The sequence below is a fragment of the Dipteris shenzhenensis genome, chromosome 5 (assembly GCF_047967505.1).
Source record: "Dipteris shenzhenensis isolate YYH24624 ecotype China chromosome 5, Dip_SZ_1.0, whole genome shotgun sequence".
Classification (NCBI taxonomy): domain Eukaryota; kingdom Viridiplantae; phylum Streptophyta; class Polypodiopsida; order Gleicheniales; family Dipteridaceae; genus Dipteris; species Dipteris shenzhenensis.
This window is the reverse complement of record NC_141600.1, coordinates 41,778,062-41,850,150: the sequence shown is the minus strand read 5'-3', so window position 1 is coordinate 41,850,150 and position 72,089 is coordinate 41,778,062. Positions and strand designations below refer to the sequence as shown.

Genomic DNA, 72,089 nt, shown 5'->3' with positions numbered 1-72,089 from the left:
CCTTTTTTTCTTTTGGGTAATTACAAAACAAAGTTTTTTTATAACAAAATTTCCCTTGCGAAAAGGGTGATACAAAATCGCTTAAATGAAATGATCGAGCAACAAAAGCATATACATGTTGAACATATACAACATTGTTTGTTACAAAATTACCCTTTGGAAAGGGTGATATGAAATTGCTCAAACGAGCGGATATACAAAATGACATACATGGCAAAGAAAATGCAAACTGCTACTACTATCACTACTACTACTACTCATCCGAATCGTCCTCGTCCTCATCTTGTTGGCTTGATCCTTGGTCCTTGTGAGCTGCGCCTTCTCCCTGATCGTCATCACGTGCATCTGATCCCTGGCCCTGGTGATTGCTCGCCTCCGGTGATGGGACGCTTGAGCATTGACCCTAAGAGTGAACCATATAAATTGAAAATTAGATTGGAACTTAAAGAATAAAACAATTCAAAAAGTGAGATTACAAGTAGGAGTAGACTTATACCGTGCGAGCAGCCACCTCAGCCCAATCGACTGTCACTCCCATTGCCTCTTGCTCAATAAACCACGGCTTTGTTCCTATGCGAAATGCGCATCACGTCTCTGCATCTGTAGGAAGATGACCCATCGCAGCTTGTTGTGGATCAAATTTATGAGAGTTAGAGTTAGCTAAAGTGCATGTAATATGTAGTAAAACAAATAGAACAATACATTAAATGAGAAGAAGTAGACTTACCACGGTTGCCTCAAACACCAACCGTCTGCCTGCACCAAAGTGAGTACCTATGATGTCCAGCCATCTCTTCGCAGCCCTCCTCTGACCCTCAAACATTTTGGGATGGTCCCTATTCTACTTCTTGAAGAACTTTCAATCAGCTTTGTCTACCTAGCTGGGTTTAGCCAACCCCTTTGTGATGGAAGTACGCAAGGTTGATCTACGATGCTTCAAGACCAAACCCATGCGCTCTCGCATATAATTCTCATTAAACTCCCAATTTGGCGGGTTAGGGTATGTTTGTTTTAATTCATCGATGACCGCTTGCTTCTTTTGGTCATCTTGATACTGCCAATCGGTAGCAATGCCGCTCTTGAAGTGATGGCTCATCAACTGCCTCATGGTGGCCATCACTGCTTTGCCCTTTCTATCTTCTATTATCTCTCCGGCAGCTGTGATTTGATAGGAGAGATCCCCTGATGAGTAAGGAGGACTGATGGTAGCAGAGTCAGAAGGAGTGGAAGCTGTGCGAGTGCTTCTAGAGCGAGGAGTAGCAGTGGGAGTAGGAGAGGGCAAGGGACCTGACTGATACTATGTCTCCAGACCAAGTGGAGACCTATAGGGATGTGAGTGTGCTGACTCCTCTACATCTCCCGAGTCAGCACAACATAAGCTGAGAATCTTGCTCTTCCTTCCCTTATGAGAGGCACGCGCAGGTGATGACCCCTCGATCGAAGGGGCATGAGGGGATGGCTGGGCAGTACGTCTAGCCGTCAGTGTAGGGGAGGGAATTGCTGAGGTCCTCTGAGATAGCAAAGAGAAGAATCTCGCTGCCTCCTCATTGCTCATCTGTGCTACAAACTTGTTGGGACTCCTGACAAAGCCATGCACGGCTAGCAAAGGAGTTCCCCGAGGGGTAGTCGTAGTGCTACGTCTGAGAGGAGTCGGACTAGGGGTAGTCGCAATGCTAGGTTCGAGAGGAGTCAGACTAGAAGGAGAAGGAGAAGGAGAAGGAGAAGGAGAAGGGATTTGTGAGACAAAGAGCAAGACAAGAAGCAAGCATGGCAGAGGGATGGCTTGTGCAAGAGTCATTAGTATATATCATAGAGTTTCTTGCATCCATGAATCTCGATATGCTGCAAGCTTGGCATAACAAGGATGATGATCGCATCGTTGGCGACATTCCTCAAGGAAAAGGGATGGAAAGAAAGATGAGCGAAGAGCAAATGGAGAAATTCAATAAGTTTGGTATCAACAATAGCCCTGAGATGCAGAAGTGGATTGAGAGATATGAAGTGGCCAAAGCAGAAAGAATAAATGCAAGGACAAGATTCATAGTAATGTACAGGCGAACGCAATCATATCCACGGGATCTGGCTCTTCTCCCTACTCACATGTCACTTGATTGGCTACAATTGGCTCTACGTAAAGCCGAACACGATGGATAGACAATAAACGAGTGCAAGCGAGAGTTATCATCTGGATGTATGGTGCATGTAAGTTTCTTACCTCTTGACGTAATTAAGTAATTATTTGTGGCAATATACGCTATAAGATAGATGCATCTTCATTCTTTTAATGATGCTCTTTTACAGTACAAAAATTACAGTGCATTATGGTCATATGGATGACATTTTCACATGGAACACATCGATTCAAAGAGAGTCACGTATGATTGTGGAGTCATGGCTAACTTCACACAAGATAGCCGAGCAAGTGCTTCGGATACCAATCTTCTCTCCTCATAGTTGGATTATTGTGGAACCATACGTGACATCTATGAAGTTGATTTCAAACGATTTAGTATTTTCATTCTTGATGTAAAATGGTTTAGAACTATTTACAACAGTCTCCATGCGACAGTGAGAAAAGATAGTAGCAGTTTCTTTGCAATAGACTCCACCAAACATTGGACCGATGAAAGTGATACCTTTATTCTTCCCAAGCACTGTGAGCAAGTGCATACTAATGATTTAATTAATCGAAGCTTTCATTTTTAAAGATCCATTGATACATGTACTTGAGCATAATTTCATATATATAATTGATGACATTTGGCACCCATCTTCAATATAGGTGGTTTTCATCCGGATCATTCTGATCCAAGATGGTGGTACGTGATCTAAGTTGCACCACGAAGTAAGCAAATTTTTGAAGATAGAGATGTGGATATGGAGATGCCACTACCAATGCTGGATCCAATTTATGAATCTAGTGAAGAAGATGTCGATCACCATATGAGCCAAGAGGAAGATGCACATAATGACATCGCACAGGAGGAAGATGGAGATCACGATATTGAGAAAGAAGACAACTATCATCAATAATCACCACACTTTATTGAAGAAGATGATCAAATACTTTTAGGTGAACGTACGATGCTAGAGTATGATGATGATATAGGAGATCAACTCGGTATAGAGTTGGAGATAGACTTGTTTGGCACCTTAGACTTGGCTCAAGATGAAACAGTTGATGTAAATGCTCTTAATTGTTTTTTTTCATCTCAAACTTGGACATGAATATATGAGCTTCAAAGGCTTGATGTACATGCTCTCATATTTTTATTCTCTATGAGATCAAACATGTATGAAAATTTAAAAAAATTTGTCATTGGAAAAAACTAACTTTTAAGACCTATATGGAAAATAAAACCTCTAGAAAATGTCGCTATAAAATAGTATATCAGTGTCGCTATATAGCGACACTTAAAAGTCGCTATATAGCGACCTTTATAAAAGTCGCTATATAGTGACTTTTGGCAAGCGTCGCTATATAGCAACGCTTTACGAAACTCGCTTTTCATACCGATGATTAACGCCACGTGGGCATTAAACATCGGTATGTAAATGTCATAATAGGATCCTGTGTAGTATACCCTGGTCTGACTCCTCTCGGACCTAGCACTGCGACTACAATTGGTCCGGCTCCTCTCAGACATAGCAATGCGACTACCCCTCGGGGAACTCCTTTTCTAGCTGCGCATGGCTTTGTTGGGAGTCCCGACAAGTTTGTAGCACAGATGAGCGATGATGAGACAACGAGATTCTTCTCTCTGCTATCTCAAAGGACCTCATCAATTTCGTCCCCTACACTGATGGCTGGACGTACTGCCCAACCATCCCCTCATGCCCCTTCGACCGAGGGGTCATCACCTGCGCGTGCCTCTTGTAAGGGAAGGAAGAGCAAGAGGGGCATCTTATGTTGTGCTAACTCGAGAGATGTAGAGGAGTCAGCACACTCACATCCTTATAGGTCTCCACTTGGTCTGGAGACATAGTATCAGTCAGGTCCCTTGCCCTCTCCTACTCCCACTACTACTCCTCGCTCCAGAAGCGCTCGCACAGCTTACACTCCTTCTGACTCTGCTACCATCAGTCCTTCTTACTCATTAGGGGATCTCTCCTATCAAATCACGGTTGCCGGAGAGATAATAGAAGATAGAAAGGGCAAAGCAGTGATGGCCACCATGAGGCAGTTGATGAGCCATCACTTCAAGAGCGGCATTGCTACCAATTGGTGGTATCAAGATGACCAAAAGAAGCAGGTGTTCATCGATGAATTAAAACAAAAAGACCCTAACCCTCTAAATTGGGAGTTTAATGAGAATTATATGCGAGAGCGCATGGGTTTGGTCTTGAAGCATCGTAGATCAACCTTGCATACTTCCATCACAAAGGGGTTGGCTAAACCCAGCTGGGCAGACAAAGCTGATTGGAAGTTCTTCAAGAAGTAGAATAGGGACCATCCCAAAATGTTCGAGGGTCAGAGGAGGGCTGCAAAGAGACGGCTGGACATCGTAGGTACTTCTCACTTTGGTGCAGGCGGACGGTTGGTATTCGAGGCAACCGTGGTAAGTCTACTTCTTCTCATTTAATGTATTGTTCTATTTGTTTTACTACATATTACATGCACTTTAGCTAACTCTAACTCTCGTAAATTGGATCCACAGCAAGATGCGATGGGTCATCTTCCTACAGATGCAGAGACGTGATGTGCATTTCGCATAGGAACAAAGCTGTGGTTTATTGAGCAAGAGGCAATGGGAGTGACAGTTGATTGGGCTGAGGTGGCTGCTCACACGGTATCCCAGGAGTTCGTGATATCCTGGGAGGCTCCTCTTGCCAATTTTATTTGGGCCATAACTTGGTCAATCAGACTCCAAATATGGTCATGTTTGTAATCAAAATGATTGAAATGATATGAATATATCCATTTATCATGTTAGAGTGTCAAAATTCTAGAGCTTTAGAAAGTTTGTACTTATCTTTGTTTCATCAGAGCTAAACCTTATCAAACTCTATCTTTTCTTAATTTTTTCTCATATAGAGTTCGGGTCCTTGGTTCCCTCCCTCCATCCCACAGGTATATACATGGTCATGGACAAATGAAGGTGATCCATATTTTGTTAGCATCATGGTCATAAGGTGATAAATAACTTATTAGCTCCATAGTTTAAACATTTTATTCATGTCATCATTTTGTGTACAAAATGGATCAAATCATATGGGTACCATAAAAATCAATAAGCTACAAATAGTCTTTTGTGAAGGATTATTCTAGGAGGATCTTCTATATCATTGGCGTGACTATTTTTGTTTGTATATAAGTCCACAAAATAAAGAAACCCATTCAACTCATGTGCTACCTTACATAATTTTGAGTAACTATCTTGAGGTATAGACATTACAACATTTCCCCTTTTGTACCTATTGAATGATTTCTAACTTGCATGGATTTATTATTTATCAAATAATAGGTTTTCTCTTTGTATGTTGCCAATAAATTTTCATTTGGGATTCATTGAATCATTGTTGACTTGCATGGACTTACAAGTTATCCCCAATTGTAAGTTGTTTCTTTGTATGTTGCCAAGAATCATACGAAAAATAAGTAAGAACAATCTCTAATAGTGTCACGTAGATTCAAGCATTTCTAGTAAAGAACTATTGCTACTATGGGTTTAGAGAAAGTTCATCACAAGCATTGCTCAAACTCTGGGCTTACTCGATGTTTCGACTTACTCAATGAGACGATGCACCATTGTCGATGTACCAAGGATCTTGATCCATGTGGCCAACTTGGTAGCTGCATTCCCCTTTGGATTCACAATCAATGTCTGCCAAGCTTGAGAAATAGATGCGCCATGATCTGCTTTGGCTTAGATGAAATGAAATTGCTTCATCTTGTTTCAATTGTCAATAGGTCTAACCACTTCTTATGATCAAAGTTTGGATAAATATCATGCTACTCTTGATTCTCAATCAACACCAAAATATTATCTTCTTGAACTCTGCACCCAACAAAGTATTTGTAGAAGAGCAATTGTCAGAATGGCATCAGAATGGTGTTGGAATTGAACAAATGGATTAGATAAACAATAGACTTTTGCATATCCTCACTTGCAAGGTACATTCTCATTGGATTCACAATCAATGTCAATGTACACTCTATCAGTCTTTTGCATATCCTCACTTGCAAGATACATTCTCATCGGCATACTGACTATGACTTGAATGTTCACCACGGTGATTTCCTCTTTTATAAAAATTCACTCTATTGCTGCTAGATTGGCCTCCTTGGTCATACTGCTTCGTGTGGTAATATCTTTCATAGTGTCAAAACCTATGATAGTAATTGCATGGAATTTTTGACATGGTGGGTGCATTCCCTCTTCCTCAAAATATCCCTCTATTGGAATGATTTCCTCTTGGATGTTGATGTTGATGCTGATTTCGATGTTGATGACCACTTCTCTAAGAGGCTCTACCTTTACATTTGCCTTTGTCTCTACCTCTATCAAAGGCTGTAAATGCTTGATAATTGGAATGACCTTTGTGAGCTTGAATGGCATGAGTCCTAAGTCCTTCACCAAGTAACACTGATTGTAACTCTTCCAGGGTTGGAATTTTCCTTTTGATGACAATACTCTAGACCAAAGCCTCCTATCCCTATCCTAGTCCATTTAGAATGACTTGAACCATTTCTATGGGATTCATACACTACAAGGCATAGACCCTTTTCTGATGAAAATACTGACGCTTTTTACATTAATTTTTTTTTCACCGGCACAAATGTCGTTATTAAAGTCATTAAAAGCATCGGAAAATTATGCATGAGCTATGTCTACTTCTCTTATGCTCATGCATAAGCATAAGCATGAGCATATACTCATGCTTATGCTTATGCATGAGCATAAGAGAAGGGGGAAAGAGAGAAGAAGAGGGAAAGGAAAGAGGGAAAAAGAGGGAAAGAATGAGAGAAGAAGAGGGAAAGGAAAGAGGGAAAAAGAGGAAAAGAGAGAAGAAGAGGGAAAGGAGAGAGAGATTGAAAAATGAGAAAGAGGGAAAGAAAGAGAGAAGAAAAGGGAAAGTAAAGAGGGAAAATATGCTCATGCTTATGCTTATGCATGAGCATAAGAGAAGGGGGAAAGAGAGAATAAGAGGGAAAGTAAAGAGGGAAAAAGAGGGAAAGAAAGAGAGAAGAAGTAGGAAAGGAAAGACGGAAAGAGAGAAGAAGAGGGAAAGGAAAGAGGGAAAAAGAGGAAAAGAGAGAAGAAGAGGGAAAGGAAAGAGAGATTGAAAAATGAGAAAGAGGGAAAGAAAGAAGGAAGAAGAGGGAAAGTAAAGAGGGAAAAAGAGACATATGCTCATGCTTATGCATGAGCATATGTCTACTTCTCTTATGCTCATGCATAAGCATAAGCATGAGCATATGCTGATGCTTATGCTTATGCATGAGCATAAGAGAAGGGGGAAAGAGAGAAGAAGAGAGAAAGGAAAGAGGGAAAAAGAGGGAAAGAAAGAGAGAAGAAGAGGGAAAGGAAAGAGGGAAAGAGAGAAGAAGAGGGAAAGGAAAGAGGGAAAAAGAGGAAAAGAGAGAAGAAGAGGGAAAGGAAAGAGAGATTGGAAAAGAGGAAAGAGGGAAAGAAAGAGAGAAGAAGAGGGAAAGTAAAGAGGAAAAAGAGACACATGCTCATACTTATGCATGAGCATATGTCTACTTCTCTTATGCTCATGCATAAGCATAAGCATGAGCATATGCTCATGCTTATGCTTATGCATGAGCATAAGAGAAGGGGAAAAGAGAGAAGAAGAGGGAAAGGAAAGAGAGAAAGAAAGAGAGAAGAAGGGGGAAAGGAAAGAGGGAAAGAGAGAAGAAGAGGGAAAGGAAAGAGGGAAAAAGAGGAAAAGAGAGAAGAAGAGGGGAAGGAAAGAGAGATTGGAAAAGAGGAAAGAGGGAAAGAAAGAGAGAAGAAGAGGGAAAGTAAAGAGGGAAAAAGAGACATATGCTCATGCTTATGCATGAGCATATGTCTACTTCTCTTATGCTCATGCATAAGCATAAGCATGAGCATATGCTCATGCTTATGCTTATGCATGAGCATAAGAGAAGGGGGAAAGAGAGAAGAAGAGGGAAAGGAAAGAGGGAAAAAGAGGGAAAGAAAGAGAGAAAAAGAGGGAAAGGAAAGAGGGAAAGAGAGAAGAAGAGGGAAAGGAAAGAGGGAAAAAGAGGAAAAGAGAGAAGAAGAGAAAAAGGATAGAGAGATTGAAAAATGAGAAAGAGGGAAAGAAAGAGAGAAGAAGAGGGAAAGTAAAGAGGGAAAAAGAGACAGCATATGTCTACTTCAATTATGCTCATGCATAAGCATAAGCATGAGCATATGCTCATGCTTATGTTTATGCATGAGCATAGGAGAAGGGGGAAAGAGAGAAGAAGAGGGAAAGGAAAGAGGGAAAATGAGGGAAAGAAAGAGAGAAGAAGAGGGAAAGGAAAGAGGGAAAGAGAGAAGAAGAGGGAAAGGAAAGAGGGAAAAAGAGGAAAAGAGAGAAGAGGAAAAGGAAAGAGAGATTGGAAAAGAGGAAAGAGAGAAAGGAAGAGAGAAGAAGAGGGAAAGTAAAGAGGAAAAAGAGACATATGCTCATGCTTATGCATGAGCATATGTCTACTTCTCTTATGCTTATGCATAAGAGAAGGGGGAAAGAGAGAAGAAGAGGGAAAGGAAAGAGGGAAAGAGAGAAGAAGAGGGGAAGGAAAGAGAGAAGAAGAGGGAAAGGAAAGAGGGGAAAAGAGAAGGAAAGAGATTGAAATATTGAAGGAGAGAAGAAGGAAAGGAGGGAAAGAAGAGGAGAGAGGAGGGAAAGAAGAGGAAAGAGAGGGGAAGAGAGGGTTCCTACACCCATCACTGCAGCTAGCGCTTAAGGCGCTAGTTACAGGCCAATGCAAATAACAAAAATAACAAATAAAAAAGAGAGAAAGCACTTACTTGAAATAGTACGTCCCGCTCGATGTTGTGGACTGGCCCTACAAAAGAGAGGAAACATACCATTTTTAAAATAAGATGTTAGAGGAAGGAGGAGATTACAAAAGTGACTTCTTGAAAGGATGAGATTGAGGAGACAAGGAGAAAGAGAAGGAAGAGAAATACAAAAAAGGGAAAGAAAAGGCGAGTCTTCTTTCTTTCTTAAAATCTCATTTTTTGATTCAATCCTTTGAAAACAAGCATGAAAACTAGTTTACAGGTTTAGCAATACAAGGAGAAGCACTCACAAAACTAAAGCTAACAAACAAATAACCTACATTGTTGAAACAGACTCACCTCTTGAAAAACTTCCTTTCAAGAAATCAAAGAGGGAGAAGGGTGGAGAGGGAGCACAAGAGCTAAGAGAAGGGTGAGGAGTGGAGAATAGAGTGGGAGGTTGTCAAAAATAGGTGGGAGGTCATCGGAAATAGGTGGGAGGAGAGATTACATTATTTACTTGAAAGATTAGAGAGTGCTAAAGAAAGTGCCGCACGTAGCCTCGGGTTTCGATTTTAACCCACAGCGTTGCTATATAGCGACGCTTTTCAATCGCTATATAGCGATGTTTTCAATTAAAAGCATGGCTATATAGCGACGGAAAAAAGCAAAACGTCGCTATATAGCGATGCTTTGAGACACTTTTTGTTCTAAGCTGAAGGGAAGCTCATAGATGCTATTTTATAACTGTTAATATATTTTCTTACAACTTATGTTGTGATTTTATAAGTGTAAATGGAAGGGACGAGTGGAAGCTCGTCCGATGATGCACCAACACCCGAGAGTACAAACTGGCTTACGGAGAGGTTATACTATCATTGCACTCATTGCAAGCGAGAAGTACGACATCGACGTCGTATTATCATGCGCCACTTGCGGATGTATGGGGAGGAGCCCGAGTACCCAGCATCGGTGTTGCACGTGTTGATGGACTATCGGTAAGTCAAAGCTATTTAAGTTCACAGTCTTATTGGATACCAGGAAATACAAGATCTTATATTTACATGAAATCTTAAAACAGGCTGAGGAGGCTGATGAGGGTACACATATACCTTCACACTTTGAGCAAGACTATAGTCTCCTGGATGATGACGAGGGTATGGTCCACTTGATGGATTCTATTTTTAGGGGCACTACATCCCATGTACATGTGATGTCAGAGTCTGAGGTCAAAATGCGAGAGTTGCAATCAACACAATTGTACGAGGGTGCTAGGATGTCTAAACTACATGCTTGTCTCTCAATCTTGAATCTGCAAGTAAAGTATGGGTGGTCGGATACAAGTGTCTCGGCCTTAATGAGGTTAGCTCTTGCATTCATTTGACTCATTATTTAGATATTATTTGTTTTGAGAATCATCTCCATCTTCCTCCTGTGCGATGTCATTATGCGCATCTTCCTCTTGGCTCATATTGTGATCTTCATCTTCTTTGCTAGATTCATCGGGATCAATTGGATCTGGCATTGGTAGTGGATCTCCATATCCACATCTCTATCTTCAAAAATTTGCTTACTTCGTGGTGTAACTTGGATCACGTACCACCATCTTGGATCAGAACGATCCGGATGAAAAACCACCTATATTGAAGATGGGTGCCAAATGTCGTCAATTATATATATGAAATTATGCTCAAGTACATGTATCAATGGATCTTTAAAAACGAAAGCTTCGATTAATTAAATCATTAGTATGCACCTGCTCACAGTGCTTGGGAAGAAGAAAAGTATCACTTTCATCGGTCCAATGTTTCGTGGAGTCTATTGCAAAGAAACTGCTACTATCTTTTCTCATTGTCGCATGGGGACCGTTGTAAATAGTTCTAAACCATTTTACATCAAGATGAAAATACTAAATCGTCTGAAATCAACTTCATAGATGTTGGGTATGGTTCCACAATAATCCAACTGTGAGGAGAGAAGATTGGTATACGAAGCACTTGCTCGGCTATCTTGTGTGAAGTTAGCCATGACTCCACAATCATACGTGACTCTCTTTGGTCACTCTTGATTTTCTACAAGCCAGACAAAGTAAAGTGTAGGAATGTATTTGCCAAATTTGAAGAAGAAAGGACTTGGTAGAGGCAAAGGTAACGGTAAAGGTGGATGTGGAGGTGGAGGTAGATGTGAAGGTGGTGGAGATGGAGGGACCCCTAGAGGGAGGTGCCACAGAAAGCTTAGAATGAGGGCTCTTTTGAGATCAAGAAGTATCATAAGAGCTAAAGCCTCTAATTAAAAGATCTAGATTTTCTTAACAACTAAAAGAAATCATGCAAGAATACAAGGATGTATGCCAAGAGGGTTTGTTAATCACCCAGGTTAGCATTGTCACATTTGCTTGTTTCTACAAACTATATAAATATATGTAATGCGCTTGTGAATCTTGTTAGAAGTTGCCTTTGGAGCCTGAGCCCTAGCAACCCAAGAGAATTGTCATACTAGGAATAAGAGAGTAGAATAGATAGGAAGAAGAGAGAGCATATAAAATGCCAAAGGCAAATAGTTGTTGGATGCAAGTTTTGAGAAATAGAAGCACTCTTATTTTCCAAGAATGGTGCCTTATGTTTCTCTTTCTTCTTGCCTTTTGTGAATGCCTCTCATCCCCCTTCCCCTTCTCATGCCTCTTGCATCCCATGTCCTCTCCCTCTTCCTCACCTTTCTCCCCTCCCTTCTCCCCCTTCTCGGATGCATCAATTTTACGAGCAAAAACCTATAAGCAAGTTTATACGAGCGTGTTTTTCAAGAGATTTTAAAAATAGTATTTCTTTAGGAAACATGGTTTTTACACTTTTATTTTCATTAGAACTAGATCCCTTTATCATAAAAATATACAAACTAGTCACTCATTCATTTTTACATAACATAAATCTTCTTATTCATAGACATCCCTTTGTACCGTTGTTATTACCTTAAAAAAGTAGTGAAAAATAATTCATTTAAGAAACGTCCCTCATAATCACTCTCAACATTATAATATTATACATAAATAATTACTTATCAAACATATTTATATCATATGGCAATATCTTTCAAGTGTTTTTATAGTATTAATAACAATATATTTATGGACATGTTTCTACAGAAGTTTAAATTACTATAAATAAGTATTAACTTGGGCTTATATATCACTCTCATAAAATACATGTAATATTTAATACTATATATGCAAGGTTTTCCAAAATATAACCCCATAGATTGTTGAGATATCGAGCTCCACTCGAGATATGCCAGGGTGACCATTGTGTACTTATGTCACCGACTTGTTAGCTGGAGATGCGGTTGGTACACCGCCCACAAATAATAGCTGGATGACAGCTATCCTTATCTACACTAGTTCGTGGCTCAGTTAGTATGCTACCTTAGTTAGTTGAGTTTGGTTTGAGACCCACATATAGGGTTCTTCTATTTCTTTGTACTTGAGTTCTTTTGGCTTACACAACTAAGAAGAGGAAAACTGTTTTCAGCCTCCACCTTTGTGTGTATTCCCCCATTGTGATTGTGAGAAAGCCTCAAGTGAGACTCCTTCCCTCTCTCCCACTATCTTCACATGGTATCAGAGCCTTGTTCGTGGTAAGGAGCTCAAGAAAGCAAGCCAAGTTCATGGTGTCCTGGTAAGAGGACCAGTGTTGCTTTCCTATTTCGATTTTGGGAGCAAATCTCTGCAGGTAGCACAGCCAGAAGTGCAGGAGTGCACTGTTCCAGATTGAGACGCCCTTCGCGGTGTGGCGAGAGCGCAGTATATGCTGTGGGAGAGGGAAAGCAAACGCAAGAAAACCAGTCCTATGCAGGCGGATGTGGTAACTCTAGAGGCAGGGGGAGCCAAAGAGGCTGTGGTGGATGGCAGAGAAGCCAAAATGCAAACAGCAATGTTGAATGCTACTATTGTGGCAAAATGGGTCATATGGCTAAGGACTGCTACAAAAAGCAGAATGACATTATGAATGGAAAATTGCAGCAAGGCAATTATGCATCTTCTAGCAAGCAGGGTGATGACAGAAATGAGCATCTATTTATGGTGCAGCATATGACCAATTCTGTGACAAGTGCAGAAGAACAAAATGATGTGTGGTATGTTGACTCAGGTGCGTCAAACCACATGACAGGTCATGCAGAATGGATGCAAGATGCAAGGAAAATGGAAAAGCCAGGATTTGTGGAGACTGGTGATGATACTGCACATCCTATTGTGCAGATTGGCAAAATCCCTTTGTCTATGCAGGATGGGAAAAAGAAATACTTGTCTGATGTATTTCATGTCCCGAACATCACCAAGAACCTCGTTTCTGTTGGTCAGATGGTTGAGCAGGGCTTGCAGGTCAGATTTAATCCTCATGGATGCTTTGTTGAGGATATGAAAAATAATGGTCGCTTGATAGCAAAAGGAAAGAAGAAGGGCAGGATGTTTACGTTGGATGCAGACATGCCTGAATTGAGTGCAGCAATGTTTGCACATGGGACCGGTGTAGTTGCAGATATTGATATCTGGCACAAACGCATTGGTCATGTTTATATACAGCGACTTAAATCAATGCGAGCCCAAAATATTGTTGCAGGCTTGCCTAAATTCAAGGTTGCAGAAATGCATAAGGTCTGTGAAGCCTATCAATTTGGGAAACAGGCAAGGAAACCTTTTCCTAGGCATGTTCAAGAGAGTGAAAAGCCATTGGAATTAATCCACTCTGATGTGTGGACTACAAAAGCTGCATCTATTGGAGGCTGTCACTATTTTGTCACATTTATTGATGACTTCAGTAGAAAACTGTGGGTGTATTTTATGAAAAAGAAAAGTGAAGTGTTTGGGCACTTCAAAGCTTTCAAAGCTATGGTTGAAAAAGAAACAGGCCTGCAAATAAAATGCCTAAGGTCAGATGGAGGGGGAGAGTACCTCTCAAATGAGTTTGCAAGGTTCTTGCAGGAGCATGGTATAAAGCAGCAATATTCATGCAGTCATACCCCACAGCAAAATGGAATTGCAGAAAGAAAAAACAGGCATATTGGAGAGGTATCTCGGGCTATGCTAAATGAAAAAGATCTACCAGATTATTATTGGGCTGAAGCAGTTGCTACAGCAGTCTATATAATGAACAGGACTCCCACTGCAGCAATACATGGCATGACACCAGAGGAGATGTATACTGGTAGGAAACCAGATATTTCTCATTTGAAGATTTTTGGTTGCATTGCCTATGTCCATGTGCCAGATGAGTTGAGGTCCAAGTTGGATCCAAAAGCTGAGAAGTGCATCTTTATTGGTTATTCTCTGCAGTAGAAAGGGTATAGATGCTATAACCCTTCTACACGTAAGTTCACAGTGAGTAGAGATGTTGTTTTTGATGAGATGAGCAGCTGGTATAAACCAGTAAATGTGATGATTGATGTAGATGCACAAAATGGTAATGCTGCATAGAATGCACATCAGCAATCACAAAATATCAGTGGACCTGGAGTGTCCTCTACCAGTGGTTCACATACGTCGCCATGGACAGGCAGATTGAGATCAGGAGAATCCCCTCAAAGCAATGCAGAGAGTGGTACGCAGGTATCACGAAAAGGAAAAGAGAAGGTAGATCAGCCCATATTTGATGTGAATGCAGGTCACTCTTATGTGGATGGTGAATCCAGTGGCTCAGAACAGAGCATTGATGATGAGTTGGGTATTCCTTCTGTTGTTACACCTAGAGTAAGGAAGACCAGGGATGTTTTGAGAGCACCTAGAAGTGAGCCTATTTTGTGCAGGTCTACCAGGGTTAGGTATCCTGTGGATAGGCTGAAATATGATGGATTTACAGCCATTCACTATGCCTATATGGTCAAAGTGATACAGGAACCAGAGCCCACTTCTTTTGAGCAAGCCATGGGAAATGAAAAATGGGAGAAAGCCATGGATGAAGAAATGGATGCCTTGGATGCTAATGCTACATGGGAATTGGTGCCTTTGCCTAAAGGCAAGAATGCAATTGGCTGTAAGTGGGTTTATAAGATCAAGCACAATGCAGATGGTTCTGTGAATAGATACAAGGCAAGATTAGTTGTCAAGGGGTATGCACAGACATATGGCATTGATTATGAAGAAACTTTCTGCCCGGTTGCAAGGATGGCAACCGTAAGAGCAGCCATTGCTATGGCTGCATCAAAGGGATGGTCTTTACATCAGATGGATGTAAATTATGCCTTCTTGCATGGTGATTTGCAAGAAGAGGTCTTTATGGAGCAGCCAGCAGGTTATGTTCATGCTACTCATCCTGAGTTTGTTTGCAGGTTGAAGAAAGCCTTGTATGGCTTGAAGCAAGCACCTAGAGCATGGTCTGACAAGATAGGACAGTATCTTGTCACTATTGGCTTTCAGATTTCCAAGGCAGATTTCTCACTCTATGTGAGAAAAACAGAGAAAGGGATTATGCTGCTGGTCATTTATGTTGATGATTTGATCATCACAGGTGATAGTGATGAAGATATCCTTCATGTGAAAATGCTTTTGAGGCAGAAGCTTGAGATGAAGGATTTGGGAGAGCTGCGTTATTTCTTGGGCATTGAGGTGATTAGATCACCAAGTGGGATACAGCTCTTGCAGAGGCAGTATGGATTGGACATGCTGTCCAAATATGGGATGACAGGCTGTAAGCCTATTTCAGTTCCTTTGGAGCAGAATGTGAAGCTGAGCACAGATGCAGGTGAGCTTTTGGAAGACCCTACTATGTACAGATGCATAGTAGGAAGTTTGATTTACATGACTATTAACAGGCCAGATTTGAGCTATGCTGTTGGGTTGGTAAGTCAGTTTATGCAGGCTCCAAGGAAACCGCATTTGGATGCAGCTAGACGCATACTCAGGTATGTGAAGTCCACATTGCAGTATGGACTATTTTATGAGGCTGGGGTTCAGATACAGTTGCATGGATACATTGATGCTGATTGGGCTGGTAGTATTTCTGATAGACGATCTACCAGTGGATATATGTTCTCTTTTGGGAGTGCTGCAATCACTTGGAGCAGCAAGAAACAGCCTACACTTGCCTTGTCGAGCACAGAGACTGAGTACAGGGGTGCAGCAATGCATGTGAGGTAGCTTGGTTGCATAAGCTACTCTATGATATGCATCAGTCTACAGATGGGCCGGTTGTCATTTATTGTGACAACATGAGCAGTATACACTTGGCAAAGAACCCAGTCTTTCATGCTAGAACAAAGCACATTGAGGTGCATTATCACTATGTGCGGGAGAAGGTTTTACTAGGTCTTATTGATCTAGTTTATGTCAGCACAGAGGATCAGGTAGCTGACATATTCACGAAAGCATTGGGCGCAGAGAAGCTACGCAAGTTCAGAGACCTGCTTGGTGTGCAGGATTTGGGATTGAGCTCGAGGGGGAGTGTTGAGATATCGATCTCCACTCGAGATATGCCAGGGTGACCGTTGTGTACTTATGTCGCTGGAGATGCGGTTGGTACACCGCCCACGAATAATAGCTGGATGACAGCTATCCTTATCTACACTAGTTCGTGGCTCAGTTAGTATGCCACCTTAGTTAGTCGAGTTTGGTTTGAGACCCACATATAGGGTTCTTCTATTTCTTTGTACTTGAGTTCTTTTGGCTTACACAACTAAGAAGAGGAAAACTGTTTTCAGCCTCCACCTTTGTGTGTATTCCCCCATTGTGATTGTGAGAAAGCCTCAAGTGAGACTCCTTCCCTCTCTCCCACTACCTTCACATAGATGTGCTCAAATGGGGTTTTCCGATCAATTTGAGTGGCTGAATGACTATATTTGGACATTGGATGTGAAAGTTATGTCACTTTTAAAAGTGTTGTCCAAGGTAGTTTCGCCAGCGAAACTACCTTGAAAGACCTTGTTCAAAGGGGTTTCGCTGGTGAAACTACCTTGATGGCTTGCTTCAATGAGTTTTCTTTGGAGAAACCCTTTCATGAAGATAGGGTGAGAGAGGTTTTTCAATGTCAGCCCCTATTAAGTAAAAAGTTGTAAGAAGGATCATAAGGGAATTTTCATAGAGAAGTCTACTCTACATGTGGGTTTCTTCAAAAGCCATCCCATTATGTTCTCACCATTCCCAAAGATTCACATAAATATTCGTGTATAAAATAGGCATTCCTATAATACTTTTCATATTTCTAAGTGAAACTATGTTTTCTTCTGATCCATTTTTGTCATATTTTTGCATAGTTGGAAGCTTTTTTTTTCCTTCGCTCGGACGCTCGGAAGATTTTGCTCGGAAAATGGTCGTCCCCTTCTCATGAGGACTCACACTTGCAACAATTACAGGATCCATTTGAATGAAACCTATGGACCATTCATGCTTGCATAGCTCCCACAAGGACTAGCTCGGAGTAGGAGGCTCCATCAGCATACCTCCAATATTCCCACATGCTAGTGACTACACTTTTTTGGTGTTGTTGCTAGGGAGTTCGAGGTATACTTTTTCTTGCATGTGCTTCTTTCATTATCTCCCAATTCCCAAAACTTAGTGGCTAGGTGAAAATTAGTTGGTTTTAGTGTTTGAGAGAGGTATGATCTGAGAAAAAGAGGAAAAATGAGTGAGAAGTGAACTAGGTAATCATTTCAAGTTATTTGTAGTTGCTTTTTGAGGCTTCAAGGTATAAAAATCTAGAAAATGTTAGAGGTGGTCATTACTAAACCTTGTATGATGTCCAATCCTCAGAGAAAATCTGGTTGGGTGTGTCTTTCAAAGTCTTGGAAATGACAAACAATTCTCTTTTTGAAGAAAACACTCTATTTTGCTCCAAACTTGCTTGTTTCTTATTGCTTCATGTTTTTAAGTAGGTAGAAAAGGTACAAAAGTACTCAAGCACTCCAAACATTGCATAGAAACCATAGAAGCTCAAAAATGTTTGAAAATTTCATTGGCAACATAGTCCCCAGAGAAGACCCAATTAGTTAATCTTAACCCACTATATGCTGAATTATAACCTAGCGCATGCTGAATTAATTTTGGCACGTTGGGTTATTAGTAAGTGAGACCATGCTGGGTTAGAAACAATTGGCCTCATATACTAGCTTGGTCTAACCCCATAGTCGGCTTTGAGAAACTTTTTCAAAAATGATGAAAAGGTTTGGGTTGTGAGTGCCCTTGCCTTAGGGCAAGGCCAACCCTCTATTGTACTCACTACGCATGATGAGAAAATCATGAGACCTCATGTAATGCCACTACCCTATGTCATTCCCCTGTGATTACCTAGCTGATATATCAATAAATGCCACCTCTAACATTGCCCTCACCACCTAATCCCCAAATAGGGACAATTGACTATTCAAGAAGCCACTCTTGCAAATCAAGGGCAGTATAGAGCTCTAAATATTCCCTTACTTCCACCTATACCGGGCCCATAGATCACTTTGATGAATCAAGTGATAATAAAGGAACCACAGAATGATTGGAAGAGCCACATCAGACCCTCTCACTAGGCAATTACTCTCAGTATGAGAGTCCCCAAACAAGTCTAGCAATATAATCCACTATGTTATGTAGGATGAGCAATATATCCTAGTTTATCAAATAGCCCCTATCTCTCAGAAGGCTAGGGATATGAAAACCTTGACCCAAAAAACACCGATAAAATTTTATACATGTAGGGCTAGTGAGTGTGTCTATAGAAGACATAAGCCAACCAGTTAGTGCCATGTTACAAGTGCGAAAGACCTCACTTCTTAAAGGCCTAGCTAGAAGGATGACCATGCCATGCCAGTGGCGACCACCACCATTGCGGGTGCACCATTGTGCTTTGGCTATGGGATGGATCATCTCCACAAGGATTGTTTTATGTGAAGAACCCCTAGAATGGACGCAGACCCTATTGCCAATATTAATTTATTGAGTATAGAAAAAGGCCAAGTGTCTTTAATGTCCTTTTGGGACCCTAATGCCAGTATTAATTTATTGAGTATAGCAAAAGACCAAGTGTGTTTAGTGTTCTTCTATGGGGGGGGGGGTTTCAATTAGTATAATATATCTATATCACATCGGTTCAAGGATTCTTTTCTAAATCCTTATGTACCCTATTTTTCACATTTCCTTACACCCCCTTTGTAAAGTTTTCCAAATTTTATGAATCCCCTAATGTAAATTTATTTGTTTCCTAGAGGAATTATAAAATCCTTATGTGAGAAATACATTACTATTTTTGGAGTCACTTTTGAGGAAATATAAGAAACTAATCAATCGATCAATAACAATGTTGAGACTGTGAGGGAGAATGTGCCAAAAAGTGGTAGATTGAGAGGAGATTGAGAAGAGAAAGCAAAGGCATCATATGTACACCTCGATTGTAATTTCGATTTTGGATTGGTAACTATCACACCTCTATCACAAAGCTGAAAAAAGTATGTCCTCGAGGGCCTGCACAAACACAAGAACGATCAACCTTGAAGACCACGTAATCCATCTTAAAGATCACCTCTTGCACATTTTTTCCAGAGATAAGATAAACAACAACAATGCAAATCATGCTAATAACACTTTAGCCATGCTAAGCAATATGATAGGAGTACCTTTTTACAATACATTTCTTCCCTCTTTCTTCCTCAGGAATTCCTGACTTTCCCAAGTAAAAGGTTCATCCTGCCCACCTTCCCTGGCCCACATCTCAAATTCCCATTGAGAAATGATCAACATGAGAGACAATATCAGTGAGAACTACTACCCTGGCTCATAGAAACTCACTGCTAGAGGTTATGCTGAGAAACAAAATTGTACTTATCCAAAACCAAATTCTTGTCATATCAACTGTCAAGTAAAGAGTAGCTACGAGTAAGCTACGTTTCCAAAACACAACCAAAACACAAATATCTCTTTGCAAATCTACTTCGTTGTTGATCTATCATAATCTAAGCGGATGGGGCATGCGTTCTGTTTGCAATCTCCATTTTTTGGAGCGTGCCTTTAATTATAGCAGCCGGGCACAACTCTCTTCTTCTCCATTCAGGAAGCATGCCTTTAATGACTAACAAAGCTTTGAGGCAATTGCTGGTCAATCTCTTTCACACAGAGGTCTAGCGTGAAGCAAAAGGACAAAGCAAAAAGGCAATAGACGTCTGCTTAGAAATGTGTCCTCGTGATAAGAATTGAGCTCCAATTCTTCCCCTGCAAGTCATACATATCCTTAGCGACTCCTTGGTGAGTTTAGTACGTGAAACCTGGGCCTCATGGCTGTGTCTGGTACAACTGTCAATAGAGGCAGCTGTAGCAGACGAAAAAGGAACCCCATCATAAGGAGTCCAGTTCGCTAACAAGTCGAACAGAGGAGCTTTCAAGCTAGGCATCATCGTTGGCCTTGAGGTTGTAGTTGTAGAATGTAAGGAAAGTTTGTGTGTCGCAAGGGAGAGTGTCATGAGAGGCAATTGTCAAAGAACTACCGAGGCGATGCAGCAGAAAAAGGTGGTATACGGCAAGGGTCACTGGTTGCCACTCCATGTAAAGACAATAAAAAAACGGCATAGTAATCATACAAAAGCCAGGTAAGGTGGCACGACAAAAGACTGCCCAACTTTGAAATCCAACTAAGGCTTTATGAAGAGCGTAAAAGATGCAACACAAACAAAAGCAGCAACAATATCCATGACGATGATATTTCGACGCGAATGAAAATGGATGCGGATGCAGATAGCGCTGACAGCTCAAACGGGGTTACTGAAATTTTATATCTTGTTGGGCAGGATCGGGTCATGATAGAAGAAATTCAAGATCATCCGTAGGCCAAAGAATTGGAAAAGGAGGCCGTGAAAGCGGAAGACATGCCGGCAACAACGTGTGAAGCATATGAAAAACCGGTTTTCGACAATGGAAATGGAATGCAAGAGGCGCAAGAGACAGGCATACAGTCAAATGCATCTACTGAGACGACGAAGTTTGGAAGCAAATGCGATATGCCAGAGCTAGGTATACAGGTTCCATTCCGTTATTCCATCGAGGAGAGACTCGAGTTCATAAAAAAGGCTGTGGCGAACAAAATGCAACAGATTCAGTGAAGGATCGCCGCTGTTACCCAAGGGACGCGAGAAGCATAACAAGCATTACCGAATGAATAATGTTCAAGATAGCCATTCAAGAGAATTCTCTGATTCACTGGCGCGATTCCATAAGCTCTTGCAGTGCCACAAACCGCCAAAATTTGTCACCAGCGAAACATTCATAAAAAAGGCTGTGGCGAACAAAATGCAACAGATTCAGTGAAGGATCGCCGCTGTTACCCAAGGGACGCGAGAAGCATAACAAGCATTACCGAATGAATAATGTTCAAGATAGCCATTCAAGAGAATTCTCTGATTCACTGGCGCGATTCCATAAGCTCTTGCAGTGCCACAAACCGCCAAAATTTGTCACCAGCGAAACATTCATACAGTCTCGAAATCCAGAACCTGGATTTTGTATCTGTTTACGCTAACGAGCTCAAAACAAAGCATAACGAATCTCATAGCGTAAGAATAATCGAAAGCTATACGTGATTACAGAGGCTAGAAGGAGCATTCATGATTTCTACTCCTGTTCTGGAATCATAGCACATACTGTATACAAGCTCAAATTTTGCATCCTTAACTCTGCAAAACCCAAAACGAAATTACAACAAAGAGAAGCAGTTGTACCTACGTTTTAAGCCCGCGAAAGATTTTATATCTTGATCTCTTATGCCTTCTTGCACTAATCTGAGCAAATAGAATGAAACAACAACTTGACAAAACTGGACTTAGGGAATCAACGGCAAGGGGATTATAAGATTAGGTGATCACCCCTTAACCCCATTTAGGCATATGTTAACTCCTCTATAGCTAGGGTCCTAATATCCATACCCTTCTTGAACCTGTGAACCAAGATGCACTTTGACTTAACCACGTGAGTCCTCCATGCCATTGACTATGTCCAGTTGCTAGTCTCCCACATGGCCCAACCGACATAGAAAGTTGGATGTCAATTGCGCATCTAAGAAGGCCTCCAAATTGCTTATGACTATGGGGGTTCAATGTTGGTTGAAGCTTATGGACTACATCGCTAATGACTTGAAGGGACCAAAATGCTTCGATGCAAGAGCTTAATCTATTGTTTTCCAAGCAATAGGTGAATTCTATCCTTGGCATTACACTTGGGGGGCAGAGAGGGGGCGGATTTACTTAGTGCATGAGATAGTGATTTTGTGGATGGACATGATGTTGGCACCCAAAATCAATAAACCAGTCAATTAAAAAAAAAAAAAAACTAGATGAAAAATCTCATCAAAGAGCCAACAAAGATAGATAAGCAATATATCCAAAATAAGCGTTTGAGATCACATAAGGAAGAAATAAATAAGTATGATTCTTCACACCCGGCTATAATGCACACTTGCTTGAGAACTTTTGTGACGGCATTCCTTTCTCCACGTGTTTTTAACGTACCATATTCAAGCCATGATACATTTTTGAGTCAAGCAACAAGATTTATTTCAAAGGATGCAACCTTTCAAATTTGCTTTGTTAAAAATCCTATTAACTTTCAAACCACTCCTAGGCAAGCGATGATGCAATGAAAACATATACAAGTCTAAGAATATATAATGAATAGAACTTCAAAGAGCAAAAAGAACCAAGCCCAATAGTACAACTGGATTCCAAGAACATCAAAAAACAAAGTCCAATGATGTGCATCGGGATTAGAGATCAATATAATAAAAAAAGCATAGCATCCAGGTCCCAATCGAGGTGAAAAGGCCAAAGAGAGCAATAAAGAGAAAAGCAAGAAAATACAAGAAGAGTGCCTACTCATTGCAAAGTAAAAATGCCAACAATAGCATTCCAAAATGTCCCATGACATGAACCACTCTACCCTAATGTTCATTTTGAATGTTGGGAGCTTCTAAAACTTTTTAAATATAAAACACCCTTTTGTATATTAAGCTTTGGGTCTTACTTTATTTCCTTATGTATGTATAAATCTATAAGTAATGGAATTAATAAAAGCCCATCTGTTAAACTCACGTGACAGGATTACATATGATGAGTGAGACCCTCTCCCCCCCCCCGCCCCCCCCGAGGTGTCCTTAAACATGATAACTAGGGCCTAGGCTAGAGCATTTAGGAAAGAACTCCACAAGAAGACCAAAATAGATAAGGCCAGTACATCTTAGCCCAAAGAGGCAAACTGCAAGTCAAAGTGGAAAAAAACTTTGACAAGGGGGTCTGATGAGGACATAGCCACCTTGGTGGAGTCTATTGCAAAGAAACCGCTGCTATCTTTTCTCACTGTCGCATGGGGACCATTGTAAATAGTTCAAAACCATTTTACATCAAGAATGAAAATACTAAATCGTCTGAAATCAACTTCATAGATGTCGCGTATGGTTCCACAATAATCCAACTGTGAGAAGAGAAGATTGGTATCCGAAGCACTTGCTCGGCTATCTTGTGTGAAGTTAGCCATGACTCCACAATCATACGTGATTGTCTTTGAATCGATGCGTTCCACGCGAAAATGTCGTCCATATGACCATAATGCACTATACTTTTTGTACTGTAAAAGAGCATAATTAAAACAATGAAGACGCATCTATTTTATAGCGTATATTGCCACAAATAATTACTTAATTATGTCAAGAGGTAAGAAAGTTACACATTGCACCATACATCCAGATGATAACTCTGGCTCGCACTCGTTTATTGTCTCTCCATCGCGTTCGGCTTTATGTAGAGCTAGTTGTAGCCAATCAAGTGACATGCTCAAGTACATGTATCAATGGATCTTTAAAAACGAAAGCTTCGATTTATTAAATCATTAGTATGCACCTGCTCGAAGAACAAAAGTATCACTTTCATCGGTCCAATGTTTGGTGGAGTACTCTATTGCAAAGAAACCGCTACTATCTTTTCTCACTGTCGCATGGGGACCGTTGTAAATAGTTCTAAACCATTTTACATCAAGAATGAAAATACTAAATCATCTGAAATCAACTTCATAGATTTCGCGTATGGTTCCACAATAATCCAACTGTGAGGAGAGAAGATTGGTATCCGAAGCACTTGCTCGGCTATCTTGTGTGAAGTTAGCCATGACTCCACAATCATATGTGACTCTCTTTGAATCGATGCGTTCCACGTGAAAATGTCATCCATATGACCATAATGCACTGTGCTTTTTGTACTGTAAAAGAGCATCATTAAAACAATGAAGATATGCATATATTTTATAGAGTATATTGCCACAAATAATTACTTAATTACATCAAGAGATAAGAAACTTACATGCACCATACATCCAGATGATAACTCTCGCTCACGCTCGTTTATTGTCTCTCCATCGCGTTCGGCTTTACGTAGAGCTAGTTGTAGCCAATCAAGTGACATGTGAGTGGGGAGAAGAGCCAGATCCCGTGGATATGGTTGCGATTGCCTATACATTACTTTGAATCTCGTCCTTGCATTTATTCTTTCTGCTTTGGCCACTTCATATCTCTCAATCCACTTCTGCATCCCAGGGCTATTGAGGATACAAAACTTATTGAATTTCTCCATTTGCTCTTCGCTCATCTTTCTTTCAATCCCTTTTCCTTGGGGAACCTCGCCAACGATGCGATCATCATCCTTGTTATGCCAAGCTTGCGGCATATCGGGATCCGTGGATGCAAGAAACTCTATGATATATACTAATGACTCTTGCACAAGCCATCCCTCTGTCATGCTTGCTTCTGGTCTTGCTGTTTGTCTTACAAATCCCTTCAAAGTTTTCACAAACCGCTCGAGAAAAAACATCCATCGACTATGAACGGTATCTGCAATAGCCACCTCATCAACTATGTGCACAAGCAAGTGGACTTGAGTTGTCATAATGCTCGAGGGAAAGTGCTTCTCAAGCAAGCATATGGCTTCGATGGATTCCACCCTAGCCTTCTCGATGTTCGATATGGAGATCTCTTTTTGAGATATCCACTTATTTCACATGTCCATGTAAGATATTTTCATAATTAGTCTACAGATTAATCAGCTTAAATTGAAGAAAATGCAATCAATGCGTTTTGATAGTAAGCATACCTCACAATACCATAGATCTTGAATATAGCATTTCTAACATCTTCTTGTAAGCACCCTTTTATTGTAATTGGGAGGATGAACTATCAAAGTAACAAAGAAGTCATGTCAACAATATAACATAATCATAATTACGCTAACGGATCACGATTATCGGTACACTAATTCTACTTAGAATACTTGTAAGACCTTGTGCCAATCATGGGACTTGAGCCCACTAAGCTTATTGTCCTTTGAAAATGCTCCTTTCAAGCAACGCATGTACCCTGTCAGTGTTTGAAAAGAGGCAATGCCTGCCTTGATCACTGCCTCCTCCCTCGTAGAGAGGATCCACGTTGCTTTTGGGAGGACAACTTTTCCCGAAGCATGCACTTGGGGCCACAAACGAGACATCCTATTCATAGCACGCAAGTCTTCTCATAGTCCTCTCGAGTATTTGGAACCAACCAAGTGTGCCCAAATAGTAGCCCCCACATTCTTGAAGATATGCATGGGATCCAAGAGATGATTGATTTGTAACTGACCCGAACAAGGAAGCTCGTGAAAGATCTATAGCCTCTTCATACCAGGAGGAGGTTCCTCTCCATTCACCCTCCAAGCTTGACTCCACTCACTTGCCTTCAAATATGATGGTGGTGGATCAAGCTGACCTCCACATGCGAGATGGTCGAGCGGAAGGTATCGAGCATGACCTTCATAAACATTTTTCCTCATATGTTTGGAGTAGCGTGCAAGCGATTTCAAACCCGGTCCACAAACAGGACAAGCATGGTACCCACTTGTAACAAGTCCTGCACGCGTGCATGAATGTGTTAGTATAAGACATGCGTGCGAAAGAGAGTCATAATAGCATAATCCCTAATTATACATGTAGAGACACAACCACGTACCTGTGCACTCTCCATATCCTGGGTAGTCATGCATGGTCCACATCAAGATACCCCTGACCAAAATATCATTGGTATGTCGAGGAGCTCTGGATATATCAAAGACCTGCACTCCTCTCCATAATATCTGTAACCCCTCTATCAGAGGTGCCATGTTCACGTCCATATTTTTTGCCTTGTACTTTCCTAGCACAAGTAGTGCAAGCATGAGGTGTCCCTTTTTTATTGTTAGCCATGGTGGGATATTGTAATTCACCACGACTATGGGCCATGTCGACCAAGATGTCGAGCGTAACCCGAAAGGATTCACGCCGTCCATGGTGAGCCCAAGATGTAAGTTGCATGGCTCCCTCGCAAAGTCCGACCATTGATTATCTATGTGCTTCCAAGCCTCACAATCTACAGGAGTCCTCAATGTGTCATTGTTGGACTGATGAGATGCATGCCATGTCATCAACTCCGCTATGGATTTGCATCAGAACATGTGTTGTATTCTTGCAATGATGGGAAAGTGTCTCAAGACCTTTACCGGTATCTGCTCACCTTGCAAGTCATCTTTATATTGTTGTTCCCCACACTTTGGACAACTAGCCAAATGTCCATGGTCATGATGAAAGAGAATACAATCATTACGGCAAGCATGGATGGTATCATAATCCATACCCACCAGTGTTAGCATCTTTTTCGCTTCATCTCTTGATGCGGGCATGGTATTTGGTGCAGGCAACATCTTCTGGAGCAACCTATGACAATTCAAACATACATAGGCTTCGAACAATGATGATTCGGTATACACTATCCAAATGATGATTCTCAAAACAAACAATATCCAAACATGATGATTCTCAAACAAACAATATGATTCTCAAAACAAACAATATCCAAATAATGAGTCAAATTAATGCAAGAGCTAACCTCATTAAGGCCGAGACACTTGTATTCGACCACCCATACTTTACTTGCAGATTCAAGATTGAGAGACAAGCACGTAGTTTAGACATCCTAGCACCCTCGTACAATTGTGTTGATCGCAACTCTCGCATTTTGACCTTAGACTCTGACATCATGTGTACATGGGATGTAGTGCCCCTAAAAATAGAATCCATCATGTCGACCATACCCTCGTCATCATCCGGGAGACTATAGTCTTGCTCAAAGTGTGAAGGTATATGCTTACCCTCGTCAGTCTCCTCATCCTATTTTAAGATTTCGTGTAAATATAAGATCTTGTATTTCCTGGTATCCAATAAGACTGCGAACTTAAATAGCTTTGACTTACCGATAGTCCATCAACACGTGCAACACCAATGATGGATACTGGTTCGGGCTCCTCCCCATACATTTGCAAGTGGCACATGATAATATGACGTTGATGTCGTACTTCTCGCTTGCAATGAGTGCAATGATAGTATAACCTCTCTGTAAGCCACTTTGTGCTCCCGGGCATTGGCACATCATCGGACGAGCTTCCACTCGTCCCTTCCATCTACACTTATAAAATCACAACATAGGTTGCAAGAAAATATATTAACAGTTATAAAATAGCATCTATGAGCTTCCCTTCAACTTAGAACAAAAAGTGTCTTAAAGCGTCGCTATATAGTGACGTTTTGCTCTCTTCCGTCGATATATAGCGACATTTTTAATTAAAAACATCGCTATATAGCGACGCTGTGGGTTAAAACCGAAACTCGACGCTACACGTGGCGCTTTCTTTAGCACTCTAATCTTTCAAGTAAGCAAGGCAATCTCTCCTCCCACCTATTTTCGATGACCTCCCACCTATTTCCGACAACCTCCCACTCTATTCTCCACTCCTCACCCTTCTTCTAGCTCGTGCTCCCTCTCCACCCTTCTCCCTCTTTGGTTTCTTGAAAGAAAGTTTTTCAAGAGGTGAGTCTGTTTCAACAATGTAGGTTATTTGTTTGTTAGCTTTAGTTTTGTGAGTGCTTCTCCTTGTATTGCTAAATTGTAAACTAGTTTTCATGCTTGTTTTCAAAGGATTGAAATAAAAAACGAGATTTCAAGAAAGAAAGAAGACTCACCTCTTCTAGTCTTTTTTGTATTTCTCTTCCTTCTCTTTCTCCTTGTCTCCTCAATCTCCTCCTTTCAAGAAGTTACTTTTGTAATCTCCTCCTTCCTCTAACATCTTATTTGAAAAATGGTATGTTTCCTGTCTTTTGTAGGGCCAGTCCACACCGAGCGGGACGTACTATTTCAAGTAAGTGCTTCCTCTTTTTTCCATTTGTTATTTTTGTTATTTGCATTGGCATGCAGCTTTAAGGCGCTAGCTGCAGTGATGGGTGTAGGAACCCTCTCTTCCCCTCTCTTTCCTCTTCTTTCCCTCTTCTCTCCTCTTCTTTCCCTCCTTTCCTTCTTCTCTCCTTCTATCTTTCAATCTCTTTCCTCCTCTTTTCCCCTCTTTCCTTTCCCTCTTCTTCTCTCTTTCTTTTCCTCTTTTTCCCTCTTTCCTTTCCCTCTTCTTCTCTCTTTCCCCCCTCTCTTATGCTCATGTATAAGCATAAGCATGAGCATATGCTCATGCTTATGCTTATGCATGAGCATAAGAGAAGTAGACATATGCTCATGCATAAGCATGAGCATATGTCTCTTTTTCCTCTTTACTTTCTCTCTTCTTCTCTCTTTCTTTCCCTCTTTCCTCTTTTCCAATCTCTCTTTCCTTTCCCTCTTCTTCTCTCTTCTCCTCTTTTCCCCTCTTTCCTTTCCCGCTTCTTCTCTCTTTCCTTGTTTCCTTTTCCTCTTCTTCTCTCTTTCTTTCCCTCTTTTTCCCTCTTTCCTTTCCTTGTTCTTCTCTCTTTCCCCCTTCTCTTATGCGCATGCATAAGCATAAGCATGAGCATATGCTCATGCTTATGCTTATGCATGAGCATAAGAGTAGACATATGCTCATGCATAAGCATGAGCATATGTCTCTTTTTCCCTCTTTACTTTCCCTCTTCTTCTCTCTTTCTTTCCCTCTTTCTCATTTTTCAATCTCTCTTTCCTTTCCCTCTTCTTCTCTCTTTTGCTCTTTTTCCCTCTTTCCTTTCCCTCTTCTTCTCTCTTTCCCTCTTTCCTTTCCCTCTTCTTCTCTCTTTCTTTCCCTCTTTTTCCCTCTTTCATTTCCCTCTTCTTCTCTCTTTCCCCCTTCTCTTATGCTCATGCATAAGCATAAGCATGAGCATATGCTCATGCTTATGCTTATGCATGAGCATAAGAGAAGTAGACATATGCTCATGCATAAGCATGAGCATATGTCTCTTTTTCCTCTTTACTTTCCCTCTTCTTCTCTCTTTCTTTCCCTCTTTCCTCTTTTCCAATCTCTCTTTCCTTTCCCTCTTCTTCTCTTTTCCCCCTCTTTTCCTCTTTCATGCTCATGTTCTTATGCTCATGCATAAGCCTAAGCATGAGCATATGTCTCCGTTTCTTATGCTTATGCTTATGCTTATGCATAAGAGGAGTCTTATGCATAAGCATAAGCATAAGTGTAAGAGATGGAGACATATGCTCATGCTTATGCTTATGCATGGGCATAAGAGAAGTAGACATATGCTCATGCATAAGCATGAGCATATGTCTCATTTTCTTTCCTTTCCCTCTTCTTCTCTCTTTTTTCCCTCTTCTTCTCTCTTCTCCTCTTTCCCCCCCTCTTTTCCCTCTTTCATGCTCATGTTATTATGCTCATTCATAAGCATAATTATGAGCATATGTGTACGTCTCTTATGCTTATGCATAAGACTCCTCTTATGCATAAGCATAAGCATGAGCATAAGAGAAGAAGACATATGCTCATGCTTATGCTTATGCATGGGCATACGAGAAGTAGGCATATGCTCATGCTTATGCTTATGCATGGGCATATGTCTCTTTTTTCCTCTTTCCTTTCCCTCTTCTTCTCTCTTCTCCTCTTTTCTCTCCTCTTTTCCTCTTTTCTTCTTCCTCTTCTTTCTCTCTTCTTCCTCTTCTCTCCCTCTTTTTCCTCGTCTTTCCCTCTTTCCTTTCCCTCTTCTTCTCTCTTTCTTTCCCTCTTTTTCCCTCTTTCCTTTCCCTCTTCTTCTCTCTTCCCCCCTTCTCTTATGCTCATGCATAAGCATAAGGATGAGCATATGCTCATGCTTATGCTTATGCATGAGCATAAGAGAAGTAGACATATGCTTATGCATAAGCATGAGCATTTGTCTCTTTTTCCCTCTTTACTTTCCCTCTTCTTCTCTCTTTCTTTCCCTCTTTCTCATTTTTCAATCTCTCTTTCCTTTCCCTCTTCTTCTCTCTTTCCCCCTTCTCTTATGCTCATGCATAAGCATAAGCATAAGCGAGCATATGCTTATGCTTATGCTTATGCATGAGCATAAGAGAAGAAGACATATGCTCATGCATAAGCATGAGCATATGTCTCTTTTTCCTCTTTACTTTCCCTCTTCTTCTCTCTTTCTTTCCCTCTTTCCTCTTTTCCAATCTCTCTTTCCTTTCCGTCTTCTTCTCTCTTCTCCTCTTTTCCCCCTCTTTTCCCTCTTTCATGCTCATGTTCTTATGCTCATGCATAAGCATAAGCATGAGCATATGTCTCTGTCTCTTATGCTTATGCTTATGCATAAGACTCCTCTTATGCATAAGCATAAGCATGAGCATATGTCTTTTTTTCCCTCTTTCCTCCTCTTCTTCTCTCTTTCTTTCCCTCTTTCCCCTTTTCCGATCTCTCTTTCCTTTCCCCCTTCTCTTATGCTCATGCATAAGCATAAGCATGAGCATATGTCTCCATCTCTTATGCTTATGCTTATCATGCATATGTCTCCTCTTTTCCTTTCCCTCTTCTTCCTCTTTTCCTTTGCCTATGCCTATGCCTATGCCTATGCTTATGTTTGTTTTTTGTTTTTTGTTTTCGTGTTTGTGTCTATGTTAGACATGGGATCACGTCGCACATCCGACGAGTATGGACAGCCTCGCAGGAGGAGAGCTCACGATCTATATGCTCTAGAGAACTTCGATTCCTCTCAGGTGACTACCCTGAGGACTACCCCTGGTCCGACTCCTCTCAGACCTAACATTGCGACTACCCCTGGTTCGACTCCTCTCGGATGTAGCACTGCGACTACCCCTCGGGGAACTCCTTTGCTAGCCGCACATGGCTTTGTCGGGAGTCTCGACGAGTTTGTAGCATAGATGAGCGATGAGGAGGTAGCGAGATTCTTCTCTCTGCTATCTCAGAGGACCTCCGCAATTCCCTCCCCTACACCGATGGTTGGACGTACTACCCAGCCGTCCCCTCATGCCCCTTCGAGGGGTCATCACTTGTGCATGCCTCTTGTAAGGGAAGGAAGAGTAGAAAGGACAGCTTATGTTGTGTTGACTCAAGAGATGTAGACGAGTTAGCACACTCACATTCCTATAGGTCTCCGGAGACACAGTATTAGTCAGGTCCCTTGCCCTCTCCTACTCCCACTACTACTCCTCACTCCGGAATCCTCACTCCGGAAGCGCTCGCACAGCTTCCACTCCTTCTGACTCTACTACCATCAGTCCTCCTTACTCATCAGGGGATCTCTCCTATCAAATCACGGCTCTCGGAGAGATAATAGAAGATAGAAAGGGCAAAGCAGTGATGGCCATCATGAGGCGGTTGATGAGCCATCACTTCAAGAGCGGCATTGCTACCGATTGGCAGTATCAAGATGACCAAAAGAAGTAGGCAGTCATCAATGAATTGAAACAAAAATACCCTAACCCGCCAAATTGGGAGTTTAATGAGGATTATATGCGAGAGTGCATGGGTTTGGTCTTGAAGCATCGTAGATAAACCTTGCGTACTTCCATCACAAAGGGGTTGGCTAAACCCAGCTGGGAAGACAAAGCTGATTGGAAGTTCTTTAAGAAGCAGAATAGGGACCATCCCGAAATGTTTGAGGGTTAGAGGAGGGCTACGAAGAGACGGCTGGACATCGTAGGTACTTCGCACTTTGGTGCAGGCGGATGGTTGGCATTTGAGGCAACCTTGGTAAGTCTACTTCTTCTCATTTAATGTATTGTTCTATTTGTTTAAATGGGGAATGGGGGGAGGGGAAGGGGGGAGGGGGAAAGATGGGAAATGGGCAAATGGGGAAAAGGGGGAAAGAGGTAGGGGAAAGGGGGGGGAAAGGGGGGAGAGGGAGAGGGGAAAGAGGAGAAAGGGAAAAGGGGAAAGCAAGAAGGGGGGGGAGGTAGAAGGGGAAAGTGAGGAGGGGGGGAAGAGAGAGAGAGAGAGGTAGGGGGGACAGAAGGATCGGGAATTTTGAATTCTAGAGCGGGCAGTTCGGAGAGAAGTATATTGACTCTCACCTCTCCCTTAACTCATTTTCAATCACACCCTCCCTCTCGTCGTGTTCCCCTACCTTCCCTCCCACTCCCTTGCATTGTACTCCCTTTCCCATCTCCCTCTCCCTCTCCCTCTCACTCGTGTTGTGCTCCCCTTCCACTTCCCCTCCCCCTCTCCCTCTGCCTCTCCTTTCTCCTCCCTTCTCTCCCTCTATCTTTCTCCCCCCTGTCTCTCCCTCCATCCCTCTCTCTCTCTCTCTTCTCCTTCTCCTCTGCTCTATCCCTCCCTTTCTTCCCTGCCCTTTCAAGTCTCCTCTTGACCTCAAAGTCAAGCAATCGCAGTGTGTCCAAAGGATTGTGCTACCGCAGCAGCGTGGTGGTGACCAATAAATAAATAAATAAATTCACTAACACGGTAGCGTGATCTCTTCCCCTCCTCCTCGTCAATGGATGTATGGATGTATGTATGTATGTACATACATACGTACACACACACACACACACACACACACACACACACACACATATTTATAGTTTATCCATGGATTTAAATGATTTTTATTTATTGAAGTTATTAATAACATAAGGGAAAGTTAAACTTTTAAATGAGGATTCTTAAAAATAAAAATGTATACTAGGATTTTTGCAATATAGATTAATGTAAGAATTACATTTCTTAGTTTTTGCATTATTAGTACAAAATGATAGTGTAAGTAAATAAACTCTTTATTTCAAAAGGGTATTGTCATCTTTTGTTTTTGGAAGGATATTTTCATAAAGTAGATTTTTTCAATAGAAATTTAAGTACAATAGGATCGTGTACTGATCTATGTAAGAAGTTACATTGATTTTTCATTAATTTAGTTCTATTTGCTACTATTTCTTATATTTTGGTGTAGCTTATCTATGTTACGTTTTTATAATTTTGATTTTATTTCCTTCCAAACACTCTAAAAAATTGTTTGTTTTTATGTTTTTATCTGTGTTTTGAAGAGTGAGTTTTTCCTTAAATTTTATCCATAAACTAGTCCAAAAATATCTATAAAAATGAATTTGTACATTGACAAGTCCAAAATTAATGAAATAATTGTTTATTGTTGATGTTCCAAGTATCTTTATTTGCTTGATCAACTTGATAACTGCATTCCCATTTGGATTCATAATCTATGTCAATGTACACTATATCCGTCTTCTACATATCCTCACTTGCAAGATACATATTTCGATGTGGCTATTCCTCTAACATGTGGCACATTGAGAACCCCCCAAGGGATAGGGTTACCCACCACAGTGGCTTGGTTCAAGCCCTGCCACATTAGTAGTGGCCACATAGTCACCACGTCATCGCTTATCTACCATGTGGAAGCTGACTGCCACATCAGCAAACACGTCACCTGCCACGTGGGCCTATCCATAGTGCCACATCATTAGCCCACATCAGCTATACCACATCATCACTTAGGCTAAGTCAACATGCCACATCAGCTTTGACATCTACCACATCATCTTTGATTGGTCAACTTGCGACATCATCAGTGGCTTGTTAGGCTGGCTTGTTAGGCACTACTCCTTCATAGGCACACTGTGCACACACTACATGTGCACCTTCCTACCACCTCAATCAGTGCTGCACAGGCATAGTCCCTTGGTAAACACACCCTTGCATGTGACCCTGAGTGCCACATCATCATTGAGCACTTCGCACCCTTTTTTGCCCCTCCACCTAGATCAAGCCATATCTCTTGATCCAGAAAGAATTTGAGGGTGCTCTGAAAAGGACAATCGCTCACTTTTTTGTATTCTACATGCTCATTACATCACATGCACATTTTGGCACAAGTATCACTCACTTTTGAGCCTCACCGACAAATCCACTTCCTTCATGCACATCAGCCTCCTCGACGCATCTGACCCAGTGCATAAAAAGAACCAAAGAAAAGAAATTATTTTATGTTCTTTCGTCGATCGATAGTTGGTATAGATCTAGATCAGAGTATACTAGATCACCATAGAGGAGACGATTTGAATATCTCCAAGTTGTCAATAAGCCATGCCCAAAATTCCCAACTAGATCCTACCTCGATCCTACTCAGAGTCAATCCCTACGCTCACATATAGTTTAACATCATCACATTACCTGAAACCAAACGTTCATCGGTTCAGTGATGATCAAGAGACTTCAGAGTGTTCTAAGAACACTTCTAGGATTCTCACACTGAGAAACCAAATCAACCAGAGTTTCCACAACAGCAGCAAAATCAGTCATGCTTACGTACTCAGAATCAAAGACTATAACAATCAACTCGCAGCATCAAGAGAGACCATGAATCCAACAAAAATGGTTCATGTCATCCTGAATGGACTAAGAGAGGGATATGAGAATCTAGTCCAAAGTATTGCGATTCAATGACAATTTTTGACACTGGAAGAACTTCAGTCATTGCTACTTGGTGAAGAACTCAAGACTCAGGCCATTCATGCACACAAAGGTCATTCTAATGATCAAGCATTCATAGCTTCAGATAGAAGCAGAGGTAGAGGTAGAGGCAAATCCTTCCAAAGAAGTGGTCATCATCAACAACAAAGTCATCAGCAAATTCAAAATTAGCATCACATTTCCCTATCTTCAGAGCAGTAGATGCGTATAAAACTGGGTAAAAATTACTGTGTAAAAATTCCTTTTAAAATTATCTAATCTCATAGGCAACTCACTTCTTTTCATTTACAATTGGTAAATTTATCAATATACCAAATTAAACACGTATTCATATTTTCCTCAATCATATAGCAAAATTATGTTCTAATTTAATATTGGACTTATTTAATTCAAGAATTTACAACAATTAGATATGTTCATATTACATCTCTAAGATGATTCCATAGAGATGTATGGGATCTCTGTCCCGATTATTGAATAAGGTGTATATGTATTTTGGAAAGATACAATCTTATTTGACACTGATGCGGACTTGACTACGTGGAAAATATCATATGTGCGACTATGTGTTCCAAATGGATGGATCCTACATAGTAAAACTTTTGACTAGCGTTGCTTTGATATCTTCACATTGCCCATTGAGACAACATCTTAGACTGCAAATTACTAAATCATTACCTTGAAAATAGTACATTTTTTTGAAATTATTAATGTTCCTTACCATACAACAAACTCTCAATTGAATTTAAATTAATTTAATTGCAATTGTAATACTATTCCAAACAAGAAATTAACATTGTAGAGGCTTCTTTCTAAAACTATATCCATATGAATAAAAATATTATGAGCAATCTTTCCCTCTTACAGTTGAAACATAGATATATTCATCTTCGTTAGAAAGTTGAAGGGTTTAAAGTCAATGGTATTTCCGATGCAAATGTCTAACGTTTACATCCAAAGCAATACATGTAGTGAATACCCTTTTCTATAATCAACAGTGTTTTATATATCAATGTATTTTACATAGCAACAACACATGCATCATGTATCATGTTTTCTTGTAGCAACGTGCGGGTAGCATACTAGTTTACCTTCTTTAGATCAATGTGTAATCTAATATTGCCATTCTTTTCTAGCACAATGAGTATAGGGGATACCCAGTCTGTATGCTCCATCTCATGTATGAATCCCACATCAATCATCTTTTGGATTTCTTCTCTTATAATCATCAAATATTAAGGATTCTTTGGGTATGGTCTTCACTAAACTGGTCTAACATCATCCATAATGGGAATGGTGTGCTATATGACTTCATTTGGCACACCTTTCATGTCTATGTAATGGGCCAGGAAAAGCAGTCCTCATATTCTCGAAGAAGAGAAATCATGGCTTCTTCTTGTCCTGGCATGAGATCATCAGCGAGACGTAGATTGCTTTGGAATCTTCATCCAATGTCACTAGGTCTACCCCTTTAACCTTGGATGGACCATCAAAACCTTGCTAGTTTCTTCCCTCTACCATTCTTTTAGCCTGCTCTAGAAGTTTTTTACAGTCATCATGGACTGTGTAGGATTAAAAATGCTTTAGGACTTGGCATAAATTAGTATTCTCCTCTTCATCATCATCCAAGTTCTTTTGAGTAGGTTGCTTCTCTTTAAGAGAATGATTTTTTCTTTTAGCCGTTGGGTCCTTAGCCTCTAGGAGGGGATTAGCTTCTAGAGAAGACTTAGCATTCTAGGGCCTTCAATCTATTTATCCTAGCTCCCCAATTGGAAGAGAACTCATGGTGGTGGATGATAGCATTGATGTACTTGATCCAATGAAGGTCTAAAGTTACCTTCATTACCCCTTTTCTCTCCCCGTGTGCCTTCAATACATTGATCATATTTAATTGGACTATAGTCCTAGGCACCTTGGAATTGAAAGCGGACATTTGTGTTTCTCTCTTTTCAAGCACATCCACGGCTGCAAGAATATGCACTTAATTGTGTTCAAACTCATGATCTGGCAAGGGAACATGCCAATGTTCATCTCAATCCTGTCTTGCATCTGTTTCATTACATGCCAAGACCATAATTACCAAGATGGTCCACTGAGTGGTATCTGACTTAGGTACAGATAAATTACCAGACATTGGGATGGGTTTTCCATGTTTGAAGGTTGACCCTCATGACCTACTCATCCTTACATAAAAAATCATGTTCAATATATAGTTGTGGATTAAACCCTGTAGTGCGCATGAAACATTTTCCTAATATAATATCATAGCCGTCTCATTGGACGTAGTGGAAATCCATCACTACAAACCATACTCAGTAACTTAGACCGAATGTCTTTATCTTGATATTCCTTAGCACTCCTATTGGTTGAGCCATAGCTCTATTAGATAACTTGATCACAAGGTTTGTACCCTCCATTTCAAGTCATCCCAACATTGTTTAGTGACTATACTTACACTGGCTCCACCATCCAAGATTGCCATATCATTATTATCCTAAAAAGAGATGGGAAGTACTTCATTTGCTTTGTCACTCTCAAAGTACTAACCCAACTTTTTAATTGGTACTTTGAGGATGTTTTTCTCCTCAATGAGGGGGGTTATACTACCTCGAGGGTCACATTTTCTTGGGTCACCATTTGTCCATTCATCCAGGTAGAGAGGCCTCTCAAAGGAGTGGGTTTACCTTGTAAGAAGGTTGCAAGGGCATTTTCACCTTGGTAGATAGGAATGCAGCTAGTCCTACCACATCCCAGGGTTGTGTGATTAGTTTGTGTTGTCATGTAGGATTGAGGTAGGATCCTCCTCAAGCATCTTATGTCTTAGGAGGGAATATCCTAATAATAAACCTTGCGATACTTCCTCACCACTCTTTTGAGTATAGGAGGGGCCTTAGGGGTTTGTTAAAACTTTGATAGTTAGGTTGGATGGTATCTAGCCCCTTGTTGGTCTTGTGCTCAAATGTTTCTTGGTAGTCACGCACCAACCGTCACTACAAGGCATGGGCCCTTTTTCGACAAAAATACCGACGCTTTTTACATAATTTTTTTTTTCACAAGCGCAAACGTCGTTATTAAAGTCATTAAAAGCATTGAAAAAGAACCGTCGCTATATAGCGACGATGATAAACATCGCTATATAGCGACACTGATAATCGTCGCTATATAGCGACACTGGTAAACGTCGCTATATAGCGACAATTAACAAAACTTAAAAAAAAGGATAAGTGGGGCTAAACAGGGCTTGCTATGGACCTGTTTAGCCCCACTAATCTTTTTTTTTTTGGTAATTACAAAAAAAATAATTTTATAATAAAATTTCCCTTGCGAAAAGGGTGATACAAAATCGCTCAAATGAAATGATCGAGCAACAAAAGCATATACATGTCGAACATATACAACATTTTTTGTTACAAAATTACTCTTTCGAAAGGGTGATACAAAATTTCTCAAATGAGCGGATATACAAAATGACATACATGGCGAAGAAAATGCAAACTGCAACTACTACTAGTACTACTACTACTACTACTACTACTACTCATCCGAATCGTCCTTGTCCTCGTCCTTGTCTTGTTGGCCTGATCCTTGGTCCTCATGAGCTGCACCTTCTTCCTGATCCTCGTCACGTGTGTCTGATCCCTGGCCCTAGTGATCGCTCACCTCCGATGATGGGATGCTTGAGATTTGACCCTAAGAGTGAACCATATAAATTGAAAATTAGATTGGAACTTAAAGAATAAAACAATTTAAAAAGTGAGATAACAAGTAGGAGTAGACTCATACCGTGCGACCAGCCACCTCAGCCCAATCAACTTTCGCTCCCATTGCCTCTTGCTCAATAAACCACGGCTTTGTTCCTATGCAAAATGCGCGTCACGTCTCTGCATCTGTAGGAAGATGACCCATCGCAGCTTGCTATGGATCCAATTTATGAGAGTTAGAGTTAGCTACTCCCCTTTGCCCTTTGCCCTTTCCCCCTTCCCCTTCCCCTCCCCCCCATTCCCCATTCCCCATTCCCCCCTTTCCCCCTTTCTCTCCCCCCATTCCCCCATTCCCCTCCCCCCTTCCCCCCTTCCCCCCCTTTCCCCTTTCCCCTTTCCCCTCCCCCCCCTTCCCCTCCCCCTTTCTCCTTTTCCCCCCTCCCCCCCCTTTCCCCTTCTGCTCCCTCCACTTTCCTCCTTTACCTCCCCCCCCCACTTTCCCTCCCCCCCCCACTTTCCCTCCCCCCCCCCACCTGCTAATACACACATGAGGCTAGAAAAAAGAGTACCTTCCGTTTTAAAGACCATGTCCCATGTGTTGCCTAGAGCATTATTTCCCACTGTTTGTGTATGGATTATTGGGCTTGAATGTGTTAACCACAATGCCTTCCTTGTTCTTCCAGTGGCTTCGGGATAGGTTTTCCTTGGAGGGAAAAAATCCATTTCTTGGTCTTTTCAAAAAATCGTCCACTTTACTGCCCATTTATTATTCCCTTCCTCCTTGCACTATTCACAGCAAATGTTTTTGAGAACACATACATAAACCATTAACTTTAAACTTTTTAAAGTTTTTTGGACTAAAATATAGCTAAAATGGTCTACAAATTAAAAAAACTCTTTAAAAAAAAAATTGGACTTCAAATCTAAAAATTTGGAGGTCATATTACATTTTAAAATTGGATTTTCTATAAACATTACCTCCTTGCAAGAACCCTTCTCCTCCATTGAGTCATTTTCTAGCGAGTCCTATCTAGCTAGGTATTTGAGTCCTACCTTAATATTTAACATAAAGGAAAAAGTGGCTCTCTCCAAAATCAATAACTATAATTATACTTAATTCATAATCATTTAAGAAATGGTCTCCATCAACATAGCCTTACATTTTCTAATGTTTTATTATGCCTTGAATTGGTTATTGTGTTGCTATCTTAAAGTATTAGCATTGGCCCAATTGGCCAGTGTAGTACCAAATTACTATTTTTTAAATTGCTTAGTCTAGAAGGGCAAACACATAAAGATCTAAGAATTCTCATATGTATCCTGAAGGAAGTACTCATCTCAGTTAGCATTTAAATGTTATAGGCAATCATCAATTGGATTGTCAAAATTAAAGACAAGCTAGACAAAATCATCAAATTCATTATTGCAAATTTGTAATATCCGATTGCTTCTAAGTTGTACATTAACTACAATCACCAACCTACATTGTGTGAGTCTGAACTTTAAATTACAAAGCTCAAATTACAATTTGCAATTTATAAACCTTAATATTCTATAGGCATTTGAAGCTAGCTAGATGGAGCTTGCATAGTAGATAGTAGAGTCTAGAGACACTCGATCACTAGCAACTTAGTCTTTAGCTTTTCCATATGTTCTAGAATCCTATCATCTATTTTTTATTAGGCATACTAACATAAAATAAGCAATATTAATACAAATTGTTTCAAAAAATGTTGCACTTCTCTAGAAAGGTTATATTTTTTAATGCATTTCTTTAAGAAGGGAAAATTTTAAAAAATGACCTTCTATAGAGGGCCAATGCCCTTAAGAAGGATGCCACAACTTGCAAAAATAAACTTTGGAATTTTTTATTAACCAGGTCCACCTCTAAGGGAGTCACACCTAACGTATTAGATTTGACTAGTAAGGTGAGCATAGTTAGCATGCCAATAAGTTCTTGTACTCATGCAAAAGGACTCATAATTTACTAGAGTGATAGAACATACGAAATCTTCCATCATCTCTCATAATGAGAAGCATCCACCTCAAAGATTAAGAAAGATCCAAAATTATGACGAGCATGACTACTAGTTAGTGAAATCTATGCTGAGAGCTAGAGGAATGTTAGGACCCACGACATAAAACACTCTTTCCAAATGTCAATGTTGCATATAGGGAGCGTCCAAAACTTTTTTAATATAAAAACCCATTTTGTATATTAACCTTTGGTGGTTAATACTTCTTCCTTGTGTATATATCAATCTGTAAGTAATGGGATTAATAAAAACTGTTGAACTCACGTGATAGGGTTACATATGATGAGTGACCCCCCTGAGCTAATTTTCAAGTGTCCTTTCTCATCCACATGTACACATATTAAGTAATTTATTAGTCTTTAGGTGCTATTTGGACTTGATTATAACAACTAAATCCATTTAAGAAGCTTTAAATCTTTGATCCTACCATCCTTTCCTCTCCTCTGCAATATACAATTTGATCACACATTCATCAACTGTTGATGCAATCAAATCCGTGAGACCCATGCGACGATATTATTCACTCCTAAACAAAATTCATAGACTTAGGTTGAATTTAGATGTAATATGCATGCTACATTGTTTACTTTTGAACATAATCCACATACTTTGATTACATCCTAAAGTTCTTTTTTCATGGCATATGGGACTAGTATTAGGAAAAAAGGAAACTCATTTTGGGGCCTTTTAGTCTGGAAGGAAAATAGCCATCCACCAATCAAAGGAGGGTCAACATAACGTTGAAAAAATACAAAAAAGGAAGAAAAAATAAATATTGTCAAGTTTGCATTCAATGAGGATACTTGATCTACTTTATTATATCTGATGCATGGTGCAAATTTTGGTACTTCTGACATCACCGATGTGTCCAGACAGGCCAAAACCCCAGGAACGACATTTGAAAAACTAAAAATGGGCACCCGGAGGCCCAAAAAAGGCCAAAAAGGCCCCGTTAAAAAAGTGTACTTAAGAAAGACTTTTTGCCCTTTTTCGAGCTTGCAGGTGCCCATTTTCAGTGTTTCAAATGTCGTTTCGAGGTTTTGGCCCACTTAGGACGCACTGGTGATGTCAGAAGTACCAAACTCTGCATCGTGCATCAGTGGAGTTATGTCATATTTTAGTGTTTTAGAGGAAAGAAAAATGAAGAAATTGTGAATTTCTCTCAGGGCCCCAAAATGAGCTCCCTTTTTTTCTAATGAGGGAATGTAAGATTGAATGTGAGAAGATTGGAAACCAGGAGTTTGAGAATGGTGATCATTGTTTACCTCCTCAAAATCTTGAGAATGAATTAGGGATGTAGAACTACACTACTATTCATCTTGAAGGTAACTTTAGAACATGATTCCTAAACTTTGATTACATCCTAAGTTGAACAAGGTGGCAAAACCACTATAGCCCTGCTTGCTTTTACTTGCTTTCAGTGTGGTTGAGATACCACATAAATGTTTAAAGATGATGAACTCTTCATACAAAATTATTAATTGCTAACCACTTTTATAAGTGGGTCAACTTGACCAAAAGCAAAGGAAAAGAGGGCAATGTCCCTAACAATACTACACACGGATCCTATTGCAACATTTAAGTAGCAACGTTAAGCACCCGCGTGGTGCTAATCATTGGTATTGGAAGCATGACTCGTGAAGGGTCGCTATATAGCAACTTTAGACAAACGTCGCTATATAACGACGATTTTTAAAGTCCCTATATAGAATAGCTCGGGGGGGTCACTATGTATAAACTCTCTATATCACGTGCGTTCAAGGCCTATATTTAAAGTCCCTTATCTGTAAAAAATTTCATTAATAAAATATACCCCTTTTCTATACAAATCTGTAAATTTTTTCCAAAACTTTTTTAAATAGTCCCTTATGTATATTTATTTCTGTAAATTTTAGAAATAAAAAAAATCCATCTGTTGAACTCACGTGATAGGGTTACATATGATGAGAGACTTTTATCAGAATTGTAAGTGTCACTATATAGCGACACTGAGATACTTTTTCATAGCGACACTGAGATACTTTTTTATAGCGACATTTTACAAAGCTTTTTTTCACATATCGGCCTTGAAAGTTAGTTTTCTCCAATGGCAATTATTTTTTAATTTTCATACATGTTTGATCTTTTGAGAGAATAAAAGTATGAGAGCATGTATATCAAGCCTTTGAAGCTCATATATTCATGTCCAAGTTTGAGATGAAAAAAATCAATGAAGAGCATTTACATCAACGGTTTCATCTTGAGCCAAGTCTAATGCGCCAAACAAGTCTATCTCTAACTCTATACCGAGTTGATCTCCTATATCATCATCGTACTCTAGCATCGTATGTTTACCTAAAAGTACTTGATCATCTTCTTCAATAAAGCGTGGTGATTCTTGATGATCGTTGTCTTCTTCCTCAATATTGTGATCTCCATCTTCCTCTCGTGCGATGTCATTATGTGCATCTTCCTTTTTATTGAGATCTTCATCTTCTTTGCTAGATTCATCTAGATCAATTGGATTGGGCATTGGTAGTGGCATCTCCATATCCACATCTCTATCTTCAAAAATTTGCTTACTTTGTGGTACAACTTGGATCACATACCACCATCTTGGATCAAAACGATCCAGATGAGAAACCACCTATATTGAAGATGGGGGCTAAATGTCGTCAATTATATATATGAAATTATGCTTAAGTACATGTATCAATGGATCTTTAAAAACAAAAGCTTTGATTAATTAAATCATTAGTATGCACCTGCTCACAGTGCTCGGGAAGAACAAAAGTATCACTTTCATCAGTCCAATGTTTGGTGGAGTCTATTGCAAAGAAATTGCTACTATCTTTTCTCACTCTCACATGGGGACTGTTGTAAATAGTTTTAAACCATTTTACATCAAGAATGAAAATACTAAATTGTCTGAAATCAACTTCATAGATTTTGCGTATGGTTCCACAACAATAATCCAACTGTAAGGAGAGAAGATTGGTATCCGAAGCACTTGCTTGGCTATCTTGTGTGAAGTTAGCCATGACTCCACAATCATACGTGACTCTCTTTGAATCGATGCGTTCCACGTGAAAATGTCGTCCATATGACCATAATGCACTGTACTTTTTGTACTGTAAAAGAGCATCATTAAAACAATGAAGATGCATCTATTTTAAAGCCTATATTGCCACAAATAATTACTTAATTACGTCAAGAGGTAAGAAACTTACATGCATCATACATCCAGATGATAACTCTCGCTCGCGCTCGTTTATTATCTCTCCATCATGTTCGGCTTTACGTAGAGCCAGTTGTAGCCAATCAAGTGACATGTGAGTGGGGAGAAGAGCTAGATCCTGTGGATATGGTTGCGATCGCCTGTACATTACTCTGAATCTCGTCCTTGCATTTATTCTTTCTGCTTTTGCCGCTTCATATCTCTCAATCCACTTCTGCATCTCCTTGCTATTGAGGATACAAAACTTATTGAATTTCTCCATTTGCTCTTTGCTCATCTTTCTTTCAATCCCTTTTCCTTAGGGAACCTCGCCAATGATGCGATCATCATACTTGTTATGCCAAGCTTGCGACATATCGAGATCCGTGGATGCAAGAAACTCTGTGATATATACTAATGACTCTTGCACAAGTCATCCCTCTGCCATGCTTGCTTCTGGTCTTGCTCTTTGTCTTACAAGTCCCTTCAAAGTTTTCATAAACCGCTCAAGAAAAAACATCCACCGACTATGAACGGTACCTGCAATAGCCACCTCATCAACTATGTGCACAAGCAAGTGGACTTGAGTTGTCATAATGCTCGAGGAAAAGTGCTTCTCAAGCAAGCATACGGCTTGGATGGATTCCACCCTAGCCTTCTCAATGCTCAATATGGAGATCTCTTTTTGAGATATCCACCTATTTCACATGCCCATGTAAGATATTTTCATAAATAGTATACAGATTATTTAGTTTAAATTGAACAAAATGCAATCAATGCGATTTGATAGTAAGCATACCTCACAATACCACTGATCTTCAATATAGCATTTCTAACATCTTCTTGTAAGCACCCTTTTATTGTAATTGGGAGGATAAACTATCAAAGCAACAAAGAAGTCATGTCATCAATATAACATAATCATAATTACACTAATGCATCACGATTATTGGTACACTAATTCTACAGCTTAGAATACCTGTAAGACCTTGTGCCTGTCATGGGACTTGAGCCCACTAAGCTTATTGTCCTTTGAAAATGCTCCTTTCAAGCAATGCATGTACCCTATCGGTGTTTGAAAAGAGGCAATGTCCACCTTGACCACTGCCTCCTCCCTCGTAGAGAGGATCCACGTTGCTTTCGGGAGGACAACTTTTCCTGAAGCATGCACTTGGGGCCACAAACGAGACATCCTATTCATAGCACGCAAGTCTTCTCGCACTCCTCTCGAGTCTTTGGAACCAATCAAGTGTGCCCAAATAGTAGCCCCCACATTCTTGAAGATATGCATGGGATCCAAGAGATAATTGATTTGTAACTGACCCCAATAAGGAAGCTTGTGAAAGATCGATAGCCTCTTCATACCAGGAGGAGGTTCCTCTCCAGTCGCCCTCCAAGCCTGAATCCAGTCACTTGCCTTCAAATATGATGGTGGTGGATCAAGCTGACCTCCACGCACGAGATGGTCTAGCGGAAGGTATCGAGCATGACCTTCATAAACATTTCTCCTCATATGTTTGGAGTATCGTGTAAGCGATTTCAAACCCGGTCCACAAACAGGACAAGCATGGTACCCACTTGTAACAAGTCCTGAACGCATGCATGAATGTGTTAGTATAAGACGTGTGCGAAAGAGAGTCATGAAAGCATAATCCTATATTATACATGTAGAGATAGAACCACGTACCTACGCAGTCTCCATATCCTGGGTAGTCATGCATGGTCCACATCAAGATACCCCTAACCAAAATATCATTGGTATGTCTAGAAGCTCTGGAAATATCAAAGACCCGCACTCCTCTCCATAATATCTGTAATTCCTCTATCAAAGGTGCCATGTACACATCCATACTTTTCGCCTTGTACTTCCCTGGCACAAGTAGTGCAAGCATGAGGTGTCCCTTTTTTATTCTTAGCCATGGTGAGATATTGTAATTCACCATGACTATGGGCCATGTCGACCAAGATGTCAAGCATAACCCGAAAGGATTCACGCCATCCATGGCGAGCCCAAGATGTAAGTTGCGTGGCTCCCTCGCAAAGTCCGACCATTGATTGTCTATGTGCTTCCAAGCTGCACAATCTGCCGGAATCCTCAATGTGTCATCAATGGACCGATGAGATGCATGCCATGTCATCAACTCCGCTATGGATTTCCATCAGAACATGTGCTGTATTCTTGCAATGATGGAAAAGTGTCTCAAGACCTTTACCGGTATCTGCTCACCCTCCAAGTCATCTCTATATCGTTGTTCTCCACATTTCAGACAACTAGCCAAATCTCCATGCTCATGAGGAAAGAGAATAAAGTCATTACAACAAGCATGGATGGTATCATAATCCATACCCACTGTTGTTAGCATCTTCTTTGCTTCATCTCTTGATACAGGCATGGTATTTGGTGTAGGCAACATCTTCTGGAGCAACCTATCACAATTCAAACATACATAGGCTTCGAATAATGATGATTGGGTACACTAATCCATACATGATGGTTCTCAAAACAAACAATATCCAAATAATGAGTCAAATTAATGTAGGAGCTAACCTCAATAACGCCGAGACACTTGAATCCGACCACCCATACTTTACTTGTAGATTCAAGATTGAGAGACAAGCACGTAGTTTAGACATCCTAGCACCCTCGTACAACTGTGTTGATTGCAACTCTCGCATTTTGACCTCAGACTCTAACATCACATGTACATGGGATGTAGTGTTCCTAAAAATAGAATCCATCATGTCGACCATACCCTCATCATCATCCGGGAGACTATAGTCTTGCTCAAAGTGTGAAGGTATATGCATACCCTCATCAGCCTCCTCATCTTGTTTTAAGATTTCGTGTAAATATGAGATCTTGTCTCAAGGTTTCGTATCATAATGGTATCCAATATTAACCACGAACTTAAATAGCTTTGACTTACCAATAATCCATTAACACATGCAACATCAACGGTGGGTACCTGGTTCGGGCTCCTCCCCATACATCCGCAAGTGGCGCATGATAATATGATGTTGATGTCGTACTTCTCGCTTGCAATGAGTGCAATGACAATACAACCTCTCCGTAAGCCACTTTGTGCTCCCGGGCATTGGCGCATCATCTGACAAGCTTCCACTCGTCCCTTCCATCTACACACTTCTAAAATCACAACATAAGTTGCAAGGAAATATATTAACAGTAATAAAATATCATCTATGAGCTTCTATTTTAACGTTAAATAATAAGTGTTCTGAAGCGTTGCTATATAGCGACATTTGGCTCTGTTCCATCACTATATAATGACAATTTGCTCTGTTCTGTCACTATATAGCAGCACTTTTAAATGTAAGCGTCGCTATATAGTGACGCTGTGGGCTAAAACCTGAAACCCCATGATACAGCGCTTTCTTTAGCATCTCTATTTTGGAAAAAGTAATCTCTCCTCCCACCTCATATCCGACGACCTCGCTTTCCTCCTCTCTATTCTCCACTCCTCACCACTACTCAACCCCTCTCCTAACACTTATGCTCCCTCTCCACCCTTCTCCCTCTTTGCTTGTGTGAAAAGAAGTTTTTCAAGAAGGTGAGTCTCTTTGAGCAATATAGGTTTGTTTTTTGTGAGATTTCGTTTTCTGAGTGTTGAAGCATGTTTCTCCTTGTATTGCTAAGGCTATGTGCTAGTTTTCATGCTTGATTTTCAAGGGTTAAAGACAAAAAACGAGATTTTGTAAAAAAAAGAAGACTCACCTCTTCTAGTCTTTTTTGTATTCCTCTTCCTCCTCTTTCTTCTTGTCTCCTCAATCCTTTGTGGGGGTTAAAGGTTACTGTGCCTTTACCCCGGTTATGTACAATACTCAAACACATATATAAATGAATGAAAAAGAAGATTAAGGTGGTTCTACACCCACCAAAACTTGTGTGGCTCTGTATCTCTCTCTCTCTCCTTCTTCCATTCTTGCTTCTGTTGAGAGCTCTCTCAACTGGTATCAGAGCCCCGGGTGATCTAGCTGAGCGTGCGTGAATGCTTGAAGCTCAGTAGCTCTGTGGGAGGAAGCAGAAGTTCTGTGGGAAGCTTTGTGGGTGACTTTACTTGCATCTGAGTATGTAGAGACCTTGGAGGAACCTTTGGAAAAGTCACTTTGGTTTTGCAAAGTGGTTTTGAGAGCCTGTTAAGAGTTTTCAAAGAAAAAGCCATTTTTTGAGCTTTTCCCTGTTCCGTTCGATGACAGAGACTCCATATTGACTTGTAGAGGCAACTATTGCTTGCTTTTGGTATCCACTTCACTTCAGGAGCTTGGAAACACCTTCATTCTTGAATCTGGGATCATTTCATTGGATTTTTGACTCACTGTGTCAGTTTCTGTGTTTTTTGCCTGGGTGTTGGAACTCAAGTTTGGAGCAACCTTTTTGAGATCTATCAGTTCCAGTGGACTCAGGAGGTCCTAAAACATCTATGTTGCTCATCATTCACACTCTGGTGGAGTTTACAAACAGCTCTATTTCCAAAAACATTTTTTCAGTCTGTGTGTTGGACCTAGTGATTGAGACCACGGTTTCCAAAACTCTCTGTCCCATTGCGTTTCGGATGCCCAAAAACCCCTACCTATCAGTTCTTGCATCATTCGGTGGAGGATTTTCAGAGTTATAGATCTCTGTGTATTCGATTTCGTCTCTCTGTTATGCATTTTTCATTGTAAGGTTTTGAAACCTTAGATTTATGCCACATGGCAGTGGATAAGTGTTGACTCCCATTTCTCACTCATCGGTTGGGATTTTGGATTCTGGCAGAAGAGAGATATTTGCAGATTTTCTTGCTTAGTCTGATTATGCAATGGCACCCATGTTTTGAGGCATCTCAGGTTCTATTTTCAGTAACGGTCCTTACCGTGGGACCATGATTTCTTGAGCATACCTTATGCAGATCACTCTGGTTGCAGTTTGAGCAGTGTGTGCTCATTCGTGCTGTGCATTGGGTTGCAGTGGATGATTTATAGGCCATTTGGATGCATTGCGGTCCTTATTGGATGCGTTGATAGGCCCAAATTGCCTTGTGGGATGCTATTTTTTATGGACGCTTTGCACATGGATGCTATTTTATGCTGAGGGACAGCTTTGACACATTGCAGGTGATGCACTGATAGTGCTATGCTCTCTTGGATGAGATATTATTGATGCATATGCCAGTGGACGGTGTTTATGCTTGAGTCATTTGGCACTTATTGGCATTTTCTTTTGGGCCAGATTTGCTCATATGGATGCATAGTATATGCACATGAGTCAGATGCATCTTTTGATGCTTTGAGCTTTGAGTTTTGGTGATATTTCACTCTATTGTGGCATACACATTTGGGTGCACCTAGTATTTGGTGTGATTCTCTCTTGTAGGCACTAGCATTTGGGATTTTGTTTCATTTGCATCATGGCATCCTCTTCCATGTCTAAAAAGGAGTTTTTCAGCATTAAAAAGCAGGGATTGAAGCTAAGCCTGAAAATATGTCTGAGGATGATTGGAATGAGTTGGATGCATTAGCAAAGTCTACTATTAGACTTCATCTTGTAGAGTCAGTTTATTTCATAGTAGTAAATGAGCAGACTATGGAAGATTTGTGGAAGAAAGTGTGTGCTACTTATGAGAAGAAAACTGCCTCTAATAAAGTTTACCTCATGAAGAGGTTATTTGAGCTGCAGATGAAGGAAGGGGTCTCCATTGCTTCTCACTTGAATATATTCAATATTATTTTCAGCCAGCTTTAGGCTCAGAAAATGAATTTTGATGTGGAGACTAAGGCAATATTTCTCTTATGTTCATTGCCATCCTCATGGGATACCTTCCGTACAGCTGTCAGTAACTTTGCACCTGGTGGAGTACTGAAATTTGATGATGTTGTGGGTAGCTTGTTGGCCGAGGAGATTAGACGGAAGTCTATGAATGGCAACAAGCAGGATGCAGCCTTAAATGTGCAAAGGGGCAGATCACAGTTCAGGGGGAAGTCCCAAGAAAGAGGGAAGTCACGTAGCAAATCCAGGGCACGGAACATTGAGTGTTACCACTGTGGCAAGAAGGGCCATATGAAAAAGGATTGCTACAAGCTAAAAAGAGAGCAAAAGGATAAGAAAAAGAATGCAAATTGGGGTGCAAATCAAAAGGAGGAGAGTCCAAGGGAAGACAAAGGAAAAGTGAAGATCGAGGAGACCAATGTAGTCACACATGATAGTGACAATGACGTTCTCTTCATGTCTAGTTTATCTGCAGAGTTGCTTACCACTTCAGATAATGCATATTCCCAGGATTGGGGTACTCCCCATAGGGAATGGTTCTTATGACAGTGGAAAGACAGGTTGTGTGCATCTTGGAAATGACTATGCATGTGACATAGTGGGAGCAAGTGACATAAAGTTTTCTTTTGCAAATGGGTCTGCATTTGTTTTGAAACATGTGAGACATGTGCCTAAGCTGACCAAGAGTCTTATTTTAGTGGGTCAGCTAGATGATGCTGGTTTTCACACCACTTTTGGCTTTCAGAGTTGGAAAATTCAGAAGGGCTCTATGCTTTTGGCCAGGGGTGCCAAGTGTGGGACTTTGTATCCCTTACATGTATCAGGGGTATTTGATCATGTTGTTGCAATAACCAAGCAGCCAAACACTTCTTTGTGGCATTGTAGGTTGGGGCACATGAGCCAGAATGGAATGAAACTCTTATGCCATTTGGGTTATGTACCGCATTTGAGTTTCTCTGATTTTGAATTTTGTGAGCACTGTCTCTATGGGAAGCAGACTAAATCAGCCCATAAAAGAAGGGGAAAGAAAGAGTTTGAAAAGCTTGATTTGGTGCATTCAAACATATGTGGTCCCATGCCTACACGGTCATTAGGCGGGGCTGAATACTATGTGACATTCATTGATGATGCAACTAGGAAAGTGTGGGCTTATGCTATAGCTCGGAAGAGTGATGTGTTCCAAGTATTTCAGAAATGGCTGGCCTTGGTTGAGAATCAGTCAGGTAGAATGCTTAAATGCCGACGGACTGACAATGGTGGAGAGTATCTCTCTCATGACTTTCAGCATTTCTGTGATACACGTGGGATTAAGAGGGAGCTCACATCCCCTCGTACTCCAGAGCAAAATCCAGTTGCAGAAAAGATGAACCGTACCATTCAAGAAAGGTTGCAATGCATGCTTTCCAATGCAAGTCTTTCTGGTGGTTTTTGGGCTGAGGCAATGAAGACTGTAGTGCATGTGATCAATAGATCACCTAGTAAGAGTTTGGATGGTGGTATTCCTGAAGAGGCATGGAGTGGCAAGAAGCCCTCTTACTCTCACTTGCGTATATTTGGGTGTGAGGCATATGCACATGTGCCAAATGAGCTTCGAAAGAAGCTCGATCCTAAGTCTAGGAAACGCATCTTTCTGGGTTATGGTGAAAGTGGAGAGATGGGCTATCGTCTCAAGGATCCAGAAGCAAAGAAGATCATACGTAGCCATGATGTGGTCTCAATGAGAAGAAGATGCATAAGGCACCCATGAGGGATGTGGAAATGAGAAGAATCACATTCCAGGATGTGAATCCACCTGCATATGTTGATAGACAACAAGCTGTCCATGCACCAAATGTGCAAGAAATGGTACCTATACAATCAAGGGTAGATGATGAATCATCTATTGGTGGAAATGATGAGCCAAATGTGGCTGATATGCAGGTGGGACAGCAAGCTGAAATGCCCTTGAGAAGATCTTCTAGAGTGTCTAGACCACCTGATAAGTTTATTCCAGGGGTAGACTATGTGATGCTTACTGATTGTGGGGAGCCTTCTTGCTACAAAGAGGCTATGATGCACGAGGATCAATGCAAGTGGGAGTATGCTATGCAATCGGAGATGAGTTCACTTATGAAGAATAAGACTTGGGACTTGGTTTCTTTGCCACATGGAAAGAAAGCATTGCCATGTAAATGGGTCTACAAAATGAAGGTCACAGGTGATGATGTGCCTAGGTACAAGGCCCGTTTGGTTGCTAAAGGGTTCAAGCAAGAGAAGGGTGTGGACTTTGATGAGATATTCTCTCCGGTTGTGAAGACGACCACACTTAGATGCATGCTTGGACTAGTGGCAGCAGAGGATATGGAGCTTATGCAGATGGATGTCAGCTTTCTTGCATGGGGATTTGCATGATGAAATTTACATGGTTCAGCCGGAAGGCTTTGAAGAAAAGGTCAAAGAGCATTTAGTTTGCAAGCTGAAGAAGAGTCTCTATGGCCTTAAGCAAGCACCAAGAGAATGGTATCAGAAGTTTGATGCTTTCGGTCCCAGGGTTTTAGAAGGAGTGAAATTGATCACTGCCTCTACACTAAAAGGGCTAAGGATAGTAGCCTGATAATCCTGGCACTATATGTGGATGATATGCTATTGGCTAGCAAGAATACTTATGAGCTAGATGCATTAAAGGCCAAGTTGCATGAGGCCTTTGATATGAAGGATTTGGAACTTGCAGGTCATATTCTTGGTATGCGCATCACGCGTGATCAGAGTAGGAAATTCCTTTGGCTTTCGCAAAAAGAGTATGTTACAAAAGTATTGCAGTGTTTCAATATGGAGGGGGGGAAGGCAGTGAGTACTCCATTGCCTCCATATGTGAAACTGAGTCATACAGATAGTCCCAAATCAAATGAGGAAAGGGCCATGATGGCCAAGGTTCCTTATGCATCAGCAGTTGGGAGTCTTATGTATGCTATGATAGCTACTAGACTAGACATTGCATTTGCAGTGGGAGTTGTTAGCCAGTATATGGCTAATCCAGGAAAGAGGCATTGGGAGGCAGTTAAGTGCATCATGAGGTACATGAAGGGTACCAAGGAGATGTGCATCTGCTTTGGTAAAGGAGACATGCGTGTACTTGGGTACACAGATTCAGACTATGCAAGGCATGTGGATAGTAGGAGATCCACTTCTGGTTATGTGTTCACCTTTGCAGGTGGTGCAGTGTCGTGGATGTCTCGTCACAGAAGTGCGTTGCTTTGTCTACCATAGAGGCTGAGTATGTTGTAGTCACAGAGGGTTGCAAGGAGGCTATATGGCTTGATTGGCTAGTGGGATATTTGGGGATTCATATAGGTGTACCGACATTGCATAGTGATTCCATGAGTGCTATTCAGCTAGCACGGAATCTGGTCTTTCATGCAAAGACCAAACACATTGAGGTCAGGTACCATTTCATCAGGAAGGTACTTGAGGACAAGCGCATAGAGCTTGTCAAGGTTCATACAGATGATAACCCTGCAGATATGCTGACGAAGAGTCTATCTAGTCAGCGGTTTGAGTATTGTCGTGTATTGATGGGCATTAGATAGTATGCTCACTTGTTGTTCTCCCATAAAGGCACATTGTCCTTTAATTAGTGGGAGGTTGTGGGGGTTAAAGGTCACTGTGCCTTTACCTCGGTTATGTACAATACTCAAACACATATATAAATGAATGAAAAAGAAGATTAGGGTGGTTTTGCACCCACCAAAACTTGTGTGGCACTCTATCTCTCTCTCTCTCCTTCTTCCGTTCTTGCTTCCATTGAGAGCACTCTCATCCTTTCCCTTTGAGAAGTTGCTTCTTTAAACTCCTCCTTCCTCCAACTAGTTATTTGAAAAATGGTATGTTTCCTCTCTTTTGTAAGGCCAGTCCACAACACCGAGTGCGACTATTCCAGGTAAGAAAGTGCTTCCTTTTTTTTCCTTTTGTTATTTTTGTTATTTGCATTGGCCTGTAGCTAGCGCTTAGCGCTGCAGTGATTGGTGTAGGAACCCTCTCTTCCCCTATTCCCTCTTCTTTCCCTCTTTTTTCCTCTTCCTTCTCTTCTTTTTCCCCTCTTTCAATCTCTTTTCCCCTCTTCTTTTTCCCCCTCTTTCAATCTCTTTTTCCCTCCTTTCCTTCTCTTATGCTCATGCATAGCCATAAGCATGAGCATGTCTCCTTCTCTTATGCTCATGCATAAGCATAAGCATAACCATGAGCATATGTCTCCTTCTCTTATGCTTATGCTTATGCATGAGCATATGTCTCATTCTCCTTATCCTTCTCCTTCTCCTTCTCCTCTTTTCCTTCTTTCCTCTCTCTTCCCCCCCTCTTTTCCCCGCTTTCAATCTCTTTTTCTCTCTTTTTCTTTTATGCTTAAGCTTTCTCTCTTTTTCTTTTATGCTTATATGCTCATGCATAAGCATGAGCATATGTCTCCTTCTCCTTCTCCTTCTCCTCTTTTCCTCCTTTCCTCTCTCTTTCCCCCCCTCTTTTCCCTCTTTTCTCTCTTTTTCTTTTATGCTTATATGCTCATGCATAAGCATAAGCATATGCTTTGTTTCCTTTCCTCTTCCTTTCCCTCTTCTTCCTCTTATGCATAAGCATAAGCATACGTCTCCTTCTCTTATGCTCATGCATAAGCATAAGCATGAGCATATGTCTCCTTCTCCTTCTCCTTCTCCTTCTCCTCTTTTCCTCCTTTCCTCTCTCTTTCCCCCCCTCTTTCCTATCTTTCAATCTCTTTTCATAAGCATATGTATTTGCCTATGCATAAGCATAAGCATATGTCTCCTTCTTTTATACTCATGCATAAGCATAAGCATAAGCATGAGCATATGTCTCCTTCTCTTATGCTTATGCTTATGCTTATGCATGAGCATATGTCTCCTTCTCCTTCTCCTTCTCCTTCTCCTTCTCCTCTTTTCCTCTCTCTTTCCCTCCCTCTTTTCCCTCTTTTCTCTCTTTTTCTTTTGTGCTTATATGCTCATGCATAAGCATAAGCATATGCTTTGTTTACTTTCCCTCTTCTTCCTCTTATGCATAAGCATAAGCATATGTCTCCTTCTCTTATGCTCATGCATAAGCATAAGCATGAGCATATGTCTCCTTCTCTTATGCTCATGCATAAGCATAAGCATAAGCATGAGCATATGTCTCCTTCTCTTATGCTTATGCTTATGCATGAGCATATGTCTCCTTCTCCTTCTCCTTCTCCTTCCTCTTCTCCTCTTTTCCTCCTTTCCTCTCTCTTTCCCCCCTCTGTTCCCTGTTTCAATCTCTTTTCATAAGCATATGTATTTGCCTATGCATAAGCATAAGCATATGTCTCCTTCTCTTATACTCATGCACAAGCATAAGCATAAGCATGAGTATATGTCTCGTTCTCTTATGATTATGCTTATGCATGAGCATATGTCTCCTTCTCCTTCTCCTCTTTTCCTCCTTTCCTCTCTCTTTCCCCCCCTCTTTCCCCTCTTTCAATCTCTTTTCATAAGCATATGTATTTGCCTATGCATAAGCATGAGCATAAGCTTTCTCCCCCTCTTTTGATCTCTTTTCATAAGCATATGCCTATGCCTATGCCTACCCTTCTCTCTTCTTTCTCTTCTCCTTCTCCTTCTTTCGATCTCTGTTCTCCTTCTCCTTCTCTCTTCTTTCTCTTTTCCTTCTCCTTCTCTCTTCTTTCTCTTCTCTCTTTCTCTCTTTTTGTCTTCGTTTCATAAGCATATGCCTATGCCTATCCCTATGCTTATGTTTGTTTTTTGTTTTTTGTTTTCGTGTTTGTGTCTACGTTAGACATGGGATCACGTCGCTTGTCCGACAAGTATGGACAGCTTCGCAGGAGGAGACATCATGATCTCTATGCTCCAGAGGACTTTGATTCCTCTCAGGAGACACCTCAGGGCCTACCCCTGTGACTACCCCTGGCTTGAGTCCTCTCGGAAGTAGCATTGCAACTACCCCTTGGGGAACTCCTTTACTAGCAACCCATGGCTTTATCGGGAGTCCTGACGAGTTTGTAGCACAAATGACCGATGAGGAGGCAACAAGATTCTTCTCTCTACTATCTCAGAGGACCTCAGCGATTCCCTCTCCTACACCGACGGCTGGACCTACTGCCCAGCCATCCCCTTGTGCCCCTTCGACCGAGGGGTCATCACCTACGCGTGCCTATCGTAAGGGAAGGAAGAGTAGGAGGGGCTACTTATGTTGTGCTGACTTGGGAGATGTAGACGAGTCAGCACACTCACATCCCTACAGGTCTTCACTTGGTCCCGAGACACAGTATCAGTCAGGTCCCTTGCCTTCTCCTACTCCCACTGCTACTCCTCGCTCTGGAAGCACTCACACAGCTTCCACTCGCTCTAACTCTGCTACTACCATGAGTCCTCCTTACCCAGTCGAGGACCTCTCCTATCAAATCATGGCTGTCGGAGAGATAATAGAAGATAGAAAGGGCAAAGCAGTGATGGCCACCATGAGGCGGTTGATGAGCCACCACTTCAAGAGTAGCATTGCTGTTGATTAGCGGTATTAAGATGACCAAAAGAAGCAGGCGGTCATCGATGAATTAAAACAAAAATACCCTAACCCGCCAAATTGGGAGTTCAATGAGAATTACATGCGAGAGCGCATGTGTTTGGTGTTGAAGCATCATAGATCAACCTTGCGTACTTCCATTGCAAAGGGGATGGCTAAATCCAACTGGGCAAACAAAGCTGATTGGAAGTTCTTTAAGAAGCAGAATAGAGACCATCCCGAAATGTTCGAGGATCAGAGGAGGGCTGTGAGGAGATGGCTGGATGCCATAGGTACTTCGCACTTTGGTACAGGCGGACGGTTGGCGTTCGAGGCAACTTCTTCTCATTTAATGTATTGTTCTATTTGTTTTACTACATATTACATGCACTTTATCTAACTCTCGTAGATTGGATCCTCAGCAAGCTGCGATGGGTCGTCTTCCTACAGATGCAGAGACGCGACGTGCGTTTCGCATAGGAACAAAGCCGTGGTTTATTGAGCAGGAGGCAATGGGAGCAACGGTCGATTGGGCTGAGGTGTCTACTCGCACGGTATAAGTCTACTTCTACTTGTAATCTCACTTTTTAAATTGTTTTATTCTTTAAGTTCCAATCTAATTTTCAATTAATATGGTTTCACTCTTAGGGTCAAAGCTCGAGCATCCCATCACCGGAGGCGAGCGATCACAAGGACTAGGGATCAGGCGCACCTGACGAGGGTCAGGGAGCAGGTGCAGCTCACGAGGACCAAGGACCAGGCCAGCAAGACGAGGACGAGGAGGACGACGATGACGATTCGAATGAGTAGTAGTAGTAGTTTGCATATATTTTGCCATGTATAGCATTTTGTATATCGTCTCATTTGAGCGATTTTGTATCACCCTTTTCGAAAGGGTAATTTTGTAACAAACAATGATGTATATCTTCGACATGTATATGCTTTTGTTGCTCGATCATTTCATTTGAGCGATTTTGTATCATCCTTTTTGCAAGGGAAATTTTGTAATAAAAAACTTTTTTTTGTAATTACAAAAAAAAACATTAGTGGGGCAAAACAAGGCTTGTTATGGCCCTGTTTAGCCCCACTAATGCTTTTTTTTTAGTTTTGTTAATTGTCGCTATATAGCGACGTTTACTAGTGTCGCTATATAGCGATGATTATCAGTGTCGCTATATAGTGATGTTTACCAGTGTCGCTATATAGCGATGCTTATATAGCGATCGTTCTTTTCTGACGCGACTTTAATAACGACATTTGCGCTCGTTTTTAAAAAAAATTTGTGTAAAAAACATCAGTATTTTCGTCGGAAAAGGGCCTATGCCTTGTAGTGTAATAAGCGAAAAAGTAGAGCACTTTCCATAGACCTCTCAAACAGCCAAAAAAGAGGGCATCGTCCTTGATTACCGAAAAAGTAGTGAACTTTCCATAGACCCTTAGGAGGGCGAGAAAGGCTGTACAAACATAGAGGACATTTCTCATCTGGGACCGGAGGGAAGGGAAGATTGAATGTGGGAGGCAATTATATTAATATGAGGATGGTGAGGATTGTGTACCTCCTCGTGAGGATCGTGGAAATGAGAGAGGGAGGTAGGAAGGGGTGGAAGTGGTGTTTGGAGATCCCCCTTGAGGAGAAGCACCACTTTCCCCATGGAAGGCCTTTGAATGAAGTCTGTTTGGATACAAAGTAAAGCAACACAAATGAACCTCTTGACCTCTTCCAGATCCACAACAACAACATGTTCATCATGATCATCTTGTCCTCCTTGTTGTTGTTGTTGTAACCTCTCATCCAACACATCCATCCACCTTCCCTCTTGTGCTTTGAGGGCAGCCCATTTTGCTAGATTGCGTTTACTCCCATCTGATCTCCACATTTCGAAGTTCTTCCTGCCTCCCACTAGCTCCAGTAGCACCATTCCAAAACTATACACATCGATCTTGTCGTTCACTGCCGATTCACTCATCAGCTCTGGAGCCAAGTACCCCGGCGTCCCCCTCACCGTCGTGAAACTGCTGCTCTGCTCTTTGCTCATCAACTTGGACAACCCGAAGTCTGCTAACTTGGGATTGAAATTCTCATCCAGGAGAATGTTCTGTGGTTTGATGTCCAGATGGAGGATCCGCACCCTGCATTCCTCGTGTAAGTACGCGAGTGCTTGAGCTGTGCCTGTTGCAATCCGCGATCGCTTTTGCCAGTCGAGAAGAGGCTTCTGATCATGGTTGAACAGCCACGTATCGAGAGAGCCGTTCAACATCAGCTCATACACGAGCATTCGATGGTTGCCTTCCGCACAGAATCCCAGAAGGCGTACCAAATTGAAATGGTGCAGGTTCATCGCACTAACCTCGGCTCGAAACTCCTTCTCCCCTTGCCGAGCACCCTCCAACCGCTTCACTGCAACTTTGGAGCTATCCATCAACGCCCCTTCATACACAGACCCAAATCCGCCTCTGCCCAGTCTGTGGGCGAAATTCTGCGTTGCTATTTCCATGTCTTTCATAGAAAATCTAGGTGGCAATCCGGACACCTCGTAGAATAGCGCACCTTCATCCTCCTCATCTCCTGACTTATACTGGAGTCTCCTTCCGTAGTACCAGATCGCCGCAGACGCAGCCAATAATAAACTAACACCGCTGACAAGTCCCGCCACGATTTGCCGCTGATCTTGCTTTAAACCAGAACGACTCGGTGCAGGTGAAAGAGCTAGAAAAGTTGGAACCGATGAACTTCCTGGAGTTGCCGATACACCTGCCATTTTCAATGCAACGGTGTGGTTTTCGTTACCACCGTTAAAAAGGGTTCCGATTGTTTCAACTAGAGCGCACCTGGCGGAGGGACCAGATACGTAGACCGCAGCAACGCAATTGCAACTCTGATTGCAACGTTCCGTGCAAGCATCGATCGAAGCATTCGGTAAGGTGGTTGCTTCCGTCAATAACCCCGGAATGTAAGTTGTATTGCTCAAAACAAGGAAATCAGAACCCCGAACTTCATCTCCGCGGCACAGTTGAAGAGGATTAGACGTCCGAAATCCAGCACTCGAATTGAACTCGTCTAACGGGACGAATAGATCGCAAGATTGTGAGGGGGTGTGTGGACAGCCACAGGCGCCATCGGAACAGAGTCCGTACATCCCACAAAAACCAGGAAGGAAACAAGAGTCATGAAGCAGACCAAAACCTTTATACAAATTTCCTGTATTCGATGAGATGATCATGAGGATCAAGTTGCCATCGGCAGCTAGCCTTATGAATTGATAACCTACGTCTGGATCCTGATAGCCAAGAAACAGATTATCTGTATTAGGCTGCGTAGTATTTCGAGAGCATAGTTTGGGATCAAGAGCAGAGGATGTAGATGAATTGTCTTCTTTGAAGACAAGCCCGTCGTCAAAATCGTAAAATAGAGCCACTGGGTGTCTGCACGAATTCAAGACGTACTGCATATCCATTTCTTGCAAGGAGGGATTGCCGAGCGTATACGGGGACGCAAACCAGTAGGCGGCTAGTTGAGGTTCAGAGCTGGTGTCATACAGGACGAAACCTCCTGGCTGCATTACTAAACTGAAGCGGCCTGCCGAAAAATTTGCAATTCCTGTATAATCAGAAGGAACTCTGTTGAACAACGTTGCGCCGAGCTTGAGAGTCTGTCCGGGAACGATGGTGTCAGTCGGATGATCGAAGCTCTGCCAGATTGTGTTGTTAGAGGTGTCCAGAAGCATCAAATTGCCTGAATTTTGCAGAACTAACCCCTGCACGCTATTCTTTGTGGACGTGTTTGTCGACCAAACGGTGTGCCCGCCATAATCAACAAGCGCCAAGTTCCCATCAGAGCTCAGTTCAAGAGTGGCATTCTCTTTCACAGGCTTGTCCTGGTTTGCGGTCCATACCACTTCTATACCGAGTCCGTCGAAAATTAAAGATTCTGAAACTGAAGGCACATACGGGAAGACGATTGCGAGTGTGTACGCAGAGGCAACGTATGTTACATCGGGTTGAGCCAAAAAAACAAAGTAGAAAGAAGCATCGAAGGCTGAGACTGGAAGAAGGGCTCTGAGGGTTGTAGTATTAATATTAGTTGTTCCGAATTGAACAACGACATTTGTCTCGAGACGGGGGTCATTTGTCCAGGTTTTGATGATATGACGACGTTGTGTGTCGGAGGCAGAAATAGGGAGGTAGAGGAAGGCGGGTGCAATGAGGACGAGAGAGAGAAGCAGAAGAGAGCGACCCATGTCTCTCAGTTAACTACCAAATGAGCTTTTTCTGTGGAGAACTGTGAAGCAGAAGAAGAGAAAGCTTTAAGAGGAACAGAAGATGAAGAAGAGGAAGAACAGTGTATACGTCCACCATCACTTGAGTCCTCTTGAATTTAGAGGTGTACCAGTTTCAACTTTAGACTTTTTGGATGCCGTATTAGAACCTCCGGTCGTAACACTTTGAACCCTTTTTTTTTTTTTTTGAAAGAGGTCTTCTTTTTTTTTTTAATTACTCATAAGTTAGCAAAGGATAGCTCATACAAAATGCTCTAATGTCGAGCTTTAACAGCCTCATTGGGCCAGCTGATAACGCTTTGAACTTGTCTCCTCTCTTTGCATGCCATGCCATATTCACGGACTTCACAATAATGACATTTGTGTTCGATATCGCTAGGGACTAGTACTGATATGAGTGTGTATGTGTTGGATATAGCTACAATGATTTGAAGGGTAGCCTAACATTTCATTTTGAAGGGAATTTTGAAGTCCTCCTTATTTCCAATCATTTTTGCATGGCACTACAAGAAAACTTTTTCCAACCTGGCCTTGAAGGGCATTGGAGCCTTCAAATTTAGGGACTTACTAGCGACCTTGAGTTCTATGCAAAAATAAGTTGGCAAACCACTATGGCCTTGCTTTTATAAGGTGAAGTAAGACTTATTGAGCTACCACCAATTAATTGCTTAACACTATAGTATATACTAATATAACAAGGTGGCACACACAACTTCCATTTAGAAAAAATGTAAAGTAGCTTCAATAAACATTACAATAAAATTTTCTAATAACTTGTAAACGAAGGAAAGTAAGGTGTAAATTGGAAGGAGAGGGAAAGAGAAAAAAGCAAGTGAAGGTGGATAAATATGGGGAAAGGTAGATGAGTGAAAAGAGAGGAGAGGAGAGAGGTGAAAGTGGGGATGGACCATTAAATATGAATGGGGATATGAGTGAAGAACCTCCTCTTACATTCAAATAACATCACATGCTCTTATGTCATACAAGCTAGAAGACCGAAAAACCATTAAGAAGCACTAAACTAACTCTAACCTTCAAGGCTGGAGAGAAAGAGAGATAGAATTTGACCCAGCCCACCACACCATAATATCTCCAAATTTTGCAGGCGATTTGGTAGTAATGATTTTGCAGGCGATGGTCATTATTAGACAGATTTTGCAGGTGTAGCCTTTAGAGAAACAATTTTTGAGGGATTTTGCAAGCTTGGTCATTATTAGACGGTAGGAGAAGACTGCATAACTAACACCTTGTAATAGTGAGGAGAACACCATGTAATGACTCATGATGGAAATAGTAATATTGCTCATTCATGCAAATGTGAAGTAAACTAACACATTTCGATCGTTTTCATTTTAGATATGGATTTGAAGATACTACTCATTCTAACTATTGCTAGTAAAATATAGTAATTATAAATCTTTATTATTTTTTTTGATATTTTAGTCTTTCAATACCAATATATAAATTTGAAAGTTACTTCTCTTTTTATTCATTCATTTTTATTCAATACCTTACTGAATGAAATGCATGGAGGTGTCATTCAAGTTACTATATGCATGAGGGCATCTTGTTCAAAGAATACCATTATTCTAAACAAATAAACACATATTGTTCAATAAAGACGTGTAGTTAAATGACCACCTTGGATGCTAATAGTGACATCCATTTGCATTTGACACTTACAGAGATGAACTTGCTTCTCTCCCATAATCCCTCTCAATGGATCTTTCAACACTTCTCTTTGCTCCATTCTCTTCGGTCTCCAACACATCTATGCCATTTCTTCTTTTGCCTCCCTGCTTTCGGACCCTTTGTGTAGCTAGCTTTTCTCTTGTTCTTTGGTTGGTGTCGTCTAGTGCTACATCTTGGCTCTAGCATTTGAATCATGCCTTTCTCAGTTTTCATTCGCTTTGGAGAACACGAATCATTGACCATTCGTTTTGACACTCCTTTCCTGGAGGTTTCATTGGTAGAGCTTAAGGAACACTTTCACATTGAGAACGAGGACATTGAGCTGCATCAAGAAATCAGAATAGATGAGCTTGCCATTGTACTTCCAGTGGTGAACATAGAGGATGGTCAGAAAGGGTTCAAGATTAGTGGTGGCCAACAATCAACCTTAAGAGTTCACATGTCCTATAAGAGAGGTACTCATGGTGACTTTATGAATCATGAACTGAATAGTGTGGTTTCACTTATAGAGAGCATGCCTTTGAATAGTTCTCTTCATGTTGCACTTAAATCTACAGTTCGGGTGGAGAAGGTTACTGAGCTTCCTCTAACTTACGATGGATATAATGTCTTCAAATTTCCACCTATGCCTAAGGGTTCACCAATGTCTGGAATGGAACAGAATGCTGATGGTCATGTTTGGACAAAATATTCCACATGTTCACAAGACTGCTTCAATGGTGTTGTGAGAATGAGTAGATGTTCAGGTTATTTGAGATGTTGTAATTTGGATTGTCCTTTCCTTGAACGAATGGGACTTTCAAATGATACACAATGGAAAGGAAAGCTTAGGAGACCTCCTCTACCTGGTCCCATTGATCCAGCCTTGGGGTCACTTGTGTGTAAGCATTGTGATGCAATACTAGAGTGTGTTTACCTATGCAGTGCTATTATATATTATTGCTTTCCCCATGAATGAGTGAAGAGAACGAGATGCGCAGTGCATGTGGGTTTCCATGACCATCTAGTTGAAAAAGGTAGAAGTCGAGCAAAGGAAATGCAAGTAGAGGATCTCATTTCAATGCGTGCTACGTTGAATGGAAATTCCTCTTGCAAAAATGTCGAGGTGTCTATGGCACAAGACCTTGTGATGGAGATGATGCTAGCAAAGGATGGGGTTGTTGCGGAGCCGCTAGATGATCAAAAGTTCAAAGAAGTGCTTGAAACCATTACACCAATGACCCAAAGAAGGAGGCTTCAGAGAGTGGTGCAGAGCACAAGAAGTGAGGCTAGAGGAGGGGATGGTGGAATGGATTCAATACTTGATTTAAAGAGGAGATGAAAATATCCATACCTACAAAGTATCCTATTTCTTTAACAATTGCAAGATGAACAACAGCCACATATCTTCAAAATGTCGACCATTGGTCCAGGATCAGGAGTTGATCTAGTGAATCGCATGTGGCCTGGTGGAAGCTTGGGATCACAATGGGTTCATTTTGACCATGTGCATCGAGTGAGGGGATGGTCAACAATGGGTGCTCATGTGTATGACCCATTCATAAGGGAACTATTAACTATAGCAATATGTGAATTCAAGGTGGAGGATAACCATGCTCAAGTTCGATTCTGGGAGCTACTGAACAATACAATGGAGAAGAATGGTTTTAAAAAACCTAAATTCCATGGATTCATGGCAGATGGAGCAAGAGCAAACACTGTTTACAATGGTGGACTTGAAAATGTGATAGATGGTAGAGAAAGAACTTGTGTTTTCCATTGGGAGATGAGCATGGTTGAGCACACCAGACGATGCATTAAGCCACAATTTTAGGAGGAGAATAAAGTTCTAAGTCAAAAGTGGAGAGAGGCAACAACTTCAACTTCTGTAGACCAATGCAAACAAACATTGAAATTGTATTGGTCCCTGATTCATGTGGAGGGTGAGCTACCAACATTGCATACGTGGCTTGCTTAGTGGGATGTTAGAGTCAACCAGTGGGGGGGAATGTTCTTGCGGCAAGAAGAGCACTCTGGATTTGTTCCTACAATGAACCTTTCAGAGACAAAACATTCTAGCATGAGAGCAGCACATGGATATGCAAAACACATGACATTGTATGATGCTTGTGCAGTAGATCTTGCAATGAGTGTCCTTCAAAGTGCCCACTACAATGCCTTTATGAATGGAAGACACTTGGGTACAGGACCAAATTTGGATGCTCTCCGACGAAGAATGCTTGATGGTAGTGGGTCTGGTAAAGGGGACAGAAATAGGCTTGTGGATTTATCACACACAGTGATTGAAGAGGCTGGGATACAATCTCTTGAGATGAATAGGCCAATAATAGAACCGGTGAGCATAAGAAGAAAGAGGGGTTCAAAATGTTCAACATCGATCCATGGAAATGATAGTCATCGACCAGAATACATGACAGTGACAACAAGGAGAGTGATATGAAAAAGAAGACAATTTGATTTTAAAAGTCCATCACAGGACGTGGTTTGTAGAGAGATAGATATTCATGAAGCCAATTGGGCAATTAGGAGAACCGAACCACATAGCATTGTTACATGCTTTGGCTACTTGGCAGAGAGTCGGAGACGATGTGGGGCACTAATCAATTCACTTGGTAGAAATGCAAGTTATGGTGTGCTAGTCCCTTGTTTTAAGGAAAGAAGGCAACATTCTCATGGAGTGATAGAGCAGTTTGTATGGTTTTGTAATACTTCTGTCACCCATACATGGAATGTGGATAAATCCGGACATTGTTTACAAAGGCGCCACCCGTAAACCATTATGCCAATAGGAAATCAAAAGACTAAATAGCCCCAAATTGATCTATAGGATCTCTTTTTTGGAAAAGAAAGAGATTTTTCCATTATGGTCGACACATTGTAAGCTTAACCAAAAAATATATAGCTAGTAGGGAATACCACATGATTGTCGTGTATATGAGCCAAGATCTCCTCTCTCAACATCCACATAAAATAAGAAAATAATTGATATGCCTAAACTTCTGCAAGCGACATAAGCATGTGGAAATTTATTGTTTCATTATTAATTGAGAGGTGTGTTTTGTTTGGGGGGGAGGGGTGCAAGAGGTGGTCTCCATGGTTGTTGCATAAGGAAGAACTCATTTTCATTTCAGGTAGTACTTATTTTGAAGGTGCAGCTTCAATCAATTGGCCATGTGGCAGGTAAATGATAAACCCAACTCTGCACTGGTGCAGCCTGACATTGAGCAAGCATTTACAGACTCGATCATTCTTTAAATGGGAGTGACACAAGTATGTATATGCTTGCTCAATGTTAGGTTGTTGAAGCTTCACGTGGATGGAAAAGAGAGAAGGAAAGAGAGGAAAAGAGAGGAAAAAAGAGAGAATCAAAGAGAGGACAAGAGAGGAAAAGAGAGGAGAAAAGAGAGGAGAAAAGAGAAGGAAAGAGAGGAGAAAAGAGGGAAGGAAAGAGAGGAGGAGAGAGGGGAAGAGAGGAAAAGAGAGGAAATGAGAGAAGAAAAGAGAGGACGAAAGAGAGAAGGAAAAGAGAGGGGAAAAGAGAGGAAGAGAGGACCAATTTAGAGGAAAAGAGAGGAAATAAGAGAGGGGAAAAGAAGAGAAGGAAGAGGATGAAAGAGAGGAAAAGAGAGGAAAAAAGAGAGGGGAAAGAGAGGAAAAGAGAGAAATAATATGATTATGCTTTTGCTTGAGCATATGAGCACATGGTCATGCATAAGCATGTAAGCATAAGCATGTGCAAATGCATATGCTCATGAAAAGAGAGAAAAGAGGATGAAAGAGAGGAAGAAAGGATGAAAGAGTGGAAGGAAAAGAGAGGAGAAAAGAGAAGGAAAAGAGAGAAAAAAGAGAGGAAAAGAGAGAAAGCATATGATTATGCTTATGCATGAGCATATGAGCATATGCTCATGCATAAGCATACGCAAATGCATATGCTTATGAAAAGAGAGAACAAAGTACGAAAGAAAGGAAGAGAGGATGAAAGAGTGGAAGGAAAAGAGAGGAGAAAAGAGAAGGAAAAGAGAGAAAAAAGAGAGGGGAAAGAGAGGAAAGGAGAGAAAGCATATGATTATGCTTATGCATGAGCATATGAGCATATGAGCATGTGCTCATACATAAGCATATAAGCATAAGCATATGCAAATGCTTATGCTTATAAAAAGAGAGAAAAGAGGATGAAAGAGAGGAAGAGAGGATAAAAGAGTGGAAGGAAAGGAGAGGAGAAAGAGAAGGAAAAGAGACAATAGAGGAAATAAGAGTGGGGAGAAGAGAGGATAAGAGTTCCTACACCCATCACTATAGCTAGCACTTAAGGCACTAGCTATAGGCCAATGCATTCACAAAAAGAAAAATAGGAAAGAGAGGAAGCAGTTTCTTACCTAGGAATGACGTGTCCTAGAACCGGATGATCCTATTCAGATTAGGAGGTGTTTCGTGTTTATTGCCCTATAAAAGAGACGAAACATACCCTATAAAAGAAACTAAAGGAGAGGAACTTTAGAAAAAGGAAGGGAAAGTGAAAGTATAGGAAGAAAAAGCAGAGAAATACCAAAAAAGGAAGAGGTGAGCCTTATTTCTTTCACCAAATCTCGTTTTTGGTCCTTCAACTCTGAAAATCAAGCATGAAAATGAGCACATGGGTTTGGCAATGCAAGAAGAAACATGCTTCAACACTCACAAAATGAAATCTTACAAAAAAAACCTACATTGTATAAATAGACACACCTTCCTGAAAAACATCCTTTCACGTGAGCAGAGAGGGAGAAGGGTGGAGAGGAAGCAGAAGTGTTGGGAGAGGGGCTAGGTATGTTAGATATCAATGCTCCACTCTCGTGTAACTACGCGGGAACCAGCTAACTCCACTTGTAGGCCCCCATATGAGGAGAAGGCATTTGAGTAGCTCGGTTATGTAGGTCCTAGTTTGGACACCAAATGGGGGCCATGTGTGGCCTGATGGCTGGACGGCTTCAAATAGAGTTGGCACACCACCAACTAGGCTACATGCAAGTGTGGGAAGGCATCCCTTGACTGACCACACTAAGGGTAGACAGAGCATTTCTCGGGGCAGCCCACTCTCGGGTTGCGGGGCCCGTTTGGAGCCTCAGATGATCTCGGATGGCTTTGGACTGAACGGAGATCGTAGGTTAGTTTTGCGCACCGGTTCCATCATATGGTTGGTGGCATATTTCAGGACTGAACCCCCAGTCGACCATTTTGGACAGACTGGGTCGACCACCCAATTGAGCCTAACTGACTATGACTAGTGGTGGCTATATAAGAGCAAGCCCGTGACGCCCATTTCACCACAGGCTCCAGCAACCCTGATTCCTTAGCATCCAGCCTCCGTCTTCTACTGTTTCCAGCATGCCATCGAAGCTTCTTTCACAGGAGCGCACGGTTGGGAGGTAGTGCCATCTATTGTATCAATTCTACAGTAATCAAATTTTTTATTCTCCATACTATCTTGTTTTCTCTCTTGCATACGAGATCCTGTTATCTATTGAGTATAGGAATTGTAGTATTTTCGTACATGGTATCAGAGCCTGGACTCCAGCAAGAAGATTTGGTAGTGTGTTTCTGTTTGCAAGCAGATTGTGAGAGATGGCCCAGCCCGCAAGACTGCAAATCCCACCATTTAGTGAAAGCGAAAAGTTGGATGGCTCTAACTATCCTCTCTGGAAGTTCAAGATGAAGACCATCCTAAGCGTATATGAGCGCTGGGACACTGCTACTGGGGTGGACGTGAGGCCGAATCCAGCCAATGCAGGACAACAGATAGTACCAACTGCGGATGAGATTCTCGAGTGGACAAGAAGAAATGCAGATGCACTATGTTCTATTGTCTACAATGTTAGTGATTCCGTCATGGCGTTAATTCAACATGTCACCACAGTGGAGGAGGCATGGATGGTCTTGAAAAATCAGTACGAGACCATGAATCAGATGCGGATTCAAAATCTAGAGACTCAACTCACAAACAAAAAATTGTCTGAGTCTGAAGTGGCAGAGAAGTTCATCACCAGAGTGAAGAATCTACGCGATCAAATGACTGCGATTGGCATCACCATCACCAGCAAGAATCTAGCACGAAGGTGCATATGGATTCTCCCACCAAAGTATGATGATCTTGTTACGGCACTGAATACACAGAATAGAAATTCGCCACTCAACTTTGAGGATTTTAGCGCGATGCTTCTAGAGGAGGAGATGCATCAAAAGATGAGGACTAGAGAAGATTCGGCTTTTTGGACTGGATCAAAGAAAGGTAAGGGTAAGGACTCTGGTAACCCATCTTCTTCTGATGATAAAAAGAGAAAGAAGAAGATCAAGTGCTTTTATTGCAACAAGGCAGGGCTTAAGCAAAATGAGTGCCAAAAGAAGATTACAGATGAGAAGAACGGAGTAAAGAAAGAGTCTAGCAACAGCATGCAGGCAGTACTTATAGAGCTATTCGTCGCAATTGAGGAGATTTGCAAAGAGGCAGTTCATTTTTTTGCAGATGAACCTTGGATCATTGACAGTGGTGCATCACGCCACATGACCAGTCGGAAGGATTGGTATACCTCTCTACAGCCGGTAGGGAATGACATCATGGTAGCAGTCGGCAATGATGCAAAATGTCCAGCAAAAGGAAAAGGTATGATTTCTCTCAAGTCAGATGGAGTTGTAAAATAGTTGTCCGATGTTCTTTATGTGCCAGATATCAAGAGGAACTTGTTGTCCATTTCTGCGATCACGGATCGGGACCTCAAAGTTCAATTCGATAAGAATGGTGCACAGATCCTAGATCTTCAAGGAAAGGTCGTTGGTAAAGCTACACAGCACAACAACATTTATGAACTCTCAGCTTTCAGTGCTCGAGTAGATGTGAAGAACTCTAAGCTATGGCATGAGAGGTTTGGTCATCTAAACCTTAGTTCTTTGAAGGAGATGCATAAAAGTGAAATGATTGCAGACCTACCAGAAATTTCAGATCTGCTCGATGTATGTGAAGCTTGCATGATGGGCAAGCAGCATTGGCAGCCCTTTCTTAAAGAGGCCAGCAGGGCAAAGGCTCCTCTAGAGCTCATTCACACAGACCTCTGCGAAAAAATGGAGATGGAAGCTTTGGGTGGTTCCTTCTACTTCATGACACTGATCGATGACTACAGTAGAAGGATATGGATATACTTCCTAAAGACTAAAGACGAGGATTTCAATAGGTTCAAGGAATGACATGTAATGGTCGAGAAAGAATTGGGGAGGAAGGTGAAGAAGCTGAGATCAGACAGCGGTGGAGAGTTCACATCGACTGAATTTGAAAGTTACTCCAAAAGTCATGAAATCAAGAGGCAAAAAGCCCCGCCACATACATCACAGCAAAATGGAGTAGCAGAACGCAAGATGCGCGTCATCCATGCAATGGGCCAGAGTATGATGAAAGGGAAAGATTTGCCAAAGACTTTCTGGGCTGAAGCATGTAACACTATAGTTTACATCCTCAATCGTAGCTACACAAAGGCTGTGAATGGGATGACTCCACTGCAAGCCTTTTCTGGTAAGAAACCTTCAGCTGCACATTTTAGAGTTTTCAGATGTGACTGTTTTGTGCATGTCCCTAATGCTACCAGGACCAAATGGGAACCGAAGAGCCAGAAGTGTATTTTCTTGGGCTACAGTGAAGAGGCAAAGGGTTACTGTCTCTATAACCCTATTACTAAGAAGGTAATTGTAAGTCACGATGTGGTCTTCTTAGAATAGCCGCATCAATTGGAGGAGGATGCTTCCTTCCCAGACAACCAGGACCAGGATATCCATCCAGTACCACCACCAACAGCAGACCAAACTCCCCCAACAGTGCTTGGGAGGATTCAAGACAAAGAAGATGAAGAAGAGCCTATAGAACCACAACCGCAACGGCCATTCCCGAAGTGGGTAAAGAAGCTTTTGGATGGCAGAGAACCTCCAGCCACTGAGGAGGAACCATCTGAACACCGCCGGTCCAAGAGATTAGAGGAGCAAAGAAGGGCGCATGAACACTTGGTCAACTATGCTTTGATGACAGAAGTGATCTGTGCTGATGAACCCAAGTGTCTTGAAGAGGCATAAGGCGATGATAGGTGGATGGAGGCTATGCAGTTGGAGTATGGCTCCATAATGAAGAACAACACTTGGGACCTTGTGGATCGACCACCAAAGTGCAAGGTAATCGGAACCAAGTGGGTGTACAAGATCAAGTACAAGTCCGATGGCACGTTGAATAAGTACAAGGCTCGGCTCATGGCAAAAGGATTTGCATAGATACATGGTTTTGATTATCAAGATACTTTTGCTCCCACAACTCGACTAACCACATTTCACAATGTTTTGGCTTTAGCAGCCCAGGGAAGTTGCCCCGTGTTTCAGATGGAGGTGAAATCCACCTTTTTGAATGGAGATCTCAAGGAGGAGGTGTACGTGGAACAACCACCAGGTTTTGAGATCCCTGGTTCAGAAGGTAAAGTCTGCAAACTGAAGAAGGCACTTTACGGGCTGAAACAGGCCCCACGAGCGTGGTACCAATGAATTGATGCCTACTTTCTGCAAAATGGGTTTAGGAGGAGCCCATCTAATGCAAATTTATATATCTTGAGAGAAGGAGGCAGGTGTATGATCGTGTTCCTTTATGTGGATGACCTTGTCATAACAGGGAACCATGAAGAGAAGATCTCACAGACCAAGCATTCGCTAAGAAGAGAGTTTGAAATGACAGACCTCGGACTGATGCATTTCTGTTTGGGGATTGAAGTTTGGCAGGAGCCGAAATAGATCTTCATTTCAGAGCTGAAGCATGCTGTCCAGAGATACTGAAGGCATTTGGCATGGCTGAGTGCAAGACAGTTGGTACCCCTATGTAGGTTGACGTGAAGCTCTCAAACGAGGATTCATGACCACTGGTGGACGAAGCGAAGTATAGAAGGCTTGTGCGCAGCGTGATTTACCTGTTCAACACATGGCCGAACATCAATTTTGCGACTAGTGTACTAAGCACGTTTTCCAATAAGCCCTAGGAGAACCATTGGAGGGCAAGGATGCGGTGCTAAAATACATCAAAGGCACACTTGATTATGGCATCACCTATACCAAGAGCAACATCTTGGCTGGATTCTGTGACTCAGATTGGGCAGGAGACATGGAGAGTAGGAGATCAGTGACAGGGTACTATTTCTCACTTGGATTTGGAGTTGCATCATGGGTCAGCAAGAAGCAACCCACAGGTGCCCTTTCTTCTACCGAGGCCGAGTACAAATCTGCATGCTTTGCTTCTTACGAGGCAGTGTGTTGAGGAGGATTTTAGGGGACATGGGTGCAGTGCAGAACAAGCCTACACAGTTATCATGTGACAATCAGAGTTGCATGGCGATTGCAAAGAAGCTGGTGTTCCACGCTCACACAAAACACATCGAGATTCAATATCACTTTGTACACGAGCTGATCATGGATGGAGAGGTCGACTTGATGTACTGTCTGACTACAAAGAATGCTGCGGACATCTTCACGAAGGCTCTTGGAAGAGACTTGCTAGAGAGGCATCTTTATCGACTTGGCATTGGGCCGAAAAAGTAAGTTCACTTGCAGGTGGACATTGAGGGGGGGTGTTAGATATCAATGCTCCACTCTCGTGTAACTATGCGGGAACTAGCTAACTCTACTTGTAAGCCCCCATATGAGGAGAAGGCATTTGAGTAGCTCGGTTATCCAATAGGTCCTGGTTTGGACACCAGATGGGGGCCATGTGTGGCCTGATGGCTGGACGGCTTCAGATAGAGTTGGCACACCACCAACTAGGCTACATGCAAGTGCGGGAAGGCATCCCTTGACTGACTGCACTAAGGGTAGATGGAGCATTTCTCAAGGTAGCCCACTCTCAGGTTGCGGGGCTCGTTTGGAGCCTCAGATGATCCTAGATGGCTGTGGGCCGAACGATGACCGTAGGTCAGTTTTGCGCACCGGTTCTATCATATGGTTGGTGGCCTATCGACCCCCACCATTTTGGGTGGACTGGGTCGGCCACCCAATTGAGCCTAATCGACTACAATTGGTGGCTATATAAGAGCAAGCCCGTGAAGCCCATTTCATCATTGGCTACAACAACCTTGATTCCTTAGCATCCAGCCTCCGTCTTCTACTGTTTCCAGCATGCCATTGAAGCTTCTTTCACAGGAGCGCACGGTTGGGAGGCAGTGCCATCTATTGTATCAGTTCTATAGAAATCAAATTTTTGATTCTCCATACTATCTTGTATTCTCTC

The 72,089-nt window shown here is 41.5% G+C and overlaps 1 protein-coding gene across 1 annotated transcript; it reads right to left on the bottom strand.

The window, feature by feature from the left end:
- Positions 1–21,093: 21,093 nt before the first annotated feature.
- Positions 21,094–60,149, bottom strand: LOC147902039 (G-type lectin S-receptor-like serine/threonine-protein kinase SD2-5). The gene is made up of 4 exons (XM_087374408.1): positions 57,561–60,149; positions 21,481–21,569; positions 21,303–21,402; positions 21,094–21,214 (listed from the first exon to the last, which is right to left on the bottom strand). Exons 1-4 carry the CDS (start codon positions 60,089–60,091, stop codon positions 21,094–21,096), a joined length of 2,841 nt encoding a protein of 946 aa, XP_087230534.1. The 5' UTR covers positions 60,092–60,149.
- Positions 60,150–72,089: the final 11,940 nt, after the last annotated feature.

What these genes read in the sequence shown, in the direction of transcription:
- LOC147902039 (XM_087374408.1), bottom strand. Translation starts at nt 60,091, where the DNA reads ATGGGTCGCTCTCTTCTGCTTCTCTCTCTCGTCCTCATTGCACCCGCC. An exon ending in GAATGCTCCTTCTAGCCTCT is followed by an intron (nt 21,403 to 21,480) that starts GTAATCACGTAT and finishes TAGCGTAAACAG; the next exon opens with ATACAAAATCCAGGTTCTGG. An exon ending in GAGCTTATGGAATCGCGCCA is followed by an intron (nt 21,215 to 21,302) that starts GTGAATCAGAGA and finishes CTTGGGTAACAG; the next exon opens with CGGCGATCCTTCACTGAATC.